Here is a 72,089-nt window from a genome sequence, read left to right as displayed (position 1 = left end):
ACATATTGACTTAGTCATCATTACGAACAACCTGTGATGGGTTGACTTACTAATTACGATTAAATCAAGTGGACACAAACATATCTATAGTGAGGAGAGTGCAACTATCAAGCTATAGTGATGTGATTTGATAGTTAACAAATACTGATTAATTTGGTCTAAAAAGCTTTAGCCGATTATCCTTAAATCGTTGGAGCTCATGATCTGTAGGTCCATAAGGTCACTCTACTAATTCGTAAAAGATGAACACCTTGAATTCATAAATTGAGTGAATTTGGAATGATATCAATTTGAATTGTTCAAATTGAATTTTAGTATGAAAATGTTCAAATTGAAATTAGGGTTTGAATTTGAATAGTTCAAAATTCAAATTAGGGTTTGTATAATTATATTTGATATAATTAATTAATGTTTAATTTATCGAAATTAAACGAAATTGGAGAGTTTATAATATTTAAATATTATTTACATGAATAGAATTCATGTTTAAAATTAGGTGTGTGATTAATTTAACATTTGATATTAAATTATGATATATTTAATTAATATTAAATTGATTTCTCATTTTATTTCAAATTTCAAAATTTGAAATTGTGATTTTGATTTTGATTAATTTTGAATTAATTGAAAATTGAAATCGAGAAAGTGGAAACACAACACTTTACACAAAAGAAGGTGTTTCCTCTTTGAATCACCACCTAACCCATTATCTTCATCATCTTGGTGCTGGTATTCAGATGGTCGAGAAATGCCTGTATGAAAGAGTTGAATAAAAACTCTTCCTTTTGCGAGAAGAAGTAAGGTTTTTGGCTACTGAAATTAGTTTCTGCAGAAAAGTTTATTCATCACCTTCAAATTCTTTTTTCCCTCAAATTCACTCAAATTTGAAGTTCCAGCACTCAAATTCAAGGCTGAGAATATTAGAGAAGATCTTTTGGTATTCATTGTTGAATTAGAGTTGGAGTCACATGAAGAGCGGCTTGGAATTGGGAGAATTTATCAAAGGTATGTTGCTAAGAAACCCTTTTCTTAAATTTCTATTTAATCATGCTTTTAGAACTCAAATTAAATGTAATTAAAGTACTTATTGATTCTGTTTGCTTCCATTTCATGCTAGTAGATCCTAACAATTGGTATCAGAGTGTGATTTAAGCACTCAATTAGCATTAATTTGAGTTTTGGTGGGTGTTTTCCATAAGTTGTATGAAAATGATGAGCTAATATGATTTTTTTGAGTTTTGGCATTGTTTTCTCTTCAATTATATTGTAATTCTTGTAATTGGTTCTTGTTTGATGGGCCTTAATGTGTGTTTAAGTGTCTTTAATTCGATTTGAGTCATTAGAGTTGCAATTAGAATGTAATGGAAGAAAGAAGTGAAAAAGGTCGAGCAGCAGGAACTGGATTTTGCAACCACTACCATATACTTGATGCTCGATGGAATACTCGATGGCTTACTCGATGATATTTCATGAAATAACTCGATGCATGATGCCATACTCGATGGTACTCAATGCTTATACTCGATGGTATTTTATGAAATACTGAATGCACGATGCCATACTCAATGCTACGCGATGCAACTCGATGCACGGTGCCATACTTGATGGTACTCGATGCAACTCGATGGTATTTAGTGAAATACTCGATGCATGATACCATACTCAATGGTACTCGATGAGCAACTCGACTGGTATTTAGTGAAATACTCGAGGCTTGATGGCATAATCGATGCTTAATGGTAGTTGATGGATTTTTCCCGGTTTTGCCCATTTTGAGTATTAGAGGTCCGATTCGAGAGGTTCGGGTCCGGTTCAAGGTGGTTTAAGCAATCCAAAAGCTTTTTGGAGCCGGTTTTGCTGTTTTTTTTGTAATAATTAGGTTTTTGTTTTCTTGATAATGCCAAAACTAAAACTATACTAGTCTATGTTTAATTATTTATGCATGTGATGTATGTTATAATTAAATAAATCTTGTATGTGCATAAAAGTGTACTATGTAGATTTAAAATTCCATCATAGGAAGCATGTTACATGCATTAGAAGTATGTTATAAAGTGTTATAATATATAGTATGCATGTATAGGGTTTTACATGTTTTAAATATAAATGTTATATTAAATATTAAATGCCTTTGATGTATGTTGTGGATGCTTAACATACCTAAAATTTTTGCTATAAAATTGGGTTAGACGTTTAAAATCTATAATGAAGATAAGCTGTATACTCACGTAGGTTGACCACCTATTTTAGTAGTTAAAATAGGTTGACATCTTGTAAAATTTGGTCACAAACTCAACTGGTATATAATTCTGTCTAAGGTTGGAGGTACTTAAGTTGACGGTCTACAGAACACCTTCTACCTAGGGATTAGGGCTTAATAATTGAGCATTGTTAACCAAGTTTTATCAACAAAATGTGAGTGGTGTGAGGTCTAAAAAATGGTTTATCACCTAGACATTATGGGTTAAATCCAAATATAAATGTTATAATTGGATAAACACCTAGACTTAGGTTGTTTAATTAGCCAAAACAAACTTGAGTAAAATTATACCCAAATAAATAATAGGACCCTTCAGTGGGAGTTTAATAACATATGCGATATGTTATAGAACACTTCAGTGGGAGTTTAATAACATATGCGATATGTTATAGAACACTTCAGTGGGAGTTTAATAACATATGCGATATGTTATAGAACACTTCAGTGGGAGTTAATTAGAATGTAATAGGACTCCAATTATGTGGCAATATCAAAACAAAAAGAATAAAAGAGAAAAGAAGAAGTCGGCAGTTGAATCGGCTAAGAGTTATTGTCAAGGTTGTTAGGAGAAGTTGAGGTTTAAAATGATGGAAGAAAATGAAAGGGAGGGGAGTGAATTCTGAATATCAGGAGTGAGGAAGAGGAGCTCCCGAGAGTGGGAGTTCGGAAGACGCTGTCGTGGAGAATCCATCGCAGTGTGGCACTTATCGTCTATTTCTACTAGGCGATCGTGTAGCAGAACTAAGTGATCGTGTAGCAGAGCTCAGTAATCAAATAGCATTTGGTAGGCGATGGTATAACAATTGGTAGGCGATCATATAATAACTGGTAAGCGATCGTGTAATACTTTGTAAGCTATCATATAAGAGTTTATAAGCGATCGCGGAGGATTTAATAAGCGACTGTTTAGTAATACTGAGCGATCATGTAGAACTTGTAAACGATCGTTTAGTAAATTGGAAATCAATCGATTAGTCTTGTTTGTCCTTTATCATTTAATAAAGAGTTGTTCATCGTTTAGTTCCTATTCCGAGAGATTGAACCACTCGTTACGCTAATAAAGAATTTAAAAAATCAGTATCTTAACAAATTGGTATCAGAGCAACCACCTGGGCAAACATGGTTCAGAAAGGTTTTGCAGAGAAACTGGAATTACTAGAACAAAAGATTATTGGATTCAAAGTCGAAATACAGAAATTGCCAACCATAGAGGAGAATTTGGCGTTGTTGGTGAAGAGCGTAGAGAATTTGGGATTGCAGACAGAGAAACATCAACAAATGCTCTTTTCCCATGTTACGGAACTGGCCAAAGGAAAGGCAAGAGTGACAAAAGAATTAAAAAGATCGAATACCCATAATGTGTGCAAAGCAAATAGTTTGGGGAAAGCCGTCGAAGAAGATGTGATTTGCAAACGAAGCAAATTCAAGAAAGTCGTAATGCCAGTATTTAGCGAAAGTGATCCAGACGCGTGGTTATTCAGAGTAGGCCGCTATTTTCCAATCCATAAGTTGATTGAATCTGAGAAGATGACGGTAGCGGTTGTGAGTTTCGACGGCGCAACATTAGATTGGTACCAGTTAAAGAAAGGCAGAGAGCCGTTCAAAGACTTGGAAGACTTGAAGAAAATGATGCTTGTGCGATTTCGATCTTTGAGAGAAGGATCGATCTGTGGAAGATTCCTAGCTATAAAATAAGAAACGATGGTGGAGGCATATCGAAATCTTTTTGATAAGTTAGTAGTGTCGTTGCCGTATCTGCCGAACGAAGTTCTTCAGGAGACATTCATGAATGGTTTGACGCCATGGATAAAGACGAAAGTTGAATGTTGGGAACCCACTGGATTAGCGCAAATGATGTCGTTGGCATAGGGTGTTGAAGATAGAGAAAATACGTGGGTCGAAGCCGGACGAGCACGAACATATAGATGTAAGTTCCACAATTCGAACGCTTCAAAATCCAATACTAACAATGTGAGTAAATCAATAAGCAGAAATGATCTGAAAGAGGGAGAGAAGACCGGAGAGTCATTTTCGATGAAGACCATCACCTTGCGAGGAACGTCCAGTAATGATAACTGGAGAGAAATTTCGGCGAGTAAATTAACAAATGCTAAATTTTAGTCGAAGAGAGAAAAAGGGCTCTGTTTCCAGTGCGATGAAAAATACACTGTTGGACATCAGTGCAAAGGGCGAGAGTCGAGAGAATTAAGATTGCTAGTGGTGCAGACGTCCGAAGAGGAGTGAGAATTGCATGAAGAAGACGAAGCAAGAGAAGAGACGTTAGAATTGTGTATGCTGACACTGAGTAAGGAAATTTCATCTATTATTGAACTGTCCATGAACTTAGCTGTGGGATTGAAGAATTCACGAACATTGAGGAATAGGGGGGATATGAAAGGAGAATCGATAGTGGTATTGATAGATTGTGGATCTACACACAACTCGAGATTTCCTTGAGCAGCAGAACAAGACTATTCCAAATTCAATACAAGCGGTTATGCAAATCATTTAGAAATCATAGCATAAGAATCTCAAATGTACAGAGGGAAAACTGTATAAACATTGGCAGAATCGTCTCCACGCTCCATCGCGCACGAACGCCCGAACAACAGCAGCCTCAAACAACGATCGCGTACACGACTGGGCAAGTAGGAGATGGCGGAAACATATCACATAGGCCGATGTCCAATCGTTTAGATAAAGCTATGCGATGGTTTAGCTCTATCATTTAGCTCGGTCTGTCGTTTACAGACACTACACGATTGTTTACCTTAGGCCAGCGATCGTCTAACAAAGCTATGCAATTGTTTAGTAAACATTGCACGATCGTTTAGCTCTACTCTGCACGATCGTTTAGCTCACCCATCCATCGTTTAGTAAATCTGAATTTATTTGACGACTTCGTGAGTTTCTTTTTCACGAGAGAAAACTCAAAAACCTTTTCAAATGTTTGTAAAAACTTCTTTTTCAAATAGGAAAACCAATTTTCCTTTTAAACTCACGGTTACCATGATCAAATAACCACCCACTACTTTGGTTATTTAAAAGAAAAAGTATTAATTATCTAATAATTAATATTATTATAAATATAAATGATAACCAACTTATCATACTATATTTATAATCTATAGTTTTAATATTTCATCTTCATAGAACATATAAACATAGTTCTTTTTCTATTTCATGGTATTTAATATAATCTCATTTACATCAATCCTCCACTAGTAGTATCTTATAATCATACCGATTATATCATATATAATTAAAATAGCTCTTGTCAATTTGAACATTTCAAATCAACATCAAGAACTGATCCTCAACAGAATCCAAGCTACTAAGGGACCTCAGGACCTGTAGCTCGAAGCTCCAACCGTACGTGGATAAACTGACTAAACTCATTAGTCACAGGATCCACCATCCGTTAACTGTCAGGCACTCCATTATAGACCAGCAATTGACCGCTTTTTACTAAAGACATATTGTGTTCATATCAACCAATCAACAGTGCGATAACCCTTCACAGATCGCTCATAAGTACAGCTGGGCCAATAACCATTATGCCCTCGTAGTTACATCTGTCTCCTTAAGTACCACTGATCCATCTAATGAATATAAGTCATAGTCCTACTATGACTGAGTCTTCTCTTCCAAAGAGAGGTGTGGCCACTATGTTCAAGCCCAAGAATCAGCCCTTAAGGGAGAAATCTCTCTACTTATCCCTGCTTCGGGAAAGGAGTGAATTCCATATTGTGGATTGAGTTGAAATCTCCCAGATCGAACAAGTCCTAAAAAAGGTAGGCATGTTGAGTTGGCAATCTGGCCACTCTCACCCATACTAATCAAAGGACCGCCCTCAAAGGTCGGAGTTCCCAAAACACTCATGATTGAGGTTGTGTCATCTATGGTCGTTTAGGTGAGATGTAAGTCTTTAGTATCAACGACGTTATATACAGAGTCTAGTCATCTCGTAGTCCTGGTGTTATACAAACCCTTTGTATAGGACACCCCTGCTCCACGTCTTCACATGAATGGTAAGGATCTACCATCGTAGTAGTTTACAACACTTGCAAACCTCTACAAAGCGGGTCGTATCTGTAATGTCACCAGGATCAGGTATTCTACTTTAATCCTTATACTATAGACTGATTTAGGTTCACTTAAGGCATGATTCACTTGTATATCACATATACATACTTAAGTTTACATAAGATAACCAAGGAGCTTGTTTATTGGATATGAGTAAATGTCAGAATTAAATAACACTATTTTTTTCATTGAACAAAGTGTATCTTTACAACCACGACCAATTATAGAATAGTTTTGGGATCTGGTCCTACTCTACGAGGCAAGGGAGTATGTAAAAATGTGGAAATGAGGCTGGGAGATTGGAGAGTGTGTGACAGTTTCATTCCATTGGAGTTGGAAGGTGTTGATATGATTTTGGGGACGCAATGGCTACACTTTGGGGAAAACAGAGGTTGATTGGCAGAACCTAACAATATCATTTGTTCGTGAGGGTCGGAAGATTACTCTGCAAGAGAATCCAAGTCTGACTGAGGTAGGGGATAGTCTGAAATGTACGATGAGGATATGGGATGAGGCTATGCGAGTACGTAAGAAACATTGGAAGGTGACTCAAGAGAAAATGAAGAAGATTATAAAAAATGTAGCTGGACTAATAGAACTTTACCTTAAGAAGAAGGTAAAAGTGGATGGCGGAGGTAATAATAGGACTCCAATTATGTGGCAATATCAAAACAAAAGAATAAAAGAGAAAAGAGGAAGTCGGCAGTTGAATCGGTTAAGAGTTATTGTCAAGGTTGTTGGGAGAAGTTGAGGTTTAAAAAGCAGGAAGAAAATACAAGGGAAGGGAGTGAATTCTGAATATCAGAAATGAGGAAGAGGAGCTCTCGAGAGTGGGAGTTCGGAAGATTCTATCGTGGAGAAGCCATCATAGTGTGCCGCTTATCGTTTATTTCTACTAGGCGATCGTGTAGAGAGCTCAGCGATCGGGTAGCATTTGGTAGATGATCGTATAACAATTGATAGGCGATCGTATAGTAACTGGTAAGTGATCGTGTAATAGTTTGTAAGCGATCGTATAGGAGTTTGTGAGCGATCGCGGAGGATTTAATAAGCAACCATTTAGTAATACTGAGCGATCGTGTAGAACTTTTAGCGATCGTTTAGTAAATTAGAAAGTGCTCGAGTAACTACTGTAAGTAACCAATTAGTCTTGTTTGTCCTTTATCGTTTAATAAAGAGTTGTTCATCGTTTAGTTCATATTCCGAGAGATTGAACCACTCGTTACGCTAATAAAGAATTTCAAGAATCAGTATCCTAATAGAATGCTTCAATGAGAAATTAATAATGTATACAATACGTGTTGAATATGGAAAACCTCCTTTTACCTTGTCCATATGATTTTATTCCCTGTAATTTGGTTTATTTTTATTCTTACCATATGTACATTTTTTGACTGTTATAAGGTTTTCCATAATTAGCTATCATAGTTGTATATATAAGGGATGCTAATCATCACAAGAATTAAAAGAAAGAGTTCTGTATTATAACATGGTGTCAAAGCCAACTCTATGAATCTTTTCTATAGGTTTAACGTCCGAAACCCTAGAAAAGAAAACAGAAAATCTCAAACATACCTAGTTGCTAGAAACAATGCCCCAGAAGAAACCTCCATTGATTCCTTGCGAGAAGCTTCATGTCTGAAGAAAAATGCATCAAATCGCATCGAACTAATGGATCACAACTAATCCGAAGCATCCACAGCCAAAACACAGTCTTCGACCGACGACCAAGAACACGTTCATCAACCAGAAGTCATCGACCGTGGGTGCCGATTCCCAAAAATCTCACCTCTGGTCGTGAATAGTCGCAAATCGTGGGTGTAAAATGAAACTACGGAAGTCATCGACAGATCCTCGAGGGTCAAGTTGCGGGTTTGGGAGTAAACGAAGTCGGGTCATGCCAAGTCTGTGCCTTGTGGGTCAGATCGTGTTAAGTTACGCATCTGGGAGTAAATGGAATCGGGTCGAATTGGGTCTGTGACTTGTGGGTCGGATCGAGTGAAATCGCGGGTATGGAGTCGGGTCTGGACGAGTTTTTGATCAGTTTTTTATTGTGTTTTTTTTTCCTTTTCCTATTTCCTTTTTAATTAATTGTTTTGCCAATCAACAATTTTTTATGGCATCCATAAATTCTAACAATACTGAAGGGACCGTACTTCCAATTACTAATCACAAATTAAATGGAAGGAATTACCTACATTGGTCATAATCAGTTATGATGTTCATATGTGGAAAAGGAAAGGAAGATTACCTGTCAAGCAAAAATCCTATCCCAGACCAAGCTGATCAAATATACAAAACATGGAAAACGGAAAATAATATGGTTATGTCATGGCTAATCAACTCCATGATGACAAAGATTGGTGAAGGTGTTTTACTCTTCTCAACTGTATGCAAAATTTGGAAAGCAGCTCGTGAAACTTATTTTGACCAAAAAGATACTGCAGAGCCATTTGAAATTGAAGGCGAAATTCATGAAATACGGCAAGGGAATATGTAAGTCACTCACTATTTTACTCAACTATCTCGACTTTGGCAACAACTGGACATATTTGAAAGCCATAAGTGGGAATGTACTGCAGATGAAGCTACATTAAAAAAGATAGTTGAAAAGAAACGAGTGTTCAAATTTCTGCTTGGCCTTAATAAAGAACTCGATAAGGTACGTGGTAGAATCTTAGCTATTAAGCAATTACCTAACATCAGAGAAGTTTTTGCAGAAGTAAGAAGAGAAGAAAGTAGGAAGAAACTAATGTTAGGAGTGATTGCCAGTTCAGAATCTAAAGGATCAACCTTACTTGCTTAAAACCTTAATAATGAGGTATGTATAAATACTCATGATAACTGTTACAATCGAAACCAGAATTTCACAGGAACTGAGAATCGACAACAAAAACCAAGACCATGGTGTGAACACTGTAAAAAACTAGGACATATTAAAGAAGTGTGTTTGGATATTCATGGAAAACCTTCAGATTGGAAGCCCAACAAAGGTACAGGAAACAGACGTGGAAAGGCCTATCAAGCAAGTACATCATCAGAAGGTAACTTCAACCCCGAATATAATGTGTTTACTAAGGAGCTGTTGGACCTTCTCCAAAAACTATTCGGCCAACAGAAACCTACAAAAAAAACATCAGAAACCAGCGTAGCAAATTGGCACAATTAGGTAACTTTCTTTGGGCCCTTAATGCAACCAAAGAAAATTGTAGTACTTGGATTATTGACTCAGGTGCATCAGATCATATGATAGGTGACATCTCACTTTTAACTAACTACACACACTGTAACAGTCAAATTATTGCAAATATTGCTGATGGTATTTATTCTAAAGTAATGGGAATTGGCAATGTGTTTGTATCTAAAGATCTAGTATTAGAGAATGTGTTGCATATCCCAAATCTTAAATTCAATCTTCTTTCCATAAGCAAACCAACGTTTATGAAAAACTGCAGTGCAACTTTCTACTCACATAATTGCATATTTCAGGATTTGAATTCGGGGAGGATGATTGGCAATGCTAAGGAAACCTCGGGTCTCTACATACTAAATGCTCTTAAGCCACAAGTCAAGGAGTTAGGTCTTAGCAAATCTTTTTTTTATTTCTAAAGTCTATTATGATAGTACAACTAGTACATCTAGTTTTGTTGTCTCTAAAGATAATTATGTTAGTATATCTACTTTTGTTGTTTCTAAAGAAAATTATGATAGTACAATAATGTTATGGTATAATCATCTAAGACATCCCAATTTTCTATATTTGAAACGAATGTTTCCAGATATTTTCAATAAAAGTTCTAAGGTGTTTCAATGTGAGTCTTGTGAAATGGCAAAGTTGGCTCGATCCTCATATCCGATAAGCACATATAAACCCTCTTATCCCTTTTCTATGATACATAGTGATATTTGGGGACCTAGTAGAGTTCAGAATGTAACAGAAGCTAAATGGTTTGTTTCATTTATCGATGATCACACTAGACTTACATGAGTGTTTTTAATGAAAGAAAAATCTGAAGTTACTTCCATATTCTAGAATCTGTTTGCCATGATTCTTAAACTTTTTAACACAAAAATCCAAATCCTTCACACTGACAATGCTAAGGATTATTTTAACACTTCCTTGAAAATTTTCTAAACGAAAAAGGTATTGCCCTGTAACACCCCACACATTTTTTTAGTAATAATATAATTTCAATAACTTTATTATTTGGAATTTCAATAATTGTTATTAGTTGGAGAGCATTTTTGGAATTTTGGACTTCAAGTGTAAGTGCGAAAATTTAATTGTTGGCGTGAAATTATTCAATTTGAAATTCAAATTGAAAATTAATGGCAGGAATTAATTTTCTTTTGAAACGAAAAGGATTTTAATAGTATAAAATGGAAAGGAATTAAATATTTACTTCCTTTTTTTGTCTTATTATTATTATTGTTGTTTTTTTTTAAAAAAAAAAAAAGTTAAACCCCACCCTCCCTTTTCTTCCTTATGTTCGTGAGCCCGTCCGACGCCGCCCAAAGCACTGCGTCAGTTTTTTCTTTATGACCTCCGTCCACCACTGCTTAAGCGTCGTTCGCTTTTGCCGTCACTGGATCTATCGATTTGGTTTGTGAAGTTATTGAGGTGTTGTTCAGTGAAGTTGGAGTTTTTTTTAGCGAGTTTTGGGGGTTGATGTTTTAACGAGTTTTGGGGGTTGATTCAAGAATTTCATTTAAGATGAAGAAGAGTTTGGTTTGCTAATTATTTGGACTTAAAATTGGAGGTTTGGAAGGTGAATTCGAATTGGACCACACCTTAGGTAAGGTTATCTAGAAATATTTTTTAATATTTGGGTGTTTGGAATTTGGCCTTAACTATTAATTTTAAAGCTTGGTTTATGTTTAGGCTTGATTAAGGATTCAAGAATTTCAGAAAGATTCAATTGCTTTTTGGTTCGACCTAATATCAAGGTAAGTAATCTTACTACTGAACTTCCCACGGACCAGGCATTAGATGTATGCTAGGACGTTAAATGAAGGTTATGGCAGAATGACAGCATGAAAGATTGATAGTATAACATGATTAAAGTATGTTCTGTTACGAGATCTGAATTATTTATTTATGCACATGTGCACTTGAATGCTAGCATGAGATGGTATGTGATTCTATATGCTTGTATATAATCTGTTGATGTTGAGGATTGTAAGACTGGTAACAAGGATAATTTTGACTGTTCTGAGATTTAATAGACCGTTTAGATAAGATATATGAACATGTGATAATATGACTGAAACATGTTAATGTATAAGCATGATTTAGAATTTTATGAAATATATTAAAAGGACGATTGGACATGACCCTAAATTATGAATTAAACGGCACTACTACGGAAATTTCTTAAAGTTAGGTGAAATTTGGAGCATATTGTTGATGTGCTTATTGATGTGATTTGTTATGAAAGTGTGTAAGTTATATGGTGTATTATGAAATTTCAAATGTTTGATTGTTACATGAATTAGTGCATGAAAGTGATGTACTAGAGTGGATCCATTAATACTAAATTAATTACGTATGTTGAGGTTAACTAGCCTAACCTACGGGACTTACTAGAGATAGTGGCCATACTTAACTACAGTAGAATAGAACTCAATTTTTCATGTATGTATGTGTCCCATGAGGACTAGAGCAATTTATATGTTTCACTAGAGGTGGGTATCTAGAGGACATAGATGCCCAACTTGACACCAGTAGTGGGGTTACTTACTGAGTATTTTATACTCATTCTTTCTCATGTTGTTGTTTCAGGTAAGGGTAGAGATGCACCGGCAATGGACAAACGGAATTCATGATCGAGCCACTGGGACTAGTTTTTACGCTTCCGCTCATAAGATTTAAAGTTATTTTCATGTTCCTCTTAACTTTTATTTTTTATGCTTAAAACTTACTTTTAAGAATTATTTTTCAGACTTATTTATTGTCCTTTATGATTTATGAGTACTCTACTATTGTTTTAGTATTTGAATTTAATGAAAGACTTTTGAACTTACCTTATTTAATTAGCATTTATTTCGCCATAACCGAGTGTCGTTTGAGTTCCATGCATGCATGTATTTAGTAATGGCCTAACTTAAGTCCTAGGGAGTCGGGTCGTTACATGCCCACCTAAGTACATATCCTAACACTCCCCAACAAAATGGAATTACGGAGAGAAAAAACAGACATCTCCTAGAAGTATCTAGAGCTTTAATGTGTCACACTAACACCGCGACTTTTTTAGGGAGAAGCAGTTCTAACAACCACCTACCTTATTAATAGAATGCCCTCTCGAATATTAGGCTTCAAAACTCCCTTACAAAAACTTAAGGAAGTATTTCCACATGATAGATTATTTTCTCAAGTCCCTTTAAAAATATTTGGTTGCATAGTTTTTGTCCAAGATCATAGATCCAATAGGAGTAAGTTAAATCCTAAGGCTATAAAATGCATCTTTCTCGGTTATGCTCCAAGCCAAAAGGGATACAAATGCTATTCACCAACTACAACAAGGTTCTATACAGCCATGGATGTAACCTTCTTTGAAACCTAACCTTACTTCAAAAAGGAAGATACTACTGAACCTTCAACCCTCATAGAAAACGAAAAACTTCTAGAAAACGAAGGAAACAAAAAACTAGATCTCATTGAAGAGAGTACTCCATGTGTTCCTTATATACATGAAATAGATATTCCCAATCAAGGCCCACCAGAAAGTAGGAAAGATCCTATAGTCTATACTAGAAGGAAGAACACCCTTGAACATGCACCAGTTCTCAGTAAAAACCCAACCGAAATACAGGAAAATCATGTCTCCAACTCCACAGCAGAAACACTTGCTGAAGACATTGATCTTCCTATTGCAAAACGAAAAGGGGTAAGAACCTGTTCGATGCATCCCATCCAAAACTACATGTCCTACAAAAAACACTCTCCTAAGTTTAAAGCATTCACAACTACACTACCCCAAGTTTACATTTCGAACAATGTCTATGAAGCCCTCAAGGACATTAATTGAAAGCAAGCTGTATTAGACGAAATAAAGGCCTTGGAAAAGAACAACACATGGGAAATAACAGACCTACCTCTAGGAAAGAAAACAGTAGGATGCAAATGAATCTTCACCATCAAGTACAAAGCTAATGGAGAAATAGATAGGTTCAAAGCTAGACTCGTCGCCAATGGATTCACCCAATCCTATGGCATTGACTATCAAGAAACATTTGCCCCAGTGAAAAAATTAAATACTATCCTTGTTCTGTTTTCTCTAGCTGTGAATAATGATTGGATTCTTCACCAATTAGACATAAAGAATGTCTTCCTTAATGGAGACTTAGAAGAAGAAGTGTATATGGATATACTGGCTGGTATAGAACCTACTTAAACCATAAATAAGGTATGCAAGCTAAAAAAATCCTTATATGGCCTAAAACAATCCCCTACGGCGTGGTTTGATAAATTCAAGAGTGTTAAAGGAAAACGGGTACTTACAATGTCAATCTGACCATACTTTCTTCATCAAACATTCTTGCACGGGTAAAATAGAAATTATCATTATCTATATAGATGACATTATCCTTACATGAGACCATGAAGAAGAAATAAGAAATCTAAAACTTCTCTTAGCCAAGGAATTCAAAGTAAATGACTTAGGCAACCTTAAATACTTCCTAGGAATGGAAGTGGCCCCCTAAAAAACAGGCTTGAGCATTTCTCAAAGAAAATATATCCTTGACCTGTTAAAGGAAACTGGAATGCTTAGATGCAAGCCCGCTAATACTCCAATTGACACAAACAATCACATAATCAAAGAAAACAATCAAAAAATGGTTAACAAAGATCAGTATCAAAGGCTAGTTGGAAAATTGATTTACCTAACTCACACAAGACTTGATATCTGTTTTTCAATTAGCTTTGTAAGTCAATTTATGAATAGACCAATAGAAGATAATATGCAAGCTGTATACAGAATACTTAGGTACTTGAAAGGAACTCCACGAGCGGGATTATACTTCAAGAAATCTAAGAGAAGAAACATCGAAATCTTCACCGATGTCGATTGGGCAAGCTAAAAAATAGACAGAAGATCAACTTCAAGATATTACACCTTTGCTTGGGGAAATTTAGTCACCTGGCGAGGCAAGAAACAACCTGTAGTATTCAAAAGCAGTGTTGAAGCAGAACTAAGAGCTCTAGCTTAAGGAATATATGAAGGAATGTGGCTCAAAAGCATTCTATCTGAACCTAAAATCAAACCAGAAGAACTAATGGAGGTACACTGTGATAATCAAGCTACTATGAGTATCGCCAAAGGGCCAGTCCATCATGATTGCATAAAACATGTGGACATTGATCGACAATATATTAAAGAAAAACTTGAAAACAAAAGCATCTCACTCAACTACATACCTTCCAAGAGGCAAATTGCTGACATACTAACAAAGGTCGTATTCAAGAATATGTTTGAAGTCTTAAAAACCAAGCTGGACTTAATCAACATATATTACCCAGCTTGAGGGGGAGTGTTGAATATGGAAAACCTCCTCTTACCTTGTTCATATGATTTTATTCCCTGTAATTTGGATTTATTTTTATTCATACCATATGTACATTTTTTTACTGTTATAAGGTTTTCCATAATTAGCTATCATAGTTATATATATAAGGAATGCTCCCTCTTGTAAAATCATCACAAAAAATAAAAGAAAGAGTTCTGTATTACAACAATATATTATTTTTAGCTCTCGCATCCCTAAGAGTTCACATCAAGAATTATGAACCTTGATTGCTCCATTCATAAAGTGTTGGCGTGAACCAAGATCAGGTGAATGGGGGAAGTTATTCACAATAAAATCAAATGTGATGTTTTGATTTTAAATCTCATGTCCTAAGAGTTAACATCGAGATTCATACTTTGCTTCGTGTCGATTATGAACCTTGACTACTCCATTCGGAAAGTGTTGGCATGAATCAAGATTAGGTAAATAAAGGGAAGTTGTCCAATGTAAAATTAAATATACGATATATAAATTTAAACTCTTACGTCCCTAGAAAGTTCACGTCGTGAGATCTGTATAACGCTTCGTGTCGATTATGAACCTCGACTGCTCCATTCGAAAAGTGTTTGCATGGGGTCAACATCAAGGTGAATGGGGGAAGTAGTTCATAGTAAGTGGGTGAAGGATATGTGTCAACACATCCTGCGGTCTCTTCCATTTGTTTAGACCATGAGATTCCTATGTTGCGCCTGTTTATCGTCTTTAAGTCGGCCTTGCTAGTCGTTTAACGACGGCTATCCCCTCGGAGGATTATAACATGAGATTCAGAACAACTCAAACTCCAAAAATGGATAGGACTTCTTAGGTCATTTTCCAACCTTGACTTTCCAATTCGGTAGCATCGTTAGGGCCGACCTCTGAGGTCTGAAAATGGAGGGTTACACTTACGAAATTACTAAAGTGTTAGTAAGTTCTGACAAAAAACGGTAGCTAAATGACATTGAAATATGAGTTATTCTGGAGATAGTATTTAGTCAAGATTGTCCTGCTTTAGTGAGGGAGTATTTGACTGTCCCGTGGTAGTACATATTCTGACTCACTATAGTTTTCATATTGCATTTAACAAAATCTGAATTCACTCATTTTTAGAATCAAATTTGGTACATGTAGCATAAAACATAAGTGTTACATACCACATTAACATTTGAAACTACATAAATCTAAAACAAAAAACTAAACTAAACCTTTATAACCCAAATGGGAACTAAATCCATTAGTATTTCCACTCTCTACACCAGAAAAAATCAAACAATACTATGTAGAAATTGAACTAAATTACCAACAAAATCATTAATTTTCCTCATCAGACACAAAAACTTGGTCAAAATTTAACATCAGAAAGGGCTACATGGACTAAATGAGCTAACAGAACAAACTCATACGAATTAAGAATAAGTCATCTCCCAAAAAGCATGAAGACACCAAGAAATTTAGGTCGTTAATCTCTACCATTAAGCTAAAACACAAACCTGTAAAAGATGTTTTATGCTCAATCGGGAAGATAAAATCAGATCAAGCTCTTGAACCTCGAACAAACCATGAATGATCTGCCAATAACAGAAAGAATGAGAAGCTAGAGAAATTTCAACAACTTTTTTTAACAGAGAAAGAGAGAAATGAAGGTGGGTAGAAATTTTTTCTGGGTAAAATCACAAGAGAAGAAAACCCCATCATAAAAAAAGTTGTAACCTCAACTTTTTCCTGGAAAATCAGAGGGGGGTTTTTAGAATCTGGAAAAATGTTTGAAAAAGTAAAAGATGGGGTTGAGTACTTAGATATGAGATAAAAAAATAGGGATTAAGAGGGTACCTCCACCAATTTGATAATGTTGTTAACACCAAAGACATGGTGAGCAACCTACTGAACAAAATAATGAACTACATGCCCCTGATAACTTGAAATGTAGACAATTCCTAATGAGTTGTAATTTACAATTTTGATCTACAAATTAGGGTTGAATTGACTTTCCTTATTTTGATCTTTCTATTATTATTAAACTCCATTTTAATTATCCTTGTAAAGTAGACAATTAATTTCATAGATAATACAAAAGCAACAACGTATCACAACCTTATTATGTTTAGGGTTTTCTTTACCTTCGACTTTCATTGTAGTCACCGCTACCTCCCAACGTCGCAACACTTATCTGTTCGTGTAATCCTTGAATTTATTACTAGTTCTCCGTTTAAGCTCAGATCTTCTCGAAATCTCTACTCTGTTTTTCACATTTGGAGTTGTATCATATGGGACTCAAATGCCTTTATTCTTCACATTCAGTGTTGTATGAAGAAGAAGAAGAAGGTGGAGGAGGTGGGCGAGGAGAAGAGAAGAAGAGGATGAGGACGAGAAGGAGAAGGAAGGGAAGAAGAAGAGAATGAGGAGAAGAAGAGGCGAAGGAGGAGAAGAAGAAGGAGAAGCAAGAGGGAACGAAACTAGAATTTGTTGGGATGAAGAAATTAGAACTCCAAAATTGATTTGTGAGAGAGAGAGCCGAAATTTTTGGACGAAGATGTGAAATTAATTTTTGAAGGAACTAAAATTTTGGGAAGAAAATGGGTGTGAATCCCTTTTCATAAGATGAGGTTATTATTTTTCAATTTAGCATGATTTTTTTCTTTTAATTTTCAACTGAAGTACGTTTTTTTAGTAGCTTGCATAACCTTAATGCTATAACTCAATGTTATGGAAAATAAGATTTGTTGTAGTGGTATATGGAAATTAAGATTTTTTGTAGTGACATAAGCTTCAACGGTTCTTTGGTTCTATAACCTTTTGTAGTCAAATGTTATTTTGTCATTTTTTTTCTTCTAGACAAAATTCACATACAGGTAAAGAATTTTTCTCTAACTCGTTAGAAGTCCATTCTTAACCAACCTCTCAATCGATTTGAAATTAATGTGACCTAGTCTTAGATGCCAAAGATGAGCATTATCTTTAGGAGAAAATTTTCTTTTCTTAGTTTTAGTGGTTGCAGTATTGAACATTTCAATATTGTGGAGAATTTTAGATACTAATGACCTTAGTACATATAAGTTGCTTTTGTTTGTTGCAAAACATACATTAAAATGGTGCTCTAACAAACATGAAACTGAAATCAAATTCCTTTTAAAATTAGAAACATAGTAAATATTGTCTAACGACATAAAATTTAATTCAAAAAACAACTTCAAACTCCCAACTAAAACAGCCGAGACAACATCTCCTATTCCAACTCGTAGAGTCATCTCTCCAGCTACCAACTATTTCCAGGAAGTAGTTTCCCACAAAGAAGTGCAAACATGGTTAGTGGCTCATGAATCAAGTATCCAGGTACAATTATTATTTTTCACCAAACATGTTTTCAAAATTAGTACATCATATTTACCTTCTTTTTTCATCTTTTTCTCTATCAAATATTTTGAGCAATTCATTTTCCAATGCCAGCGATGATAACAGGTTTCTTTTGCAACTTTGACCTTCTTGCCCTTTCGAGCAACAACAGTAGTAGTGGCTTTGTTCCCCTTTCCACCTTTCTTCTTTTTCCACTTCTTCACACCAGATGAAGAGGAAGTCACAAATTTATTTCTAGAGGTCAAACCTCTGATGAACTTTTTCTTGTTGGAGTGATAGCGGAAATTCTGGTGTCGCTTCCAAACCCTTGCTACACAAATAAAATTTATAAATCATCGAACAAATCCTTTATACTAACTAGTAGCACAAGTAGCAAGTCTGAGGTCGAACCACATAGAGTCTAATATGGATTCCTAAAAAGTTGAAACTTGTAGGAAGTAACCGCGGGGGGGGGGGGGGGGGGTGTGTTGTGAGAATTGTTTAAAATAATTTTTGAAAACAAAAAGTAATGCAATGTAACAATTGTGAAAATTATCGATCAAACGAACACTTAGCTTAGGCAATTGTAATTTAATTCATTTCTCAATAATTCTATCATGGACTACTCAAAATATGTGTGAGATTATTAAAAAAGAAAAAAGAGCGAGGACCCTTAACAAATCAATTAACTAACAACTTTAAGCTTTAGGGTGATACTAAGCCAATTAATTGGTCTTCATTGTCTAACCGATTGATTGAGCAAAATTTATAAATGCTTGCTAAATGGAATCCCTAAAATAACACAACAAACTGACTTAACTTTGGCTTCTAGATGAGACTACCTAATGAATACAAATTAGGGCCAATCAAAGGAGTCAATTAAACTTGCATAGTTAATTTGTTAGATTATCTCATACATGAAAACTGAAAATAAACAAATCCCAAAGTCAAAATAATACTCATGAAATTACAAAAGAAGTCTCAAGAATTACATTGGAATAAAATTAAACTAACTAATGCAAGCTAAGTTGTTACTCTTTAGCCACGAAACATGTCGAAAATCAACACGATTGGAAAAGGGAAGAACTTATTACAAGACTAAAAGAAAAAGCAATAAAAACAGAGCTAGAAAAGAGATTAAAATGCCCAAAATCGATAGTAGAAGGTAGAAGATGAGATGATTTTGGCTGAACCCTAAGGGTTCCTTTTATAGGCCAGCCGCAATGTCACAACGCTAGGGAGAGTGTTGCAATGCTCGGCTTCGCCGCGCATGTTGAGTGGTTCGCATCAAACTTCACAGCGTGCAACGTTGATGCTTCTATGTTACAACGTCAGACTTCAACGTTGGAGTGCGTTGCAACACTAGCATTCTTGAGTCTTCGAAGCATTGCAATGCTTGGGGGTAGCATTGCAACATTGCTCTGCGTCCAGACATTCTTCCCTTTTTTGGTCACTTGATCGATTTAGCTTCTAATTTTGTCATTTTAGCGTCTTTAAGTCTCGAACGCTTGATCCAACCTCTTATACGCTCGAGTCCTACAAAATAAGCAATTAAACCAAATTAAGTAGCTAAACAACCCTGAGTTAAGTAGAGAAAATAGCACATTTCAAGTGCTATCATGGAGAAAGAAACATTTGCCTCTCCATTATTTCTTTGTGCTTTCATTAAAGACTAAAAAATTTGTAGCTCGTTAAGAAGGGTGGTGAGGTTATAGTCAATTTTTTTCATAACAAAATTGCCATGGAATTGCATAAAGCTATCTGACAACGATTGCATGATAAAGCTCACTCAACTGGGCTCATTTATGAGACTTTCATTCATCTCAGTGGTATTGAAATGGTTCATCATGTTAAAGACATATTCCCTAACAGATGATCCTTCAGCCATCTGCGCACTGAAAAAGAACATAAGAACATCATGCATGGCTTGTGAGGAAGGTTTTCGAAACATGTCACACAATGATTTCATGATCTGGAATGCAGTGATCATGGTCTCATGCTTTTTTACCAGGATCTCAGATAAGCCTGCCAACATATAGACCTTTTCCTTATCATTGGCTTTGGTCCACTTCTCATTAGCATCACGAACACTTCGTGACGTGTTGTGCCTAGGGGTTGGAGGAAATTTCTCCATGAGAACGAATTTGAGGTCACCCACTACCAAAACTGTATTCATTGTAGTTTTCAAAGTTATATAGTTTTCTCTAGTTAATTTTTCGGCGTCAAGCAAAGTAATGATTAAGCTAGACATGCTGATACAAAAACAAATTACTTATATTCGACACTTGTGCAAAAAATTCATTTTTCATTTTAATCCAATCAGTTTAGCAAAAATTAATGAACCCCAATATCATTGAAGTGAGACACTCTCAATCAAATATTATCCCAGAATAACTTCTTATTCATATAATATTTAATTATCATTCATTTTGTCAATAAATCATTATATGCCTTAATGCTTTATCGTAAGTATAACCCTTCATTTTCAACCTCATAACCCCGCTCCAACCAATCTGCCCCAGGGAAGAAGAACATAATTGGTGCTTATCTATTTCTGGAGTTTGTAATGCCCTTCCCCTATACAAATACCTTCTTAAGGGAGGGTGCGCCAAAGGCACCACGAGGCCGAGCATGAATGAAACATTACAAACTAACGAAGGAGACCGCAAGATATGTTGTCACACATCCTTCTCCCACTTACTGTAAACACTTTCTCCATTCACCTTGATATTGACTCATGTAATTACCTTCCTAAGGAAGTATCCACCTAGAGTACCACGAGGCCGAGCGTGAATCTCATTTTGTGAACTCTTTAGGATTATGTGGGTGGAAAAATGACATATCATATATTTTTTTTCTCCCACTAAATGTTTTACCTTTTGGGTTTATTAACTTAGACTAAAAAAAGCTAAATTATTTTAACCAAGTCCTTGTTAAATTTCCTCAATATAACACTTATATTGAATCATTTAATAATATGTGTTTTTGTTCATTAAACTCTTTTAGTGAAAATAATCACTTATTTCATGCTTATAAAATATTTTCCCAATTCACTGTCCAGGTCCGTTCCCAGGTAGAGGTGTTTCGTTTCCGTCAGTTTAAAAAGCTTAACCTAGACAGAACATTCCTTAGACAAAGGTCCCTTATGGGAAATTATTTATAAATTTAATATTTTAACCAAGTTCATTTGATCATATTAAAACAAATTAAAAGATTAACCTATTTCGAATCTCACTAGAAATACATTTAACATAAGTCTAGGTGTATCAATTTCAAAACATTTAAAAAAAAAAATTGAACTTATATTTACATGCAACTCTTGATTATCGATTTAATCTAATTCATTTAACTTATGACCTTATTAAATAATGAATTTTTCAAAATTCTTTTTCATTTGCGTTATGACGACCTTGATTAAATATAACGTATATATTAATCTAAGTAACGTCATGCTCAATGAAAAGTTCATTTTTCATCAAATTATAACGCTTATAATTATCATACATGAAAAAATAAACATACATATTAATTTCTCTACATCATACATTATTAAATTTATGATGCATGAATATGCTTACTCAAAACATGCATTCAAATAATAAAACAATTATATTATACTGCATGAGTGTGCTTATATTAATTATGTAACCATATAACATTTATATGATGCATGATCATGTTTATCTTAAGGTGGGATTTTAAAACTATATGACATACATTACACAACATATAAAACACACAGTTAATTGATACATCGCATTCATTTAAAACTGTATAAAAGCTATGATAGACCAAATATTGGTACCCTAATCTTAAAAAAATTAAAATTACAAAGGAAAGCTGTCATCCTTGCGTTGGAAGAGACTCTTGCGATCAGCTATCTACCAGGTACCTTCCATGATGTACAAACTGAGACGGACAAGGAATTTTCGCTGAACTCCATGCATCACAGACGATGTGCTTGACGTATGTTGCCTCACTCGATGCATGGGTTTCGGGTATTGCATGCGTTGGCCAATGAAGCTCAACGCATGGTCATCGTTCCTTCGCATGCGACTGTGAGCATTGCATCCATTGCGCCTAAGTCCCTTCACTACATAGGCATCGACTCGCCGAATGGGTATGTTACCTGTCGCATGGGTTTGCGTTCAGCCTTCAAGCTCATTTGCTTTGAAAGAAAATCACCCCATCACATGGAATGCATCCCGTCACAAGTAATCATCTCATGGTAAGATACCAGATGCCACGAGACAAAAATAAAATCCTCTATTTTTCCCTGAAAAACTAGGCTTCGAACTACTTTGTTTGTGACCCCGATTGACCCAAAAATACAGACTCGATTGCAAAAAATGCAAACAATAGGTCCTTACTGTTGGGGTTGATGCCCTAAAGTCTCGTGTCCTATAGTTTGTAAACAATATGTACGAATGCTTGTGTTGTTAATATATGATATTTACATCACATCTTGTATTTTGCTTAGTTACATGTTTTATTTGCTTTACCACAAACCAATAAACATAAAATCCTTGGTTATCTGTATGTGACTCAAGCATGTATGTGGTGACATACAAGTGGATCATGTCTTGAGTGATAAGCAAAATGGTCTGTAGTATATGGATATAAGAGGGAAACCTTATCCTGGTAACGCTATGGATGCGGCCCGCTTTGTGGAATGGTCACAAGTGTTGTGACTTGTCACAGATGATCTGATCCTAATCATTCCAGTTGGGGACATGTGAGTGGGGGCGTCCTATACAAAGAGTTTGTATAAAACCTGACCACAAAGTGTTAACGTCTCGTTATATAACACCGTTCATGACATAGACTTCATTTCACTAGGATGACCATAGGTAACATGACCTCAATCCTGAGTGAGTTGGGAACTCCTGTCATTGAGGGCGGTCCTTTGATTTGTATGGGTGCGAGTGGCCAGATCACCGATTCAAACCTACCATTTTGGAAATTCATCTTATTTGGGAGCTGGGTACTCAGCTACACAAGATGAAATTCACTCCTTCCCCGAGGCAGAGGTAAGTAGATAGATAGCTCCCTTAAAAATTGATTCCAGGGCCTGAACGATATGGCACCACATACCTTTTCTAGGCTCGAGAGGTGTTCACATATAGTTGGACTATGTTGTATTGTTCATTAGAGGAATCAGTGGTACTTAAGGAGTGAGATGTAACTATAGAGGCATAACAGTATTTTGGCCCAGCTGTACTTACGACCATCTGTGAAGGGTCATCGTACTCATGATTGGTTATATCCGATGGACACAGAAATATATCTGTGGCAAGAAGATTTAAGTTGTTAGTCTTTAGTGGAATGTCTGACAGTTAACGGATGGTGGATCTCGTGACTAAAGAGTTTAGTCAGCTATTCACGGATTGTTGGAGCTTCGAGCCACAGGTCCATTAGGTCCCCTGGGTAGCTTGGATAAAGTCGAGAACCAGTATTTAGGTTAATTTGAAAAGTTCAAATTGACAAGAGGAAGTTCGATTATATATGATATAATTGTACTGGTTAATTATATATGATATAATTGACTAAATGTATGAGATACATTATTTTAGAGGAAATTAGATATAAATATAATTTATATCAAGTAGAGGAGAAAATACTATAGTAGATACGTGATATCAAACTATAGGGTAAAAATATAATATGATTATATGTATTAATTAATTAATTGATTAATTATATGATAGTTAATCCAAATTTCACGTTCGGACGTGGGTTGGTGGGGAGCGTCAGTTAATATAACCGATGAATTAAAATGAAAAAGGTTTTCATTTTGATCGTCAGTCGTTAGATCGCTTGAAGAGAATTCGGAAACGTGCGTTGGTGAAAGTAAACGATCGCATGAGAGCCTATACGATAGCGCTTTGCGTCTAGACGATTGTCTACCTCATGCCTAAACGATCGCACACTGTTTCCTACATGATCGCATAGCTTCTCTAAACGATCGTATATAGTGCCATTTTTACTAAACGATCGTGTACCTTTTCCTAAACGATCGTTCAATAAATCCTACACAATCGTGTAACTCCTTCTAAACGATAAGCATTTCTGCTATGTGATAGCGGCTTTTTCCCTCCCACTTGTTTATCGCCTACACGATTCGTGTTTCCTCCTTTCTCTACCAAATTCACCAAAGACCATCCTTTGGGTTTTCACTCTGAGAATACCCGGGGCTCTTTAATGGTAGTCTCGTCCCCGCCACATTTGTGTTCGCGGTCGTTCGTGCTGCTGTTGTTGACGCTGCTGCTGGGCGCGTTGGTAGATCGCGTGGAGGTTTCCGCTGCGTTGGAGTTTCGAAGTGTGAAGAACGTTTTCAACTGGTATGAAACTCTCTCCCTTATGATTTTATCTTGTTCTTAGCATGCCGATAATTAGTACTTGTTTTCATAACTGTATATTGAATGTATATATTCGTATTTCGGCTACTGTGAGATCGGAGCGATCTGAACACGCTCATGGAACTCTTTAGATATAAGATCCTTCAACATGGATCAAATCAACATAAAATTTTACAATCTATGGTGCCAACAAATGAAATTATCTATGAAGCAAACCTCATACATTTTCAAGAAAAATGCAGAAAACTAACCCACCTAATGAATTGATTTTTTGTTTAAAAAGAAAAAATAAAATTGTAAGAAAAACTGTCTCTGATACTAATTGAAGGAATCGAATTCCACAGAAGCGTGTGAACGCCTTGCATTTAGACATTCGATTTTTATGGAAACAAAAATAGTAAAATAAAACATGCATTTATAGGATAAACATTCAAACAAAACTATAAGCATGCTAGAAAAGAAGAAAAATAGAAGAAATCAAAACTCGGATTTATTGATTCTTCTTGCTTTCCTCTTCCACCGTTATTAATGATATGGAACTTCTCTAATGAAGAAGGATACCACCAACAAAGTTACCTTGCTATTTTCTAGGATTCCAAAGAACTTGGAAGAATGGTCTCCAAGAACTTTTGAGGAGGAAAATAGTAGAGAATTTTTGGAGAGATGTTAGAGAGAAGTTAGAGAGAAGGTGGAGGCTTGGAGGCTTTTTTTTTTTTTTTTGTTATCCAAAAACCCTTTGCCGTAAATGGGCTATAAGGATATATTTATATTGAGAAGGGTTAACCTCTTTTCCAAGTATTTTTCTATTTAATATACATTTAATTAATTATCATAAATATCATATATTTATATTAACCTCCAATCTCCATTATATCTTAATCATTTAATTAATCATTAATTAATCAATTAAATCATATTTAATATCGAGTTAATTAACATATAAATATCACATATTTATATGTATAGATCTCTTTATGAATTCGATTCATATAAATCTAATATTTGAATCTTATTCAAATATATCTCCTTTACATAATTTGAATTATAGATCATATCTATAATTAACCATTATATATTAATCTCATTAATATAAAATCCCCCTCATTTGATTTGAACAATTTAAATCATTCCTCATTACTATCCTTTAGTGAGCTAGCAAGGGGATCTTATGGACCTACAGATTAGAAGCTCAAATGATATGAGATTAATTGACTAAACTTTTTTAATCCAATTCATCAATATTCATTAACTACCGATCACATCACTAAAGACCGATAGCCGCACTCTTCGCACTATAGATATGTTTATGTGTCCATGGATATAACCAATCAACAGAGCGATGATCCTTTACAAATGCTCATAACTACAGCTAGGTCAAATATTGTTTTACCTTTACCGTTACATCTAACTCCTTAAGTACCATCGATTCCTCTAATGAACAAACAATTTATAGTCCAACTATAAACTAACACCTCTCGAGCCAGTGAGAGGTTGGGGCCTCATTGTTTAAGACATGGATCTAACTATTAAGGGAGCAATTTATCTACTTTTCCAATGAATGAGAATGAGTGAATTCCATCTTCTGTAGTTGTGTTCCCAGCTTCCTAATCAGAAAAATCCTTAAAATGGTAGGCTTATTGAGTCCGTTATCATGGCCACTCTCACCCATACAGATCAAAGGACTATCGTCATAAACAGGAGTTCACAACTCATTCATGATTAAGGTCAAATCTCCTATGGTCATCCTAGTGAAATATTAGTTTCTTCAAGTAACAGTGTTATAAAGAAAAACTAATTATTTTGTGGTCCGGTCTATGTATAAACTCCTATATACAAGATACCTCCACTCACATGTCTTTAAATGAAAAATATGGTTCATATTATTTGTAACAATTATATCTCATGTAATAATTAGAAAGTGGGTCGTATGTGCAGTGTTACCAAGATAAGGCACCCAACTTTCTGTTGGGATCGATGCCCTAAATCTCGTAGGGTCCTGTAATTTGTAAACACCTACATGAACAAACCATTTTTAATGTAATAATATTAGATACTTTATTCACCAAATTTTTTGAAATATGAGATATTTTAGTTGCATTGACCACAAACCAATAAACTAAGATCCCTGGTTGTCGTTGAATCTTAAGCATGTATGTGAAGACATACAAGTGGATCGTGCTTTAAGTGATAACCTAAAAATGGTATGTCGTTGATTTTTAATGGTCTGTAGTATATTGATAAAGGAGAAAAACCTTATCCTGCTGAGCTACAAGTGTGGCCTTCTTTGTAGATATTACAAGTGTTGTAAAGTGCTACAAATGGTATGATCCTGACTATTCATGTATTAGACATGCGAGCGGGAATGCTCTATACAAAGGAGTTTGTATAAGACCAGTTCACAAAATGTTTAGTTTTGTTATATAACACCGTTCATAATAGAGACTTTCATTTCACTAGGATGACCATAGGTAACATGACCTTAATTCTTAGTGACTTGGAAACTCTTGCCTATGAGGAGGGTCCTTTGATTTGCAATGGTGCGAGTGGCTAAATCACTTACTCAAATCTGCCACTTTGGGGATTCGTCTGATTGGGGAGCTGGAAACTCAGCTACATAAGACAGAATTCACTTCTTCCCCAAAGTAGGGGTAAGTAGATAAATTGGTCTCTTAAGGACTGATTCTAGGGCTTGAACAATATGGGGCCACAACTTCTCTTGGCCCGAGAAGTGTTTACTCATAATAGGACTATGATATATTGTTCATTAGAGGAATCAGTGATAGTTAAGGAGTTAGATGTAATTAAAGGGGCGAAACGATAAATTGTTTGGATTGTACTTCTGAGCGATTTTGGAAGCTCATCGTACTGTTGATTGGTTATATCCAATGAACACTGAAATATATCCGTAGCATGAAGAATGCAGCTGTTGGTCTTTAGTGGAGTACCCGATAGTTAACAGATGGTGGATATTGTGATTAAAGAGTTTAGTCAGTTATTCACGTATCTTTGGAGCTTCAAGCTACAAGTTTATAAGGTCCCCTTGGTAGCTCAATGGATTCATGTGTAGAATCAATTTTTGGGTTGGTTTGAAGTGTTGAAATTAACAAGAGAGAATTTGATTATATATGATATAATTAAATTGCTTCAATTATATGTGATATAATTGCATTGATGTATTAGATGTATTAATTGGAGGAATTAATGTTAAATGCCATAAAGGATAAAAAGAAATATGGTTTATATATTGTATGAGATGTGATATTAAAACCCATAATTGGTTTCGATTTTTTCTCCTAATAACCAAGTTAGTGAGAAGTTGTGATAAGTTATAGTAACTAATTGATAAAATGAAAATCGGTTTCATTTTTTCATAAGCAATCGATAATCGAAGGGCCATTAAATAAAAGCTCTACGATAGCTTGAGAGTGTAAACGATCGTGCATCCAGTTTGCTATACGATAGTTGCTCACTTCTAAACGATCGAGTACCTAAGATTACATGATAGTCTCTATCTTCTCCCACTTACTCGATCGTCTACACGATCATTCAATTCCTCATTACCTCTACCAAATCCATACAAAGCTCACAACTTTTGGATTCTCACACTGAGAATACCAAGGTAGCCTCGTGATGGTGTCTGCTTGCTGTTCGAGAGTTGAAGGTCGGGTGTTACTCGTCGGTGTTCGAGGTTATTGTTGAAGCGTGACTTTCGTGCTATTGAGCGTTCGTGTTGTTGAATGTTCGTACAATTAGATCGAGGGACACGAGAAAAAAAGTTCTTCAAGGGTATGTTCACTCGATCTTTAGTATTTTCCTTTGAAAGCATGTTGTAATTTCAAGATTATGCATAACTATAGTTGTTTGATTGTAAATGTGTATGTTCTGTCACAATGAGGTTTGGAACAATCTTGCTTCTGCTCGTTGGTTCTCTTTGGTAAGAGTTCCTTTACATTCATCCATTTACTACAGACCTTTTAATTGATTACCTAAACATGAACCACCTATATGTCATCCACATACTGTTCAAGAGACATGATATAACCTTGGATCTTAGTTTATTAGATTTAATTAATGTTGTCTAAATGTCAAATAAAATACCTCTGATTTTATTAGATAAATAATTTGTGTTAACAAAACTACAAACCACGAGATACACTAGATTTAGGACATAAATCCCTACAGACCATGCTTGCGAGGATTTAAGAATTGTCTTCAATAGATGGCACACATTTGGAGGGTAAGTATAAAGGTACGATGTTGGTTGGTGTTTCTGTGGACAACAATAATCAATTGTACCCTCTGACTTATATAATTGTGGAAGTGGTTTATGACGAACTTGAAAAATGCACTTGGAGATTGTCCCGATTTGGTATTCGTTTCAGATTGTCACCCTACTATAACCCTTACTATTAATGTTGTATTCCCAAATACATTTCACGGGTTGTGTACTTTCCATCTGAAGAGGAATGTCGAGACGAATTTCAAAGACGCAGTAGTGTGTAACTTGTTTGATCAAGCGGCCAGAGCATTCCAAGTGTCTGAATTCAAAAGGTATTAAGACCAAATAATGGACTACAAAGATGGTAGGCTTTGGACGATATTTGGAAGAAGTTGGCATTGAATGATGGAGTCGGTGTTATCAATATAGAAGCCAATACAATAACATGACTACCAATGCCGCTAATTGGTTGAATTCACTTATTATCGAAGGAAGGAAGTTATCAATTGTTTCTGTGCTTGAATTCATTAGAGGATTTATCCAAGATTCATTCTACAATCGACAAAACCACTAGTCGCCTAGTACATCTACACACTCAAATTATGCGGAGAAGATAATGTCACTTGAGTGTGCAAAAGCGAGACGGTACAAGGTTAATCCAATTGATTGTTATTGGTTCCATGTGAAGGATGGTGGGTTCGATGGTATTGTTAGTCTTAACACGTTTGAATGTAGCTGAAGATAGCTTGATTCTCTAAAAATTCTATGTTCGCATGCTATTTCTACATTTAGAATGAAAAACAACAACCCATTCACTCTTTGTAGCCAACTTTATAATGTTGAGTCTCTTGTACTTGCATATGAAGAATCAGTAACTCTGCTTGGCCATGTGTCTGAATGGAAGAAATTAGCAGATTATTCAGAGATTAAGATTCTTCCACTAAAAAGGTTTGTTAGGGTGGGCCACCGTCGGGAGCAACGTATTCCATCTACTTGAGACACCGTCCAATCAAGAAATGCCAACGTTGTGGTGGCACGGGGCATAACCAAAAAACTTGTAATTGATCCTCGTAGTTGATCCTGGTGCTCAATATCGATATTAGTCTCTGTAGTTGATCATGATGCCCAATCTTAGTGCTTAATTCTCTTGATTCTCTTACTCCGTCTCGATCCCCGTTCACAAATGCCACTCTCCCTCAAAATCCTACATCTACCATATAACATCCCCACAGACGAATTCCTAACCTAAACTCTGACCATAACAATGAACCAAATGAAAGAACCACATGCACAAAAACCCTAACCCAAAGTAATGCATGCAAAACGACGAAATTAGAAAATGAAAGTGATAAACAGAGATTTTGTCTTTGAAGTTGAACAAAATGATGAACTTTAGTGAAATTTTATAAGTTGTTAGAGGCACGAGGATTGTGGGAATGTTGGTCCAAAAAAACGTAGTAGGAGAATCTGTGTGAGGATGATAGTGGGCTAAGAGTGAGAAGCGTTAGAGATACGACTTTTGATATATACCGTTCACTTTTCAAATTTATTTAAAATGATTTTGTTTGGTGGCAAGGATGGGGATCGAGAAAGTCAGGAGCGGGAATTGGGAACGGGGAATTGGAACAGAATTAGAAAATGTGGAGACTGACTTGAATTAGAATTAGGGAATGGGAACTGGGAACGGAAAATGGGATCAGGAAGCATAGAGTTAGACTAGTGATTGGAATTAGGGATCGATTGAAGAGATGGATAATGGGATCAAGAATCAAGGTTGGGATAACGGGAGGCCTATCGAGCGCATCTTCAGGGGCAGTTGGGTAATTTCACATGCGACTGACATAAGCAAAAGGCTAAATTTCAGTGATTTTTTCAATGCGAGTCATTTTTCAGTTGGGCCCCCCAAAATAAGCCATCCGTACAAATTTTCCTTTTTAAAGGTTCAAATGAGATTTGGCCTAGATTTTAAAAATCAATTATTTTTGAAGTTTTGCTTATGTCAACATTGGGTAAAATTACTAAAATGGTCAAACTCTTAAAAACTTAGGTTTCTTTTTTTAATTTGATTCGTACGCAGCCACTGCCATCGATGCTTTTTCTACTTTATGCGATTTTTCAACCTTCTCTCTTTCCGATTTTCATTCTTATTTCTTATGTGATTTTCATCTTTCTTTATTTGCCTTTTTCCTTCCTTCCATCTTTTTCTTCGCAATTTTTTCCTTCTTTTTGTTCTACAACCTCTTTCTCTATGAATTGTGAACCTATAGAAGATGAAACATGAAATAGAGCATGACCGAGGAGCGATGGGAAGAAGTGAGAGCGAGAACCGAGGAGCGAGAGGGAGACCAAAGAGTGAGAAGAAGAAGCGAGAACACAAATCTGGATAAAAGAAAAAATGGAGCAAAAAGTGTATGACGATATGTTGATGAGGAACTAGAGGGAGAAACGAGAAAAAGGAATGAGAGCAAGAGGAATGAACGAGTCCAAGGTTGAGGAGTACCACAAGAGACCAAGGATCAGTCATAACTTTAAAAGATGAAAGGATAATGGTAGATAGACATGCGAAACTTGATCAAAGAGAAACCACCACCTGAGGCTGACCAGCCTAGGCCAAGGAAAGCTGACCTGTCAATTCCAAGTCGAGCCCATCTTAGGGGGACTACACAGGGGATATACTTCCCCATCAAACAAAAAGGCAAATTTACAGGGGATATGCTTTTCCCTATCAAATAAAAGCAGAAGTTATAAAGGATATGCTTCCCTATTAAACAAAAAGCGTAAGATCTTAAAAGCAAGTATCAAATCAATTTCATCATATGAATTTAAATTTGACAAAAGAATAATCAAAGGAAGCAACAAAAAAACCACTGAAGAAATATATGGTTGACTGAAGCTAAGCTCAATCAAGGCCAAGCACTTGATGGGCGAGGTAAAAAAATTGAATCGTTCTCTTTTTAAAGAGTTACACATCATGCACAATTAAGTTGTTTGGTTAGAATTTGAGAGCTCATCCTTGACAAAGAATAGGAAATCATTAGACAGACGTTGAACTGTGTGCGCATAAGTCAAAGCCAACCTTGGCCAAGCTTCGTCTATAGCTAGCATGTGTCTTACACATATTTCTAGGGGTGAGCATAAGTCAGACGGGGTTGGTTTTTCATGAAAACTGGCACTGAAATTGACCTGATCGAGATAGAAAATTCAATCAGCGTTAAACAAGGAAATCAAATTTTTAAGGTGATTGGATTTGATTTAAGATAGTCTGGTTCGGTTCTATTTTTTCTTTTTCTATTCTTTAATATTTTTTTTGGTTTAAGGCATTTCGATTCTTTTCTATTTCTTTTATATATTTAAATATTTTATAATAAGAATATATATAATATAATAATATTTATATTTATTTATATAACATAACATAACATAATATAATATAATCTATATAAGAAAAAATATAATATTAATATATTCGTCGGGTTCGGTTTAATTTTCGGTCGGAGTTGGTCGATTTTTAATATATTGCTAGCTACCCCACCTCTCAGAAATTGGTATTAATCTTTCTGAAGAAGTTGTTTATAATCATAAAAAATTTGAATTTCATCGTTATCGAAAAGGTGCTTATAATCTTATAGAGATCGATTTTCATCTTTCTGACAAGATTGTCATTTCTTCACCTCTCAAAAATCGATATAAATCTCTCTCGAGAAGGTGCTTATAATTTTAAAGAAATCAATTTTCATCTTTTTGTCAAGATTACTATTCCCTCACATTTCATAAATCGATCTTTATCTTTCTCGAGAAGGTGCTTACAATCTTAAAGAAATTGATTTTCATATTTTTGACAAGATTGTCACTCCCTTACCTCTCAGAAATTGTTATTCATCTTTTTCAAGAAGGTGCTTAAAATCTTAAAGAAATTGATTTTCAGCTTCCTGACAAGATTGCTACTTGTTGTCCACACCACCTCTCAGAAATCGATAGTCATCTTTCGAGAATATGCTTATGATCTTAAAGAAACCAATTTCTATCTTTCTCACAAGATTCAAAGAAGTATCCAACATCAACCTTACAGATTTGTTGTGTCAGTCTCTTAGCGCCTCATATGGAGACAATGAGAAGCTTAGCCTTACCGAGAGCCGATCGACAGGGCCATTGAAGCAGCACAAGTTAGAAAAAAATTATACTCCCAAGTTGGACCAAGAATGTTTAACTCATAACTGTGAGATGCCAAATCTCGAAACTCAACATTAGAGTAGGGGCTAATGTTACGGGTGATTTGGACCAAAGGGTATAATTGACCGAAATAAGAATATAAGCAACAAGGTCGAAAATATAACAAAATATGGGTACAAAATAGCACCCTAATTCCAAAATGAGCCTAGGAGAGAAGGTTAGTTCGTATCAGAGCCCAAATTTATATTATATCCATTTATATCATGGATATTGATAATTTTTTGTGAGTTTATTTATAGGCAATGGAGATTATAATAGTAAGGGATGTAACATATCACGATATTCATGGAATGCCAACCATTGAAAATGCAATTATTTGAATTGTTCTTGAATTCGTTGCAGTAATAATGTTATGCAGTAATAAAGTTTTTTTCTTTTTTCTTTTTTTTTTTTTTTGAAATGTTGATGGAAAATCTAAATCTACATTCCGAAATTTGCCTTGTTGATCAAAATCCTAATAAATCTTTAATTTAATTATATGCATTTTAGTTGATATATTATGAAACTAGTAGTGGAGAAAAGTCCAATCTCTCCCAATTTTATTTTCTACGGCTTTGCCTAATCCAACTTGTTTGTTGGACAAAAATGATCTTTATTTTTATTAATTTGATGAAATGTTGACTCAAACTTTCACAAGTTAATCTGCCACGAATTTGTCCTCTAATTAATCACGTGTAAATTTAAAATTGTTGAATAATATCTCAATTTACAAAAATGTAAAGTAAAAATAGGTAGGTAACCTGATATGGAGTCATGAATGTTAAGTACAATGTTGTAGTACTTTAAAGAACAACACGGATAAATATAGAGAGCATAAACACAAATGCAATACAAAAATTGGTAATTCAGTTCGGTGAAATACTATCTACGTCTAGAGGACAATGTGTCTAAGAAAGATAAATCTGCTAATGCAAAGTAAAACAATTATAACGTTGCACTTATAAAAAAACAACGTTAGAACAGTGATAAACAAAAAGTTTGACTTCTTGACTTGACATTTAGGATCCTCGTAAATATGAGACTCCCTCTCAAGACACCTTAGGATTTCCTTAAGTATAGGTACATTAGTAGATGAACACTCAAGCTCTCCCTAAGTGTAAGACTTCTTCTCACCAAGAGGATTATCTTTTTTTTTTTTTTTTTTCCTTCCAATTAAGCTCTCTCCACTCTATGAACTCAAGCTTTCTCTATGTTAGAGAATTCCCCTCTTCCTTTTTATGCATATTTTAATAGTAGTCTCTATATGAGAACTATCGAGATATATAACTCAAAGCATTCATCACGAAGGTCAGACACTTGCAACTCAAGACAAAATCGCAAGACAGTGGCAATGGAGTTCTCTTCTCAAAATAACCGTCAACCCTACAAAACAAATATTGTGAGCCCAACAAACAAGGACACAATTTTGAAGAGAATAAATTGCCATAATCTTCCGATAAAGAAAAATGTCGATATGTAAAAACTATTGCTAAAAAAATTTTAAAATAAAAATATCAAATAAATTATTTGAATTAATATATAGATCTTTTTTGTGTTTTAAACAGGTTAAAGGTGCTTATTATTTATATTATATACATATCAGTAATATTTTGTTATTTAATTTTTATGGATTGTTTTTACGATTTAATAAAGAGGTATTGACTCACTCTTTATGTGGATGTCTAATCCATAAAAAATATAAAAAATATATAAGACATACCAAACGAAAATTTAATAATTGGAGAGAAACACAATCTTAATTTTTGTTTTTTTTAGCAAACAAATTCTTAATTCAAAATAATGATAAAATTTAATAATTGGAGAGTAAACACAATCTTAATTTTTGTTTTGTTTTGTAGTAAACAAATTCTTAACTCAAAATAATGATAAAATCAAATAGTCGAGAACATCACTAAGAGAATAGTTCAAAACTTTTGTACATAATTACCCACTTTTCTCTTTTAGTAGATATGTTTAGATTAGTTCAATTGACATGCGATGTGTTGGTAACCACGAAATTTGTGGTTAAAGTCTCCTTTACAGTAGTTGGACTAAAAAGATGTCAAGATTCGGTTTTACACCTCTATAATATTTTTTCCCCTCTAATGTTTGTATGTAATGAATTAAAAATATTATATGACTTGCATACCATAAATAAAATTACAAGGATGGTTAATAATTATGAGGATAAGAGACCAAAGTTTTAGTTTTTAAAAAAATAATATTAAATGTTAATTACTGCTAATTGAATCTCACTTTGGCAAGCCACAACTTACCTTCGTAATTGAAAAATTAGTGCTATTAGTTTGGTACAAATTTAAGTTTGAAAACTTTGACAAAACTCACAAATCTGAACAAAAACTAGCTCTAATGTTGTTTTTTTCTTAGAAATTTATCATCTTTATACCATACATATGTTTTATATTAAATCAATGATACTATATGAAAATATTTTTCCTTTACAAAAACATATTGACCAAAGTGAACTTAATTAACATGAACTTTCTCTCTAAAAGTCAAAGGGACGATCTTCCTTTTCTGCAATGGTTGTACTAAAAGAAAATCAAAGTAATAATTGCGATACGTTTAGAAAATGCAAGTTAAGATTGCAAAATTTATGTTTAGATGCATGCAATTCAATAAAATTGAAAGTTTATTGTTAAATGTTGATACAACATACGCCCAATTTAGGGATAAACATTTATATTTTTGTAAGATTTTTTCATCTTCATTCCCATAACCTTTTTAAGAAGGACCACACAAATTCAAAATACTAGTTTCTAGAAGAATAAAGGTTGCATATTACATGGTTAGTCCTTAAACTCTGAGGTTTGTATTTATTTGGTTTTGGAATTTTTAGAGTGTCAAACAAGTTCTTCAACATTAAAAAATATATAATTTATTAGGATTATATTAGACAAAAAAACATCCAATACATCAATTAATTTATTAAAATTTTAAATTATGCTTATAGTACTTATTAGAAACAAAATTAAGAACTTAAAAATCTATTAAACATTTTTCATTCCGGAATCAAATAGATACAAATATTAAAATTTACGAGAGGAAAAAAAACAATGTATCCACTAAATACATTTTCTTTTAATTACTCTTCATTAGCTTTCCAATTATACAGAAAAAAAAAACAATTAGATTACCAAAAAGGTAATAATTTTCATGCATGAAACAAATCCAACAAAAAAATAAGTTTAGATTTCAATAAATTTGGACCAAATTGACTTACCGTCATTATAACGTCCCTTACCATACCTATACACACAAACTAAGTCAATGTCTCCCTTGTTAATTTAGGGATTAAATTGAATATTTCATAAATAGTGGGGACTTGATTGTAAAATTTTGAAACTGGAATGAACTTCATAGATTTTCAAATTTGGGTGACCAAAAAGATATAATTTACCCTATTTAATTTTTAAATTCTTATACATATTTAAAAAAAATACTTAATTTGCATATTATTCATACCCAAGTTAGAAAAAATGTTAGATATTCAATTTACAATTACTCAATAGTATAATTAAAATGCATATTCCATTTTTGACATAGTCGTTTTTAAAAACTTAAATCATTTATTTTGTATATACGTTAGTCATTATTCGTTTTTACATAATTAAGTTAGTCGATTTAAAATAATAATAAATAAAGTATTTTATTTTTAACTTATAACTATATTAAAAAATGATTAAAGTATCAAATGTAAACTAACGCATCTAAATAATTAACTATTGATTGGATAAAATTAATTATTACAATGAAATATTATATTTTTGAATTTCCATCTAGGGCTTCCTAAACATGCACTCGTAACACATTTTTGTTCATATACTAAATTTTCTAAAATCACTCTATTGAACTCTTAATTAGCTTAACAATTGTACAAAAGAATATAATTAGTTTATTGAAAGAGGCTACTAAATCTCATACAGAAATGAAAGCACTAAAGTTGTAAATATAAATATTAGACCAAAAGTATTAACAAATACAACATAATGTAAAAAAGAATTACAAATATAACCAAATTTAAATAGTCTATTAGTGATAGACTATATTATTGTAGGAGTCTATCAGTGATAGACTCTGTAAGAGTCTACCAACGATACAAGTCTATCGCTGACTATATTTACAATTTTTTAAAATGATATTATACACTTGGTTATTATTCTTAAAAATATTAATCCATTGCAATTAAAAAAAAAAAATCTCATGAAGTAAATCCAACGAATATATTCTCTAAAATAAATATCCCATAAGAAAAATTAATAAAAATAAATAATTGGTCCACAAATTGAATTAATCACTAAAATAAATACCATTTATATATGCAAAAGAAATCATCTAAAATAAATGCCTCCACATTTTGCTTTATTTTTAGTATTCTGATACATTTCAACAAAACACAAAATGCTAAAAAGTTGAAGTATTGATCAATATATGGATATTTGCTTTTATCAAGCCCATAATTAATTCCCAATTATATTCTATTGATATTTTCCTTTCTTAATTTTCCATTATGTTTTATAATTAATAATTAAAAATGAATTTTCCATTTCATTCCTAGTGTTCTCTATATTTAAAGAATGATATATCCATTCATTTTTCACCAACCTTCAAATTTTGATTGGATCTTCTACTCTCTCGTTTCTCATCATTTTACTCTTCAAATTCTACATTTTGGCATAGAAATGAAGCTTCTCTTCGCTTTAATTTTCATATTTACTATTGATATTCTAACCTTATCGATTGTATCGGCTTCATCCAATTTCAATGTTCTTGATTATGGAGCAATTGGAAATGGCAAAGCAGACGATTCAGAAGTGAGTAATATAAGCTACATTGTGAATTTTGTTTTGTTTTGTTTTTTTTTTTAAAAAAAAACACTTCTGATTGTTTCTTTGATCTACAATCTTATAATAACTTGTTTTCTTTGTATTTTTCTATGTGACAAGGCTTTTTTGAAAGCTTGGAATGATGTATGTGGAGCAACAGAAGATAGTCCAACATTACATGTACCTGATGGAAAAACTTACCTCTTGAACCCTCTCAAATTTCAGGGTCCTTGCAAGTCTAATCAAGTCAATTTTGATGTAATTTATCTTACTCTATTTCTCATAGAAAACACCCTACATTTATAATACATTATTTAATAAAATTTGCATTTTTAATAGTCTTAACTTCAACCCACAATCTGTTATTATATGATTGGATTGAATATTTTGGAAATTTTACTTCTAATTGCATGTTTTTTTCCTTAAATATATAAATATATAGCTTAGAGGAACTCTAATGGCTCCAAGCAAGGATGAATGGCCAAGTGATGGTGCAGATAAATGGGTCCAATTTTATGACATAGAAGGTTTGAATCTCAAAGGAGCTGGAAAATTTGATGGTCAAGGCTCTTTATGGTGGAAAGATTGTGATCGTAAACATTGTAAACGACCAACGGTATGTTTTAAGTTCCTTATAAAACTTAGGGTTTGATGGATTGATTCATAATGCCAATAATAACTAAAATATGTATGATTTTATAGGCATTGTTTTTCCACAATTGCAACGGACTTCAAGTGAAAGAAATGAAGCATATCAATAGTGGCAGGAATCACATCTCCATAAATGATTGCAATGATGTTATTTTTTCTAATATTCAGATTCTTGCTCCCGAAGAGAGTCCTAACACTGATGGAATTGATATTTCCAAATCAAAAAATGTTCTTATCCAAGATTCTTTTATAGCAACAGGTAAAATATTAGTAGTATTATTATTTTTTTGTAGTTGATATAGTTTAATTCATGATTATACATTTTTTTTTTCAATTTTTTCTTATTAAATTCATGTAAAAATGTAGGTGATGATTGTATTGCCATTAATGAAGGATCTTCCGATATCAATATAATTGGTATCACTTGTGGCCCTGGCCATGGCATAAGGTAAAAATCATAATTGTTTTTCTTTTAACTCTTTACAAAATCCATATTACATTTGATATAATATTCTTTTTCCATTTTTTCATTTCAACAAAGTTTTGTTAATTTTCAAATTTTCTTCTCAAACAAATTGATTAATCATTATAATTTCTACTTTCCCTAAGAATGTTGTGTTTATTTGAATGATGTAGCATTGGGAGCCTAGGAAAAGATGGTGCATATAATGTAGTTGAAAATATTCATGTAAGCAACTGCCTCTTACAAGGCACTCAAAATGGAGTTAGAATCAAGACTTGGCAGGTGATTGTATTTTTTAAATTTATTTATATGCAATGTTAATGTAAATTATATAGATAGTTATAAATAATTTTCTTGATTGTAATTACAGGGTGGATATGGATATGCAAAGAATATCACATTCGAGAAAATAACACTCAAGAATGCAAAAAATCCAATCATTATTGATCAATATTACACATCTTATGCATATTCGAGAAAAATAAAGGTAAATATACAAAAAAAAATGAAAATTTTTCTTTGTTCTTATTACATTTTGTCTATATATATATATATTTATAATATTGACTTTTTTTTTTTCTTCTAGGGAATGGACATAAAAGTGAGTGATGTGACATATCGTGAAGTTAATGGAACATCAGCAAATGAAGATGCAATTACTTTGAACTGCTCTCGAGCTCGTTGTACAAATATTATACTGGACAATGTCAACATAAAAATGATAACTCTTGGAAAAGAAGCCAAAGCTATTTGTCAAAATGTGGATGGAAAATTTTTATCTACTGTCCCAATTGTGTCTTGCTTATCAAAATCTCATTAATTTTTTTAGATGCATTTTGATATATGATTGAGTTGTAATATTCGAGAAAGGATTGTTTAGTGTTCCTTCTCCTAATTATAATTCTATTGAGCAACATTTTTAACTTAAAAGTTCAAGTCTCAAATCTATTCTCGCATTTTTATCATCTATACCCTCCACACTGATCACTTGTTGAACTCGAAAAGAAAGGTTAGAATTCGATGAGCTTTCTCATCTATTGATAACATGTGATTTAATTTGACAATATTTAGAAATATAACAACCCTATATAAAATAATATCATAATTTTCATTAATATTTAGATATTTACAACAATTTAGACTCAATTTGGTAACCATTTGATTTTTTAATTTTAAATTTTTGAAAATTAAGCCTATAAACATTCATTCTAATTCTATTTTTCTTACTTTGTAATCTATTTTTTACATATGTTTTCATAAGAAAAATCAAATATTAAAAACTAAAAAAAGCAATTTTTAAAAAGATGTTTTTTATTTAGAATTTAGCTTAAGATTTCAACTCTTGTATTTAAGAAATATGCAAGTCATCCTAAGAAAATAAGAGAAAATAGATTTAATTTTAAAAAATAAAAAACAAAAAACAGAATGATTAGTGAACAGTCTTTAATAATTTCACATGAATGTCAATATATATCATATTTTATGTTTAAACCTCAAATAAGAAATTAATTTTTGGATCTAAAATTGGGTAATATGTGTGATACAACCGTTGTTATTTGGTAGTTATCTTCAACACAAAAAAAAAAAAAAAAAAAAAAAAAAAAAAAAAAAGATAAAAAATATAATACAGAAACGATTTATGTAGTCGAGGATACACCCAATTTCTTTTTTCTTTAAAATGTTGTCATTTTGTATATATAATATTAATAATCAAGGCATTTTTTCCCTTCAAACTCCCGAATTTTCTTTTAAATTATAACAGATTTTTAACTATGGTATTTACATTATTATCTTTTTCTCTATTATTATGTTCTTTTATTTATCTATTTATATATTTTCAATAATTTTGTTGGCTTCATTTTATTTTCAGTGGGACAATTTGAAATGTTGCTTTCTTTCTTTCTTTTGTATTTTGCAATAAGATTGGTTAAGTTTCTTAAGTTGGTTTTTTTATTTTGGCTATTTTCTCTGATTTTACTTTTATTTTTACACCACATTATATTGGTGCATTTATTTTCTTAAAACTATGTTTTTTCCTCTGTTTAAATCATAGGATTACTTCACATCATTCATTTTTGCTGCTCTCAACTTTTAATAAAATATTATATACATCCACCCTAGGAATTCAATTTTATAAATGTTTGACCAATATTTTAAAAAAAAAATTCCCATTTCAACCAAAAATCTTTCCATTAAAATCTGGCTACTTTGGGCTAGGATTTCCATGTAGAAGAAGACATATTACTGAATGAAACATATCTTTTCTTATGTTGACATGATCCAAAAGTCTACCACTACTACTTTTATTATTTTAAAACCCTTCATTTTAGTTGATTTTGTACTATAATATTCCATTTTTTATTTTAAATTTTGCATAAATAAAAACAATATTAAAAAGTTTAAAACTATTTTTTAAAAAAAAAAAAATTTAGATAACTGGAGTTCGGATAATAGATACCTTTTTATTCTAGTTACCTTAATTTGCACTCTACTCTTTAAATGCCTACTAATTATAATAATAAATAAATAACTTAAAACATCGTGGCAAAAACAACTCCAAAATGTCAAAAAAAAAAACAACAACAACTCCATAAATCTTTTTAAATACAAAATGGGAGCTAAAGTTATTATTTAGATTATTATTTTGACAAACAATGGCAAGAGAACACATAAAATAAGAAAATAGATATATATTTGTAGCTGAAGTAATGATTTCATGGTATTAACATGACCTTCGTCTTTAAGAGGTCAGAGTTTCAATCCCACACCCTACAATTATTGTACTAAAAAAAAGTATATTTAGTATAAGATTCGAAAAAAATTAAATTAAATTTGGAAAAGTTATAGTTTAACTCAATCTCGACCGCGATGGACCGAGAAAAACTAGTTTAACAAGACTAGTTGTGAAAAAGTGAAACTTAAAAAAGGTTATTAGTGTATATAATGATACAAGATTAATTAACTAAACTATTTAATTTGAATATCATTAAACCTTTAATCAGTGAGAGGGTGGGGATCCATTGTTCAAGTTCTGAAATCTGCATTTTAGATGTAGTCAATTCTTCGCGAGTTGTTCACTAATCCTTTAATGCATAATTTGTTTATTGTCCAGCCATAAACTAAATCCTTCTCAGACCAGCGAGAGGATGGGGATCGAGCTCTCATAGACAGGAGTTAACTCAGATTTCAGATCGAGTTGCATATGATAATCCTGTGAAATATTAGTCTCTTAAATTAACGGATTTATAAAGAGAGATTAAATATTTTTTGATCCAATCTTATAACTTATTAGTGATAAGTTTGTCGATAATAAACTTCTGTCAGTGATAGAAGTATTTCAATTATAACTTATTGATGAAAAGGTTTTATCACTGATAGACTTCAATATGTGATGTAAGCATCTCTAATGATATGGTTCTATTAGTATTTTTCTTTTAGAAACAAACTTGTTCGATAATCATTCCTGTTTCTTCTTTCTAAATTTTAAGAAACGTTTCTAAAAAAATGCTAAATATGATAAGTTAATAAAATAGTTTCTTTCGGTTTGGTTTGTAGTTATACTTAACATTCTATTTTAATAATTAAATTTAACAATTGATTTATTGGTGTCGAGGGACTTGTGAAAATAATGATAATGATGATTGGACACTCTTAAAATCTTGCGTTCAAACTCCAGCCTTGTCAAAAAAAAGAAAATTTTTAATTAAATAGTAATGGTAAGGGATGAAAAATATAAATAAACAATGAAATATAATTGACAAATTGAACAAGAAAAATTAAAATAATAAAACTATTTCACTTAATATTTAAAAATTAATTTAGTTTGACTACGACAGATACCACTTTTTATAGCATTTCACTAAATCATTTTTAAAAAACAGCTATGGAAAAAGAGGAAAAAAAAAAAAACAAAAGAAAAAACTAGAGGAAAAACTTTCAAAATTTACTCCTTTTGCATGCTTAAATTTTAGAAACAATGGTAAGTGGTAATAGACTCGACTTTTCTCTTCTTTCTCTCTATTTAAAACGTTACAGAACTCTCCATGACCAATTTCTCTCAAAGCTTCATTCCCCCAAGCAAAATCAGAATACGAGACGGAAAACAACCAACCATTCTCCAAGTCTTTTCGCCGGATTCATATGCCATGTCGAGAGGATTCTTGGCAGTGAACGGCGACTTGACGAACCTTGCAAAGACGAAGAAAGAGGGCCCAAAATCTTTACTAGAGCAGTAAAGCATCACAATGGTGGAAGTCCATTTCTTTTCTCCATTTTTATTCTCTTCTTGCCCTTTTTGTCTGACTCTCATATGAAACCTTCATCGTCTCCTTTCTCTTGTGAAATAATCAAAATAGTGGTGATCTACTCTTCTTTCTCTCGGGCTTGAAATCTCGCCATCTCCCTGTTTGAGCTTCTCTTTCGATCCATTGATTCTCAGTCTCTCATCTTTTTTCATTCTTATGAAGTAATTTTCTTCCGCTCTTGTTATGGTTCACAAGTTTATATGTTATTTAAACATGATTTGGAAATGAGTTTTTATTCTTTTGACTTTTTTTAGTTAAATCGTTTTTTTGTTAACAAGAAATTGATTGAAATTTGAGTATTTTCGTGTTTGGTACATTTTTCCACTTTTTGTGAATTATTTGTTGTTCTTTCATTCTTTTCTTTTGTTTTTTTACTGTTAACTAAATAGGGGATGCTTTGTTATATCGTTCTGCTTGTTGGGTGTCATAATTTTGTTCACTTTCCATTTCTACTTGAGTTTGTTTGCTCTTCTAGTTTGGGAATGGTTTGATGGCTAAAGATTTGGACAATTTTTTCATCAATGTAGTTCGCCCTTCTAATTTGAGTACTGTTTACTCTTCTAGTTTGCGGATTTATGGGGAAGTTCCTCTCTGTTCATCTTAGAATTCTTGAAATTTGATAAGGCCATTAGTTTCCAAATTGTATTATTTTTTGAATGCTCTGTAATATTGTAACCATTTGTCTATTTGGTTTTTAGATTTGATTTGAAAATAGGTACATTAAAAATTTAAAATGTCTTAAAAGGTAGTTAGATGAAAAGCTTTCGATCCTACCTCTTGGTCGTCCTTTTTGGTTAATGTAAGCTTGATTGTGATTAATTTGCTATATTAGCTAATGTGTCAGAGTTAAATCACACATTTAATTTGCTATTTGGTTTCTTCTTTTATTTTGTTCTTGTATGTTGTTTTGTTTGATGTGGTATTTTAGGTCCAGTTTTCTGTTTTTGCATTTATGTTTCACATATGTGTGGATTGTGCTTCCATGTTCTTCCTAAAAACTACATGTGGGTGGTTTAGAGATCTTTTAACCATAACCCTATATGAGCCCAGATACGCTACTAAAACAAATACAAAATGGGACATTGATGCTTTATCTCCCTCCCTTCATTGTATTCACTATTTGTAATACAAAGCTTGATCTTCTTCTTCCTTTTGATTCTGATATAAACTTTGGAATGATTATCAGCAAATTTCTCAATGTAAATTATCTTCTCACTAGAATGCGAAGATTTGATTTTCTATTTGTGATTAACAAGACATGTTGGTGATGATTTTCAATCACACAATAACACCAAGAAAAAGGTTGTGGTCTATACTTACATTTCTCTTAGTGGGAGCCATGGAAAACAATAAGGGTCAAAGTGGTTGGCAACAGTTTTGTTGCCTTTAAGAAGAACATGCAGGAAATAGAACCTCACTTTAAGCTTGGTAACTTTAATTCTTTGCTTTCTTTGCAATACATATATATAGTTAGTCCTCTAAATCCCGTATGTATTGACATCTACTCCATTATGATGCGTGATACCGGTTTTTCATTTGCCATGGCTAGCATTCATCATTACCATCTTACTTGTAGGTATCGTGTATTTATTATAACTCAACACTGTATAAATATATCTGGCCATATAAACTAGATGAAGCTTTTTATGTTAGAAGTTTTATGGTCTTGCTTGTAGAAAAAAATATAACATACTAGTACTTTGTAAATTGAGCTCTAAAATATGAATGTGCTAACATCTTGAAATGATTTGATACATATATATTCTAATAGGTTCTTCAAAAGGGTTAGCTTCATTTCTACAAATGTCAAAGGAGAGAACAAGAGTCGGTAAATTCATTAATTAAACCCTTTTTCTCTCTAGCCACCATTGTGGGTGGTTAAGTAGTTTTTTATGACTAATGAAATAAATAAAATATGGTTTTTAGTTTTTCCATAACCACTACACACGGAAAAAGTGAATCTACATGATAAATTGAGAGCTTATACGATAGAGCTTGTACTCTACACGATTGAAGAATTTTCTATACGATAATGTGTTCTTCCTCAATCGTCTTCCTCCTCTAATCTCACAAACTCTCTCCTAACCAAAATAGTCAGAGTCCACCATTCTTAGGTTTACACCCTCAGAATACCAAAGTCACCAAGTGGTAGTATCCTTCACTTTTGGTTCGAGTATTCTTGTTGTTGTTCGAGGAGTTCGTGTTTGTTCGTGACAGTTTGAGGGATTTACGTGAAGAAGAGTTCTTTAAAGGTATAATCCTTGAACTCTTTTGTTGATCAAAAGCATGTTGTAATTTTAGTTAAGATGCATAATCTGAATGTTTGACTGTAAATGTTTGTTTTCAATCTCAATGGAATTTGGAAGATCCGCTTCTACTCATGGATATTGTAAATCAAGTTCCTTCAATTGGTATCAGAGTCAGGTTGTAGTTCTGATTCCAAATTCCATTTCTATATGGAAATCGTTTACAGTTTGGTGGGTTTTATTTTCTACATTGCATTTAATCGTTAAATGTATGTGGATGGTTGTTGATGGATATTTATGGGATAGTTGTCTCTGTTTTGGCCTTCTGTTTAAGTTACAAAAGTTAATTTGTAAGGGCCTCTACGTTTTTGGGCATTAATTCTTGTAATCGAGTATGTATTCGTTATTGTTTTTGAGTCGTTCATGAAGCTTCAGACGTGAAGGTTGCAGTGTGTTTCGTTGAGGAAAACGAAACGGTGGTCACATCGTTTAGCTGTAGCAAAACGATCGTTTAGATTTGGCTATGCAAGATTTGTGTAGATTTTTCTATACGATCGTGTAGCATCTGCTAAATGATCGCATAGTTAAATGCTATGTGATTGTGTAAAGTTATTACACGATCGTGTTGCATTAGCTACATGATCGCGTAGGCGCTCGAAGAGTAAACAATTATGCGTATTTGATACTCGACACAAGGCATGTGTGTTAAACGATTATGTAAACTATCATGCTCATCACATAGTCAGTAACTACACGATCGCATAGTATACGATACTCGGTGCACACTACTTGATCATGTAGACTATCATGCTCATCGAATAGTCTTTAGCTACACGATCGTATGGTATGCGCTACTTGAAGCACGCTGCACGATCGCATGGACTTTCATGCTCACGCATAGTCCAAAGCTACGTGATCGTTGTTACATGATCGTTTCTACTCGACGTTCATTGCTCGACGGTCAGGAGATTTACTACACGATCAAACTTCAAGACTTTAAGACGAGCGGTTCAAGACCCGGTTCACTTGTTCCGAACCGGTGGACTCCAACTTTTGTAATAGATTAATCTTTTCTTTTCCGATTTTGAGATTAACTATCTCGGTCTATCAACTTTATTAAATATGCATGTGATGTATGTTTATTTTATATGCTATAATGTATGTTGTATAGTTTTAAAACTCACTATAGGTTATGCATTTTATTTCATGAATCATTTTATATTATAAGTGTTATAATATATTAGTATGCATGATAAAATTACTTAAACCATGGTCAAGCATTATATAATATAAGAGTATAATATATGTATGTATTATAGCATATTCATGCATCATTTATATTATAAATGTTATAATATAATGTTGAATGTTTGTATGGAATATATGCTATAGCTTAATTCATTCGTGTAGATTTTTCTATACGATCGTGTAGCATCTGCTAAATGATCGCATAGTTAATTGCTACGCGATTGTGTGAAGTTGTTACAGATCGTGTTGCATTAGCTACATGATTGCGTAGGCGCTCGAGGAGTAAACGATTGTGCGGTATTTGATACTCGACACAAGGCATACGTGCTAAACGATTATGTAAACTATCATGCTCATTACATAGTCCGTAGCTACACGATCGCATAGTACGATACTCGTTGCACACTACTCGATCATGTAGACTATCATGGTCATAGTCCAAAGCTACGTGATCGTTGTTACACGATCGTTTCTACTTGACGCTCATTGCTCGACGGTCAGGAGATTTGCTACACAATCAAACTGTAAGGCTTCAAGTCAAGCGGTTCAAGACTCGGTTCACTTGTTCCAAACTGGTGGACTCCAACTTTTGTAATAGAGTAATCTTTTCCCAATTTTGAGATTAACTATCTCGGTCCATAAACTTTATTAAATATACATGTGATGTATGTTATTTTATATGCCATAACGTATGTCATATAGTTTTAAAACCTACTATAGGTTATGCAATTTATTTCATGCATCATTTTATATTATAAGTGTAATAATATATTAGTATGCATGATTAAATTACTTAAACCATGCTCATGTAAAATATAATATAAGAGTTATAATATATGCATGCATTATAGTATATCCATGCATCATTTATATTATAAATGTTATAATATAATGTTGAATGTTTGTGTGGAATATATGCTATAGCCTAATTCATTACATGTTTATATAAAAGTTATATATTAGTAATGAATGAACATTGCATGAAACATGACACTACCTTAGGTTAATTTATAATAGTTATAAATAACTTATTTATGTTATTCTTGCAATGGTTGGTTTTAATTGTTTCATTTCTTATAAAAGTTATAATAAATGAAATTAGAATTAAAATCAATAATTAAGAGTTGCATGCAAGCCTTAGGATTTAATCATTTTTTAAAAGTGTTTTAAAATTTGATAGAGATAGACCTAAGATCACATTAAGATTAAAAATCTAAGTTTAATCCTTTAAATCGGTTTAATAGGATTAAATTTATTCCTAATAAAAGATTAAATATGTAACAAATGTATCTATAAGAGATCTTTTGGCTAAGGCTGGTTCTGGCTAGGTTGGGGTATTTAAGTCGATGGAAACGTCGCACCCCTACCTGGGAACCTACCTGGAAAGGTGAATTAGATAGATCTGTTACATGCATGCAAATTTAATGAAAGTCTGTTAAAGAGTTTAATAAAACTTGAATCAAAGTTGTTTATTCATCAAAAGTAAATGTAATTTTTTGAGCAAATTAAACAAATCATTTAAATAAAATTAGTAACCGGATTTTCTAAGTTAATTACCCTAGGTAGAACATTCAGTGGGAGGTAAATGGAGTATATGATACTTCACTTTAACGTCTACACATTTCTTCCTATAAGTTCACATCGTGAGATCTATCCTCGGCCTCGTGGCACCATGGATGTCTCCCTACGGGCGGCATTTGGGTAGGTCAATACCGAGGTGAATGGAGAGAATGTTCATAGTAAAGGGGAGCGGGATGTATGACAACATATCCCCGGTCTCTCTCATTAGGTTGGATAAAGTTTTTGTGGCATCGTAGGTGTCTCCCTAAAGGATGATAGTTTTGCACAACTCTTTATTCGATATTAAAAAATAGATAAGGTTGCTTTAGTCTCTTGTCCTAATCGACTTTTCCCTAAGGTTGGCTCATTAAGGCGGGACTCTAGAACCTAAAATGAGGGGGTTACACTTACACAGACTTTTCCCTCAGGTTGGCTCATTTATTTTGTATATACGTTAGTCATTATTCGTTTTTACATAACTAAGTTAGTCGATTTAAAATAATAATAAATAAAGTATTTTATATTTAACTTGTAACTATATTAAAAAATAATTAAATATTAAATGTAAACTAACGAATCTAAATATTTAACTATTGATTGGATAAAATTAATTATTACTAGGAAAGATTATATTTTTAAATTTTCGTCCACAGCTTCCTAAACATGCACTTTTAAACATATAGACTGTAACATCCCACACCTTTTTATTTATTTATTAATAATGTAAAACTTTTCCCTTTTCAGTAATTGTCCTTAGTTGAAGGGCATGTTTGGAATTCTGAATTTAAAGTATAAATGCGAGGATTTAAGTGTTGTCGTAGAATTTATTAAAAATTATTCAATTTGAAAATTTATGGCAGGAATTAATTATTTTTGGAAAAAGGGAAGGAATTAAATAGTATAAAGTGGGTTAAGGAAATGATCTAATTAGAGTTATATTATTTTCCTTTTATTATTATTATTATTATCTTTAGTATTTTTTTAAAAATAAAAAGGACCCCCTTACCTTCTGCCTCACTCACGTGAGCCCCCCCCGTTTTCTGCTTCCTCGCCGCCGTTCGTGGGTTCCGCTGGCCAGATCCCGCCGGTCAGACATGCTTTCAGTCTGCCCAGATACGAGCCGCCGCACGTCCGCCGCTCTCAGTCCACCTAGATTCAAGCCGCCGCACGTCCGCCGCTTTCAGTTCATCTAGATTCGAGCCGCCACACGTCCGCCGTACTCTGCCGCCCAGATCCGAGCCGAGTCTCTCCTCCGCTACCCACCGCATCACTTCCGGCTGCTTCCAGTGCCGCCAGCCCTGTTCGTCGCCAGGACCTGCCTACACCACTAGACTTTTGCTTTGAGTAAGCGATTGATTATTTTCGGCAAGATTGTGGTTGATCTAGTTTGATTACCCATTTGGATTTTGGGTTAAGATTTTGTTATCTCTATATTTGGAATCCAGATCCAAGATTGGAGTACTTCGGAGTGCACAGCGTGCTGTTTAGCGGATTCGAGTTCATTCGACAAGTATTTTTGGTAAGCGTTGTGACCCTTGTTGTTGATTGTTAGGCACTTTTGGTTGTTGGACTGATGGAGAGTTTGGTTTTAGTTTCTTGAAGGTTCCAAGTCGTCGTCCTTTGGGTTCTAAAATCTGCTAAGAGGAAATTTTGAGTCGAAATCTCGCGAGTGTTGGTTGATCAAGTTTCGTTGGGTAAGTTTATTGGTGATCCCAAAATTTAATTTGTATGTATGGATCTTGGTTCCAAGAATTTAAAATTTGTGTTATGTTCTGTATTAGGGGACTTAGTTCAGGGGTTTTTGGTTGGAGATCATTAGCTTGGATTAAAAATTGGAATTGGATTTTGAGGTAAGTAATATTACTACTGGAACTGCCCACGGGCCAAGCTTTAGTTGTATGCTAGCATGATAAGTGTATGTTATGGTAAATGTTAGCATATTAATTGACAGTATGACCTGAATCAAAGTATGTTCTGGCACGAATTCTGAATTTTTTACATACACACCTAAGTACTTAATCGTTAGTATGTGATAGTATGTGTTTTCATATGTCGATGTCTGATCTGCTGGTGTTGAGGCATACTTGCATGTTGTAGATTTATGATGTAAGTTAGACATGAATGATGTATAATATGTCGTTAAGAAATATGGGTATGTGATGCAGCCATGGTATTAAGGATTGTTATGTATGCCTTAGAACCATACAATGTTGAATCTTAGAACGTTAAGACTTTGTGAATATCCTCATTGATTAGTTAGATGCTCACCAGTTTGTGTTTCCTTCGAGATTCACCAATTTGTGTTTCCTTTGGGATTCACCAGTTTGTGTTTCCTTCGGGATTCACCAGTTTATGTTTCTTTCGAGATTCACCAGTTTTGTGTTTCCTTTGGGAATTCATCAGTTTTGTGTTTCCTTCGGGATTCACCAGTTTTGTGGGCATACTTAACTACAATAGGATAGGACTCAATCTCTTATATGTTACATGTATTTATATGTCATATGTATCTAGAGGACATAGATGCCTAGCCTGACCCTAGTGGTGAGGTTACTTACTGAGTATTTTATACTCATTTTCTTATGTTGATGTTTTAGGTAAGGGTAGAGATGCACCGGCAATGGCGCAGCAGAATTCATGATTGAGCCACTGGGACTAGTTTTTTTTACGCTTTCGCATCATGAGATTTAGAGTTCTTTTCATGTTTCCCTTAATGTTTAGTTTTGATGTTTGAAACTTATTATTAAGAATTGTTTTTTATATGTACTTATTAACCTTTATGATTTATGGGTACCCTATTATTGTTTTTAACAATTGCATTTAATAAATGTCTTTTGAACTTCTCTTGTTTTTAATTAGCATTTATTTCAAATGACTGAGCGTCATTTTAAATTCTTTGCATGCATTTATTTTAGTAACGGTCTTACCTAGGTCTTGGGGATCGGGTCGTTACATAGACTAACTATATCTGGTTCTTTTTTAAAACCAATTCGTCCTAAACATGCACTCGTAACACATTTTTGTCTACATACTAAATTTTCTAAAATCACTCTATTGAACTCTTAATTAGCTTAACAACTGTACAATAGAATATAATTAATTTATTGAAAGAGACTATTAAACCTCGTACATAAATAAAAGCACTAAAAAAAAGGGACTGTTGCAAATATAGACATTAGACCCAAAGTATTAACAGATATGACATAATGTAAAAGGAATTACAAATATGGTCAAATTTAAATAGTATATCGGTGATAGACCATATTATTAGGAGTCTATCAATGATAGACTCTGTAAGAGTCTATTGACCATAGAAGTCTATTGTTGATAGACTCAAATCTATCGCTGGCTATATTTGCAATTTTCTTAAATGATGTTATATACTTGATTATTATTCCATAAATATTACCAATTGTTATTACTCAAAAAAAAAAAAAAAAATCTCATGAAGTAAATCCAACGAATATATTCTCTAAAATAAATATCCCATAAGAAAAATTAATAAAAATAAATAATTGGTCCACAAATTGAATTAATCACTAAAATAAATACCATTTATATATGCAAAAGAAATCATCTAAAATAAATGCCTCCACATTTTGCTTTATTTTTAGTATTCTGATACATTTCAACAAAACACAAAATGCTAAAAAGTTGAAGTATTGATCAATATATGGATATTTGCTTTTATCAAGCCCATAATTAATTCCCAATTATATTCTATTGATATTTTCCTTTCTTAATTTTCCATTATGTATTTTAATTAATAATTAAAAATCAATATTCCATTTCACTCCCAGTGTTCTCTATATTTAAAAAATGATATGTCCATTCATTTTTCACCAACCTTCAAATTTTGATTGGATCTTCTACTCTCTTGTTTGTCATCATTTTACTCTTCAAATTCTTCATTTTGCCATAGAAATGAAGCTTCTCTTTGCTTTAGTTTTCATATTTTCTATTGATATTCTAACCTTATGGATTGTATCGGCTTCATCCAACTTCAATGTTCTTGATTATGGAGCAATTGGAAATGGCAAAGTAGACGATTCAGATGTGAGTAATATAAGTTACCTTGTGAATTTTATTTTATTTTTTTTTAAAAAAAACTTCTGATTGTTTCTTTGATATACAATCTTATAATAACTTATTTTCTTTATATTTTTCTTTGTGACAAGGCTTTTTTGAAAGCTTGGAATGATGTATGTGGAGCAACAGAAGATAGTCCAACATTACATGCACCTGATGGAAAAACTTACCTCTTGAACCCTCTCAAATTCCAGGGTCCTTGCAAGTCTAACCAAGTCAATTTTGATGTAGTTTATCTTACTCCATTTCTCATAGAAAACACCCTATATTTATAATACATTATTTAATAAAATTTGTATTTTTAATGTCTTAACTTCAACCCACAATTTGTTATTATATGATTGGATTGAACATTTTGAAAATTTTACTGATAATTGCATGTTTTATTTATATAATATAGCTTAGAGGAACTCTAATGGCTCCAAGCAAGGATGAATGGCCAAGTGATGGTGCAGATAAATGGGTTCAATTTTTTGACATAGAAGGTTTGAATCTCAAAGGAGCTGGAAATTTGATGGCCAAGGCTCTTTATGGTGGAAAGATTGTGATCATAAACATTGTAAACGACCAACGGTGTGTTTTAAGTTCCTTTTGAAAATTAGGGTTTGATGGATTGATTCATAATGCCAATAATAATTATAATATGTATGATCTTATAGGCATTGTTTTTCCACAATTGCAATGAACTTCAAGTGAAAGAAATGAAGCATATCAATAGTGGCAAGAATCACATCTCCATAAATGACTGCAATGATGTTATTTTCTCAAACATTCAGATTCTTGCTCCCGAAGAAAGTCCTAACACCGATGGAATTGATATTTCCAGATCAAAAAATGTTCTTATCCAGGATTCTTTTATAGCAACAGGTAAAATATTAGTAGTATTATTATTTTTTGTAGTTGATATAGTTTAATTCATGATTATACATTTTTTTTTTCAATTTTTTCTTATTAAATTCATGTAAAAATGTAGGTGATGATTGTATTGCCATTAATGAAGGATCTTCCGATATCAATATAATTGGTATCACTTGTGGCCCTGGCCATGGCATAAGGTAAAAATCATAATTATTTTTCTTTTAACTCTTTACAAAATCCATATTACATTTGATATAATATTCTTTTTCCATTTTTCCATTTCATTAAAGTTTTGTTAATTTTCAATTTTTCTTCTCAAACAAATTGATTAATCATTATAATTTCTACTTTCCCTAAGAATGTTGTGTTTATTTGAATGATGTAGCATTGGGAGCCTAGGAAAAGATGGTGCATATAATGTAGTTGAAAATGTTCATGTAAGCAACTGCCTCTTACAAGGCACTCAAAATGGAGTTAGAATCAAGACTTGGCAGGTGATTGTATTTTTTAATTTATTTTTATGCAATGAAATATAAATTATATAAATAATTATAAATAATTTTCTAGAGTTTAATTACAGGGTGGATATGGATATGCAAGAAATATCACATTCGAGAAAATAACACTCAAGAATGCAAAAAATCCCATCATTATTGATCAATATTACACATCTTATGCATATTCGAGGAAAATAAAGGTACATATACAAAAAAAAAAAAAAAAAAAAAAGGAAAACTTTTCTTTGTTCTTATTACATTTTGTCCATATATGTTTATAATATTGAATTTTTTTCTAGGGAATGGACATAAAAGTGAGTGATGTGACATATCGTGAAGTTAATGGAACATCAGCAAATGAAGATGCAATTACTTTGAACTGCTCTCGAGCTCGTTGCACAAATATTATATTGGACAATGTCAACATAAGAATGACAACTCTTAGAAAAGAACCCAAAGCTTTTTGTCAAAATGTTGATGGAAAATTTTTATCTACTGTCCCAATTGTGTCTTGCTTATCAAAATCTTATTAAATTTTTTTAGATGCATTTTGATATATGATTGAGTTGTAATATTCAAGAAAGGATTATTTAGTGTTCCTTTGATTATTTAGTGTTCCTTCTCCTAATTATAAGTCTATTGAGCAACATTTTAACTTAAAAGTTCAAGTCTCAAAATCTCCACTCTCATTTGTTGAACTCGAAAAACAACGTTAGAATTTGACGAACTTTCTCATCTATCGGTAACATGTGATTTAATTTGAAAATATTTAGAAATATAAAAACTCTATATAAAATAATTACATAATTTTCATTAATATTTAGATATTTACAACAATTTAGGCTCACTTTTGGTAACCATTTGTTTTTTTTTAATTTTTAATTTTTGAAAATTAAGTCTATAAACACCCATTTCACTTTTAATTTTCTTGTATTGTAATCTATTTTTTACATATGTTTTCATAAGTAAAATCAAAATTTGAAAACTAAAGAAAGTAATTTTTAAAAGTTGTTTTTTATTTAGAATTTGGCTAAAATTTCAAACTCTTATACTTAAGAACTATGCAAGTAATTGTAAGAAAATGAAAAAAAATAGGTTTAATTTTCAAAAATCAAAAGCAAAAAACAGAATACTTACTAAACGGGCTTTAATAATTTCACATTAATGTCAATGCATATCCTATTTTATGTTTAACCCTCAAATAAGAAATGAATTTTTGGATTTCCATTAAAATCTTGCTATTTTGGGCTAGGATTTCCATGTAGAGGAAGACATATTACTGAATGAAACATATCTTTTCTTATGTTGACATGATCCAAAAGTCTACCACTACTACTTTTATTATTTTAAAACCCTTCATTTTAGTTGATTTTGTACTATAATATTCCATTTTTTATTTTAAATTTTGCATAAATAAAAACAATATTAAAAAGTTTAAAACTATTTTTTTAAAAAAAAAAATTTAGATAACTGGAGTTCGGATAATAGATACCTTTTTATTCTAGTTACCTTAATTTGCACTCTACTCTTTAAATGCCTACTAATTATAATAATAAATAAATAACTTAAAACATCGTGGCAAAAACAACTCCAAAAATGTCAAAAAAAAAACTCCATAATTCTTTTTAAATAAAAAATGGGAGCTAAAATTATTATTTAGATTAATATTTTTACAAACAATGACAAGAGAACACATCAAATAAGAAAATAGATATATATTTATATCTGAAGTAATGGCTTCATGGTATTAGCATGACCTCCGTCTTAATATGTCGGAGATTCAATCCCATACCCTACAATTGTTGTACTAAAAAAAGGTATATTTGGTATAAGATTCTAAAAAAAATAAATCAAAATTTGAAAAGTTATAATTTAACTCAATCTCGACCGCGATGGTCCGAGAAAAACTAGTTGTGAAAAAGTGGAACTTAAAAAAGGTTATTAGTGTATATAATGATACGAGATTAACTAAATTATTTAATTTGAATATCACTAATCCTTTAGTCAGTGAGAGGGTGGGGATCCATTGTTCAAGTCCCGAAATCAACATTTTAGATGTAGTCGATTCTTCGCGAGTTGTTCTCTAATCCTTTAATGCACAATTTGTTTATTGTCCAATCATAAACTAAATCCTTCTCAGGTAGCGAGAGGATGGGGATCTATTGTTTAAGATCCAAAATGACGAAGCACTCTCACCCATGAAAATCAAAGGACGAGCTCTCATAGACAGGAGTTAACTCAGATTAAAGATCGAGTCGCATATGATCATCCTGTGAAATATTAATCTCTTAAATTAACGGATTTATAAAGAGAGATTAAATATTTTTTGATCCAATCTTATAACTTATTAGTGATAAGTTTGTCGCTAATAAACTTTTGTCAGTGATAGAAGTATTTCAGTTATAACTTATTAATGAAAAGCTTTTATCACTGATAGACTTCAATATGTGATGTAAGCATCTCTAATGATATGCTTCTATTAGTAATACTTGTATTATTATTTTTCTTTTAGAAACAAACTTGTTCGATAATCATTCATGTTTATTCTTTCTAAATTTTAATAAACGTTTCTAAAAAAATGCTAAATATGATAAGTTAATAAAATAGTTTCGTTCGGTTTGGTTTGTAGTTATACTTAACGTTCTATTTTAATAATTAAATTTAAAATTGATTTATTGGTGTCGGGGGACTTGTGAAAATAATGTTAATGATGATTAGACACTCCTAAAATCTTGGGTTCAAACTCCAGCTTGTCAAAAAAAAAAAACTAATTAATTTTTAATTAAATAGTAATGGTAAGGAATGAAAAAAATAAATAAACAATGAAATATAATTGACAAATTGAACAAGAAAAATTAAAATAATAAAACTATTTCACTTAATATTTAAAAATTGTGACAACAACAAATACCGCTTTTTATAGCATTTAACTAAAGCATTTTTAAAAAACGGCTATGGAAAAAGAGAAGAAAAAACTGGAGAAAAAATTAGAGGAAAAACTTTAAAATTTACTCCCTTTGCGTGCTTAAATTTTAGGAAATTTATAAGGGATAGGTATAATTGTTTTTAATATTATATTTGTAGTACTTTTTAAAACTATTTGTGTATATAGTAGATTTTGACCGTTCTATTCTTTTTCCATCTTTACCATTATTTCAATTTCATGTTTGCGCTGGTGCAGGATTTTCGTTTTCTTCTTTCTTTTTTATATTTCCTCTTTGACATTCATTCTTTTTTTTTTTTTTTTTTTTTTAAAGAAAACATTCATTATTTTCTTCATTTATTTTTTTTCTCTTCATTTCTGAAATCTCGATTTTGTGTGATTTCATCCAAGTCATTTTAATCTAGACTTACAAAGAAGTTCATTGACATAATGTATTTGATACATTATAGTTTAATTGGAGGAATAAATATTTAAATATAATTCAAATATATTTTCTATGAATGAGGTTCATAGTTGTTAAATTTCATATAAATATGATTTATATCAAATGCCATAAAATAGAGAAAAAAAATTATATTTTATATTGTATATGATGCAATATTAAAACTATAGGTATAAATATAATATGATAAGTTGGTTACCATATTTATTTATATTATTAATTATTTGGATAATTAAACCCTTTTTCTCTCTAGCCACCATAGTGGATGGTTAAACAGCTTTTTATAGCTAATGAAATAAATAAAATATGGTTTTTATTTTTTTCATATCCACGACACACGGAAAAAGTGAATCTACACGATAAATTGGGAGCCTATACGATAGAGCTTGTACTCTACACGATTGAAGAATTTTCTATTCGATAATGTGTTCTTCCTCAATCGTCTTCCTCTTCTAATCTCACAAACTCTCTCCTAACCAAAATAGTCAGAGCCCACCACTCTTGGGTTTACACCCTGAGAATACCGAAGTCACCAAGTGGTAGTATCCTTCACTTTTGGTTCGAGTATTCTTGTTGTTGTTCGAGGAGTTCGTGTTTTTGACAGTTCGAGGGATTTACGTGAAGAAGAGTTCTTTAAAGGTATAATCCTTGAACCCTTTTGTTGATCAAAAGTATGTTGTAATTTTAGTTAAGATGCATAATCTGAATGTTTGACTGTAAATGTTTGTTTTCAATCTCAATAGAATTTGTAGATCCGCTTCCGCTCATGGATGTTGTAAATCAAGTTCGTTCAATTGGTATCAGAGTCAGGTTGTAGTTCTGATTCCAAATTCCATTTATGTATGGAAATCGTTTATAGTTTGGTGGGTTTTATTTTCTACATTGCGTTTAATCGTTAAATGTATGTGGATGGTTGTTGATGGATGTTTATGGGATAGTTGTCTCTGTTTTGGCTTTCTGTTTAAGTTACAAAAGTTAATTTGTAAGGGCCCCTACGTTTTTGGGCATTAATTCTTATAATTGAGTCTGTATTCGTTATTGTTTTTGAGTCGTTCATGAAGCTTCAGACGTGAAGGTTGCAGTGTGTTTCGTTGAGGAAGAAGAAACCGTTTTCGCATCGTTTAGCTGTAGCTAAATGATCGTTTAGATTTGGCTATGCATTCGTGTAGATTTTTCTATACGATCGTGTAGCATCTGCTAAATGATTGCATAGTTAAATGCTACGCGATTGTGTAAAGTTGTTACACGATCATGTTGCATTAGCTACATGATCGCGTAGGTGCTCGAGGAGTAAACGCTTGTGCGGTATTTGATACTCGATANGTGTAAAGTTGTTACACGATCATGTTGCATTAGCTACATGATCGCGTAGGTGCTCGAGGAGTAAACGCTTGTGCGGTATTTGATACTCGATACAATGCATGCGTGCTAAACGATTATGTAGACTATCATGCTCATCACATAGTCAGTAGCTACACATAATATACAATATTTGGTGCACACTACTCAATCGTGTAAACTATCATGCTCATCGCATAGTCTTTAGCTACACGATCGTATGGTATACGCTACTCCAACCACGCATCACGATCGTGTAGACTTTCATGCTCATCGCATAGTCCAAAGCTACGTGATCGTTGTTACACGATCGTTTCTACTCGACGCTCATTGCTCGACGGTCAGGAGATTTGCTACACGATCAAGCTGCAAGGCTTTAAGGCGAGCGGTTCAAGACTCAGTTCACTTGTTCCAAACCGGTGGACTCCAACTTTTGTAATAGAGTAGTCTTTTCTTTTCCGATTTTGAGATTAACTATCTTGGTCCATAAACTTTTTTAAATATGCATGTGATGTATGTTTATTTTATATGCCATAATGTATGTCATGTAGTTTTAAAACCCACGAGAGGTTATGCAATTTATTTCATGCATCGTTTTATATTATAAGCGTTATAATGTATTAGTATGCATGATTAAATTACTTAAACCATGCTCATGCACCATATAATATAAGAGTTATAATATATGCATGCATTATAGCATATCCATGCATCATTTATATTATAAATGTTATAATATAATGTTGAATGTTTATATGGAATGGATGTTATAGCTTAATTCATTCGTGTAGATTTTTCTATACGATCGTGTAGCATCTGCTAAATGATCGTATAGTTAATTGCTACGCGATTGTGTAAAGTTCTTACAGATCATGTTGCATTAACTACATGATCGCATAGGTGCTCGAGGAGTAAACGATTGTGCGGTATTTGATACTCGACACAAGGCATGCGTTCTAAACGATTATGTAAACTATCATGCTCATCACATAGTCAGTAGCTACATGATCGCATAGTATACGATACTCGATGCACACTACTCGATCGTGTAGACTATCATGCTCATTGCATAGTCTTTAGCTACACGATCGTATGGTATGCACTACTCCAAGCACGTTGCACAATCGTGTAGACTTTCATGCTCATCGCATAGTCCAAAGCTACGTGATTGTTGTTACACGATCGTTTCTACTCGATGCTCATTGCTCGACGGTCAGAAGATTTGCTACATGATCAAGCTGCAAGGCTTTAAGGCGAACGGTTCAAGACTCAGTTCACTTGTTCCAAACCGGTGGACTCCGACTTTTGTAATAGAATAGTCTTTTCTTTTCCGATTTTGAGATTAACTGTCTCTGTCCATAATCTTTTTTAAATATGTATGTGTGACTGCAAAGACTCTAAATGTGAATAGAATAAGAGATCACTTATTTTTTAATGGTATAGATCAAAGTTATCAGACATGGAATTTTCACGGTGAATCATTACCAATTAAGAGAAACAATGAAAATGTGTCTACTAGTGAAAGAGACAAAATTGATGAGGATGATGTTGATGTTGATAACACAATTGGAATGTTTGAGGCTACATACAATAACTATTTTAGTGAAAAATTCAATAATTTTGAAGAATTATTAGATGATGCGAAGAAATCATTGTAACTAAATTGTAAAACTTTTTTCAAAATATCTACATTGGTAAAGTTATATAATTTGAAAGCTAAATTTGGATGGAGTGATAAGAGTTTTACTGAGTAGTTGAAATTAATTCATGACATATTACCTAGTCCTAATGAGATTCCAACTTCTACTTATAAAACAAAATAGATGTTGGGTACTCTTGGAATGAAGTACAAGAAGATTCATGCATGTAGCAATGATTGTTGCTTGTTTAGAAAAGAACTCTCTAATGCAAATGTATGCCCCATTTATGGTACGTCAAGATGGAAGCTTCAAAAAAATTTAAAGGAAAGGGCTAAGTATATCCCAACAAAAGTTATGTGGTATTTCTCCCCAATTCCAAGATTTGAAAGAATGTTTGGAAGTAAAGAAACAACAAGTTTATTGACGTGGCATGCTAAAAAAAAAAAAAAGAAACAAACGGTTTATTAAAACATCCCAAAGATGCCCTAACGTGGAAAAAAATAGACAATTTGTGGCCATAGTTTGGGTCAGAACCTATAAGTCTTCGTCTTGCTCTTTCGACAGATGGGGTAAATCCACATGGAGATCTTAGTAGTAGATATAGTTGTTGGCCAGTGATGTTGTTGACGTACAATCTACCTCCATGATTGCAAATTTCATTAAAGGTCTTTAATGTCGGTTGTCAACCGACATTAAAACCCTTTAATATCAGTTTAAAACCGACATAAAACCCGAAATTCTTCTAGTGAAAAGACCTATTTATCTAAATTATTTTGTAAAATCAAATCTAAATTTTCTTTATAAATAGTTGAGTTAAATTTTTAGTTTCTATTAGGTATTTTCTCACTCTTTTTTTTTTTTGTTTCGGGTTTTTTTTTTATGTCTAGAAATAGCTAGATATCACAACTCCATTTTCTTTATTTGTTTAAGGTATGTTATCTTTTCAAATTTTTTATTTTTTTTTCCTTATCATTTAATGTGAATTGTGTTTTTTCAAACCTTTATGTTGGGATTGAAATTTAGATTGAATAGTCTTTTTTAAAAAATAAAATAAAATAATTTTTTGAAAAAAATAGTTCTAAAATATATTAGAAATAGGTTTTTACTTCTGATAAAAGTGATTAGATTTTATTTTAAAGCTTTCTTATTATAAATGCAAATATTATTAGTTTGTTTGTTCTTGTACTATCAAAGATTTAAATTAAGAGAGCTATAAAAAAAATTAATTGAGAGATCAAAAATTCAATTCATAAACTTTAAAAAAATAATTTTAGAATAACATATTAATTCAATATTGTTTTGAATAATATGATTTTTAAAATATATATATATATACTTGAAAATTGGTTATCAAGTATAAGACTCTTATTTCAACTTATATATTTGCATTTCATTTTCAATATTATGAAACACGTGCAACGTATATAGTTTCAATTAATATTTTTTTATTTTTCCTTTAGCCTCTTTTAGTTGGTTCACATGAATATTTTAGGTAATTTCACATTAAATCTCAAGATAAATTGGTAGGGTTTTTTTCTTTATGAAAAAAAACTCATTTTAATGTGAATAGTATTAAATATTTTGTAAAAATAAAATAAAATTTACATAAATGGTATCCTAGATTTATTTTTTTTTTAAAACAAAATTAGTTTCAATTTTAATTTTCTCCACGAAATTAGTTTCAATAGAAAAATATTTTGGTTTATATTTAAGGTTTAGAATTTAGAGGCTAACCAAATCCACCAATAAAATTTTTTTAAAATAATATGGAAAACTTATAAGTAAAGTTAAAAATAAACAAATATATAATTATCAAACTATACCATAAATGTTGTAATTTATTTTATTATATTCTTTAAATTATTACCTCTCAAAATTAACTAATTTGAAAAAAAATTTCTTTGTAGGTGTTCTCCAAACTAAAGAATAAATGTTGTTATTTATTTTATTATATTCTTTAAATTCATTACCTCTCAAAATTCACTAATTTGAATAAAAATCTCATATTTATAGGAGGTGTCCAAAAATTCAAAGAAAACAAATTAATTTCTATTGCAAAACTAGGTAAAAAAAAGTGATTAATATTCTTAAAATAATAATAATAAAATAAAATATATTTATTATTAAAAATATCTGAATGGTTTTCTTACATGATTTTTTTTCTTTTATTGGAAGAGGTATTGTAATTAAAGTATGGGGTGGGGGAATCGAATCTCAAACTACGAGATTGATAGTATGAACATTATGTCAATTGAGCTACGCTCTTGTTACATGGAATTGATATTTAGGTTCAAATCTCTACTATCTCTTCTAAATTTTGATTATAATAAAATAATAACATAATTTAGATATTTATTTATTATATTATTAAATATCTATTTGAATGATTTTTTCATAGTGAAATGAAAGAAAGTTTTCTCTTTTTAAATATTACGTCATAGCTAACTAAAATTTGGAATCCTAGTTAAGCGGATTTAGAATGCATTTTTAAATGTTTAATTTAAAAAATAAGTCATTTTAAAAAACATTAGAGGGTTTCACAATCACTCAAAATAATTTTCGAAGAGTGTTTTCAACAATTTTTTTCAAAAATGTTTTAATAAAAATGAGTTTTTTTAAAAAACCACCTTCTTATCAAGTCAATCCAAACCGATCCTAAAATTTATAATTGAAATCACTTCGAAAAACTTAATGAAATAAATATTTTAAAAACCAATTATATTTTTCAAATTGATAATACACGTGCATCGCTCATAGTAATAAACCTGTACTATCTAAAAGAGGTTATGGTGGATGAACTTTTGATTTCCCCTTTTGCCCTTTTTAAACGATGGTCATATGGCTATCTTAGTTAATTTGACATTTAAATCATTAAATAAACTTTTTTTCTTGTTTTTGAGGTAAAAGAAAAAAAAAATTAAAAATCATATTTTTATCACTAACTAATATCTACTTGACAAGGAAAAAAATTTAAGGAAAAAAATCACAGATTAATTAATGAGAATGTAAAATGATACACTTACAAAAGTTTAAGGTTTAAATGAATACAATTATAGCTCAATTATAGCTCAGGGTTTTAATTGATATAACTTATAAAGTTTATGAATATAAATTTATATATTTTTTTTTTGTTATTATTATTATTATTATTTCTTTACCCATGTTGGATGCTGGGGAGAAATAATTTTATTTAAAAAATTTAAGTTGATTTTTAATGGAATGTGAAAATAGTTATGAATTATTAACGCATATAGTTGATTCTCACTAATAAAAGTTTAAGGTTTTATTCGACTTTTAATTAATTGATTCTCTTCCTTATGAATAGTTAAAGTTTTATTTAGTACAATTATTAGTTTAATTAAGATTTGTAATGAACTACACCTGCAAATTAAAGTTCGGGATATAAATGGATTTTTTTCCTAAAAAGTTGAGTTGTATTAAATGCATTGTCAATTTTATTTAGAACAAAATAACTTATTTATATAATAATAAATTGTTTTTCGATACATTTTCTGACAATATGTAGGTGGAAAATCAAGCCTCTGACGTCGAGGTTATTAATACATACTTGATGCCAGTTGAATTATATTTTTTTTTTTACCTTTTCGATACATTTTGATCATTATCAGTTCTTAAATTCTTTTGATAGCATTTAACATAATGTTAAGTTACAAGTTTAGTTTTTGAACTTTTAAATTTGGATTGATTTAGTTCTTAAACTTTATAAATTACTGAATTAATATCTAAACTTTTAATATGATTTTAAAATGTCTAATAAATCTTTTGAACATTTTAACTTTTTAGTATCTCTATTGTTCTCCCCCTCAAAAAAGATGATATTTCAAGAAGAAAAATTACCATGTTAATCATAGGAAAGTAAAAGACAAAATATTAAAAATTAAAAATTCAAGGGAAACTTTGTCTTGAAAATGAACTCCCATAGCACCATTTTTCTAGAAAATTATGCACTAAAAAGTAGAGAATTAAAATAATAAGAAGAAAAAAATTATTAGTTAAAAATCACTTTTACTCCTTAAATTTAGGTAAAAGTAACCGTTTAGTACCTAAATTTTAGATTGTAATGATTTAATCTCTCAACTTTCAATTTTATCACAATTTAGTTTAAAACATTACTATGTAACAATTTAGTCATTGTACCTTGAAATTTGTAAAAATTTAATCATTGTATTTTGAAATTTGTAAAAAATTAGTCCATATTTTAAAAATTAGTGTTAAGATTTAATGAGATTTTTTGCATAAATAAACCAATACACTAATTAAAGACTCAATGTTTTTATTAAAAAAAAGTATGCAACGTAAAATAATAAAAAAAATTGACATCTAATTTTGATAAATTTGTTTACGTTGGGGATTAAATTATTGTAAATTTAAAAATACAAAGACTAAATTGTTGCATACTAAAGTTTAGTGACTAAATTGTTATAAAATTAAAAGTATAGGGATTAAATCATTACGAACCAAAGTGTAGGGACTATTTGTTATTTTTATAAAAGCTTAGGGATGAAAAGCGATTCGAACCTCAGACTTCGAGGTCGATAGTACAAATACTATGCTAGTTGAGCTGTGCTGTTGTCGAATCTCAGATTTTTAACTCTTTTTAAAAACACTTTTTCGGACCAATAAATATAAATGTAGAGGTTGAAAACTGAAAATTTAATTTAACCTAAGTTAAAACTAAAAATTCCACGTGTCTTGCATGTGTTATAATTGTATTAAGTAAATGACAAATATTTTTTATTCGTTTGAGGCCAATTCAAACAAACGCAGGACAAAAGAAATCAACTTTATAATTCCAAGTTAGAAAAGACATAAAATTGTGATTAAACAAGACACAATTTAAATTAGAATAAAACTAATATAATTGAAGGAACGAAAGAGAGAAAAAGGGGAGTATATAATTCCAAAAGTATACAATTAACTAATATATGCTTTCCCATCCCCTCAAACCTAAGAATCTTGAACTATGAACCATTGATTTAATATGATTTGAAATGGAACAAAGGTTTAATTGGTCATGGTCAAATGAATAAATTAAACTCAAGAGCCTAACTAATATAAAAATCAGAGAATAATCTTTCTAAGAATCAAGATTTATAATTTCTTTTTCCAAAAAAAAAAATATATATAATTACTAGGTTAAAGTTACAAGTTAGATGGCCAAGTTTTTATAAGTTTGTGCCAAGAAGAAGGTTAAAAGGAGTTTTTTTTAAGAGGTCCCTAACATATTCAAAATTATTGTCAAAATTAATTGATCTATTATAAATAAGGGAAGAATATCTTTTTGGTCTTTAGATTTTAGGTTAATTTCCCTTTAGTCCATAGGTTACAAAAAGTTTTCTTGAGTTTTTAGTTTGGTTTCAATCTAGTCCACAGGTTTTTAAATGCCATAGCTTTGCTATTGAAATTTGAATTTTGTTTCAATTTTGTCCTTAGATTTGAGGACTCACACTTTTTAACCTCAACTTTTCACTAAACATCCATTTTTCGTCTTTAGTATTAATGTATATTAATTAATTTAAAAGAATTAAAAGAAGTATAATTAATTAAGTTTTATTATTTTTCATCATTATTAAAAATATTTTAAAATTTTCATTTCATAATTATTTTAAATTAATTAATAGACATTAGTGCCAAAAATTGAAAGTGGGTATTTAATGAAAATCAAGATTAGGAATGTAAATCCTTAAACATGAGGACCGAATTGTTACAAAACTCAAATCTCAAGAGTAAAATTGTAACATTTTGATATAAAAAGCCAAACCGATATCAAATTCAAAACTTAAGGACTAAAAGTGTAATATTTTGAAAATTAGAGATCAAATGAAAACTAAACTGAAAACCTATGAGCAAAAAAGCTATTTTTCCCTAGAATTGGCACTACATTTTATATATAATTGAATCCTAAACTACGTTCAATCACTTGTCTACATGAATTTTAAAAAAAAAATGTTAGAATAAGTCACTGAGGTATTAGATAAGAATAAAAAAGTTAGAGATTTATTAGATACAAAATTAAATTTATTAAACACTTTTTAAAGTTCATTGACGGCCTATTGAAACAAAATCAAAAGTTTAGGAACTCTATTAAACACGTTTTAAAATTCAAAAACAAAATAGATACAAACATAAAAATATTAGAGACCAAACTTGTAATTTAACTCATATGTGTTAAATGCACTTGAGAACATTCTATATTTTAATCCAATGAAAAAAGAAATAGGCATAAACTTTATATTGAGGGATTGAATTATAATCACTCAATTGGTGAATGAAGTTGCCCAAAGAATTAGGACATGTCTTATTAGTCTTGTCTAATTAATGTCTTGCAATAGCTTTGCTTTATTACAACGTTTGTGGTTTATGTCGGGTAGGATTCAACTACAAAATTGCCCATCACATTCATTATTATTTTATTTATTTATTGGCTTACTTTAATGATTAGTGGACTATTAATGTGTATAAAACCAAGTACTTCTGCATTGTACATGTGTGTATTTTTTTTTTTTTTTTTATAATTATTTTCATTGTATTATAAAGGGAAAAGGAATTTGAAACATACATAGTATCAGTTTGTCAAATAAATTGTATTTGTCGCATTTTTAAAGAATCATGAACCTAGCTATAATTATATGATATTATTTGTTTTGAGTTTAAGTTGAAATTGTTGTAAGAATATTATATATTTACTTTAACGTAGTGGGAGTTTTGGTTAGCTTTCTAACTTAGTTTTATTTTTAATATATAGTTCATTTGTATTGCATTTAATAGATAAGAAGATTCCATTTATTCCATTTATAATCTTTAATTACTAAACATAAACTCCAATTATAGAAAGTGAAGAGAAAAGCTACTACTAACTTATAAGTCGCCTATTTTTATCCTCTCAAATATAGGTCCACAACTCGTAAGGGTTAAATTCAAAAAACAAAAAAAAAAACAAAGACAAAAAAAAGTAATATATATATATATATAAGTAATATATATATTGAAATAATAAGTAATATTATTTTAAGACTGAGTTTTAGATGGCTTTTAGAAGGCCAATAAAAAAAAAATTAAAATGCCATACTTTGATGAAGTTTTGAATGTACTTAAAATGCCATACTTTAAAATTTATGAAGATAGAAAATTTAATTAATAATAAAAATAAAAATAATAACCTATACAATATATAAAAGGATCTATGAAGGGAAAATCTTTCATTTTTTGCCCCTATTTTTAATATTAAATGTATTTTTTGCCCTTTTATAGATGGGATGCTACTATTTGAATGTAAATGTCTTTTAAACTATTGTCTTCGTTGATAAAAGTGTCTTTTAAGTTCAATAGGTACAATTGATGATGGGACGTGCTTATTTGAATAGAGGGAATTCACATTGAATTGGTGCATCAAATTCATATATGGGTACGATCTGTATATATATATAAAAATAAAGTATGTCAATACATACATGATTCTATAAAATGAAAAAAAAATTGTAAAAGTTATGAAAATTTGAAGTATCATAAAATTTGAAAAAAATTACCCAGATTATCTGTGTAAAAAGTTAAAAAAGCAACTAAATCAATTGGAGTGACCGATTCATTGATGCATTTTTACATGTTGTTTTTCTTAATTATTTGGGTTCATTTTAGTCTATTTATTTGTTACTTAAGAATTATGTAACCATTTATTTTACTACTTTTAAAAGTTATGATAATAAAATTTAAGTATTATTTATTTATTATATATATAGAATTTTACATGAACTTTAAATTAAAACTTACATTTTCCATCCTATCAAGAATGCTTATAGACGAAGTTTTTTCCTTAAAAAGAATTTATTTTAATTTTAAAGCCGTCTCAAACTCATATCAATTAGAGTGTTCCTTATTTATATATCTACGCTTTTCTTTTTCAATTTGAATAATATGCCAAAATTAACATAATTCGATTAGTATAGTGTTTGTGTCATCGTGAGATTTCTCCACCCACTCATTCTAATATAATACCTTTAAAAAAAAAAAAAAAAGAATAATATAATAAACATATTTGCATTTCCGGAACAAATGTACGAGAGAATGATAATGTATCACCATCAGTTAGGCAACTCAATTTAGAAATTCTCAAACAAGAAAATGAGAATTATTTCAAAATATGTCAGTCTTAGATATCTAAACTCATTTGTATCGAACTTAATCTTTACCATAGCTATATAAATCTAGGAGCTATGAAGAGTAATCTTTTAATAATTTCAAATTTGTCCATTATTACAACTACTTGAGTTGAAGTGATTAAAAGTGAAGTAGTCGTGTATTGATCTTTTGTGTATTTTATGTCGTTTAGACCATAAAGATGAATTATTATAATCTAATGGTAGAGATATATTTGAACGGATTATTCAAACTCATACATTAGTTACCTATCCCCAAACACAGGTGTTATAGGTCATTTTTGGACCAAAAATCACAAGCTCAAGAAGACGGGATGAGTATAAGAAATAGGCCGATGGGTCGAGGAAGGAAGAAAGGAGAGACGCTGGGCCAAAAGAGTCCAACTTGTCCGCTTCGACTTTGGAGGTCGAGGCCAAGGAAAGTTAGGCTAAATGGCCCAACCTGTCCACCTTGGCCTCCTCGATCGAGACCGAGGCGAGGTGGATCATTCAGCCCAACTTGTCAACCTCGACCTCAGAGGTCGAGGCCAAGGCGGGTTGGGCAAATAATCGAATCTGCCCACTTGGCCAAGGATGAGACAAGTTGGCCTATTTGGCTCAATTTACCGCCTCTCAAAGGCCATGGTTCAACTTTTCTTAGCCGGCCCAAATCGACTTTTCCTTAATCTCTTTCACTTTTTCTACTCCTCTTTGAGATTAGAAATCCAAAGCCACCATACTATAAATAGGGGTTGATAGTCACACACAAAGGTAAGTTCTTCTCCCCTGTCTCTAGCTTACTCTCACCCTTTGTTAAATACTGACTTAAGCATCGGAGGTTCTGTGCCAGGCACCACACCAATATTTTTTTTGTGAATCTTCCTGTCCAGATTTTGTCTAGATTTTGTCTTCAACAACAAGTTTTAGAAACCTTTGCTTTCAAACATAGGACTTAGTGATGTACAGGTTTCAGTATTCTATTAAATAAGCCCATAGACATTTGATTCTCAACCTATGTGTCATGCGCCCCCCGTATGTTTGAATTTTAATTCTTATAAAAAGATACTTAAAAGTAAATTTGTCTTTATTTTAAAATCTATTTTTAAGACTTGTGATTAGATTCTATCATATGAGTACGTAGTATTTTCATAGTAATTGTTTTTTAGTTCAATAACAAATATGTGGGGTAGAGATTAAATTTGAACTACTAATCTAATAGTAGAAGAAACGCATTTTATGCCAATTTAACTATGGTAGCTCTTATTCATTGTAATTATAGGTTAAAAAACTTCATTTATTTGCTGAAAAACAAAATCATATGCAGAAAAGATAGATTAAGGCATGCACTTGTGCATCAACCTCTCACCATTTACACACATTTGCTCTAATTTTCAGGTTCATTTAATTTTCTCAATCTTTCATACATTATATTCAAAAAGTTAAGAGAGAATAGAAGAATAGATAAGAACTTCTGTCAAAAAATATATTAATACCAAAATAATAAGTTAACAAAACTACATACCAACAAATATATATCGACTTAATTAGTTTACATGTACACATCAAGGTATTATATAAAAATAAAATAAAACCTCTTATAAATGTAAATTGTTACATTATTATTTAAAATCTCTTACACTACGGTGCATAAATTGCAAGACCTCACTTTTTTTTTCTTTTTCTTTTGAACTGTACATTACATGGTTATATGAGGAGAGAAAGATCATAATACACACTCAAAAGCGTAAACGATATATCTACTTATCTATATATCTATAACGATAAAAAAGAAAGAAGTAATATTAAAAGGTTGGAGTGAGTTTGTCATTCGGGTTCGGAGGAGCGGATTTGATAATGGATCTTATCGATGTAAGCTTTGGCTTTTCTATCAATGCCAGGCTCAGCCACCCAGTGTCGACCTTTGTCACCATCGCTCGGCCACACCTTTCGTGTATCTTCCATCATCATCATATCATCCCGCCTCTTTCCGCCATCTCGAGACTTGAACAAGCCAAAGATCGAGAACCAGCACGAGGGCGACTTCGGACGCTTTTGTCTCTTGTTGTTGGCTGATGAGGCCATGGCTAGCTAGGGCAACAACAAAGAGAGAAGTCAGTTTATGAGTGTTGGAAGATATGAAGGGGGGTTATTATTTGGTTGTTTGAGGGGGAATGGGAAGTGAATGAGGGATATTTATATAGCTAGAAGAAACAAAAAAATAAAAAGAGGGGTGTAAATTAGGGGTTTTGTATAAAGGAAGCTGAAAGAATATAAAGGGGTTGTTCTATGAAGACCTAGCTAAAGTTAAAATTAAAATTATGAAGACCTAAGCTAGGAATTGACATTAATGTTCCTTTTGAAGAAGAAAAAAGCATATTTGTTGGTTCTCCTTCACTTTAGCAGCAAGTTTCACTGCTCACTTCTAATTTTTTTGCCTTTTTGCTTTTTCTACATCTTGCTTTTCTTATACGACAATAATGCATCCAGCTCGATTCGATTCATACTTCAAAATTGTTTTTTTTAAGGACATACTCTCCCGATCACTTATGAGCTCCAAAATTTGCATCAAACAAAGTGAGTTATCAATGTTAATTAGTTCGAAAGAAAATGATTTTATCGGGTTTTACCCTATAGTTTTGGCTAGGTTAATTAAAATTTTGGTTTTCTATATAGGTTTTAAGGTTTGAATTTAGTCCTTGCTTTTATAAACTTTAACTTTAATCTTTATGCAAGTTGTTATTGTGTTTTTTTTTAAAAAAAAAATTATATAATTCATTTGACTGTGTTAGAGGGTTGTGATTGAATTAATTAAAAAGAAAGTATGATTTCAACTAAAAGAACAGTTTAATCAATTTATGAGATTCGACCAAACAATAAGATTAAATGTACAAAAATCGAACAAAACACACTACGAGAATCAAATTGAAACACAAACCTTAAATTATATTACAGGGACTGGACAGTTTTTGGGGGGTATTTCTCTGCAGTTACAATTGTTTCAAAATTTTGGTCTTCTAATTTGGATCTTCCAATTTGAATGTAGACACCTGTGGAATCTTTTCAGACAATTCAGCTTTTGTAAAATAGTGTTTTAAGAATATAGTTTTCAATATACTTTAAAAAGTGTGTAAACTCTCTGAGTGATTCATATGAAACTATGGGGGGATCTATGTTGGTCTTCACTATTTTTTTCTTAATTGGTATGCTAAATAGCAATCTTTGAGATTTTTAGAAATAGAAAAATAAGGGAAACTATTTATATAAAATAACATAATTTAATCTTCTTTGATAGAAGTTGATTGAAGTTAATGATAGAAACTGATACAAGTCGATCATTGATACTATGTGATAGACACTCTATTAACTTTTTTTTTTTTTTTTTTTTGTTAATTCTATAGATAGTTTGACATTTTTCTATCTGTGAAAATTTTCCTTAGTTTTTAAAAAATCACTACAACAAAATTGGGATTTCATGACACTTAAAACTATCACAATTAAAATTCATGATACTAAATTTGTGTCATTGTATCCCTCGTAAATGTATAAACATCAATAACAGTTTTTGAAAAATGTCATAATTGAACTTTTAATGACAATAAATAATTGTCGATAATGAACAATTTCTGACAATGATAGCGGGACCGCCACCCCATAGCATGTTGCCACCAGAAGCAGAACCCCATATTTCTTCTAGAGAATCTCCTAATTGTTCCAGAGCAACTAGAAAGAGATTCTTTAACCAGAAAGAATTCAGTTCAGATGTGGGATACCTATCCAGAAGTTTTCGCAACTCAATCATGTA

The 72,089-nt window shown here is 31.9% G+C and overlaps 1 protein-coding gene, 2 long non-coding RNA genes and 1 pseudogene across 3 annotated transcripts; 3 read left to right on the top strand and 1 right to left on the bottom strand.

Moving 5' to 3' along the window:
- Positions 1 to 16,189: 16,189 nt before the first annotated feature.
- On the bottom strand, positions 16,190 to 17,472 carry LOC120092076. Its single transcript, XR_005485911.1, has 2 exons — positions 17,011 to 17,472; positions 16,190 to 16,461 (listed from the first exon to the last, which is right to left on the bottom strand). It is a non-coding gene; the product is annotated as an uncharacterized LOC120092076 (long non-coding RNA).
- Positions 17,473 to 37,713: 20,241 nt separating this feature from the next.
- On the top strand, positions 37,714 to 39,791 carry LOC120078477 (probable polygalacturonase At3g15720). The gene is made up of 8 exons (XM_039032748.1): positions 37,714 to 37,845; positions 37,978 to 38,115; positions 38,300 to 38,473; positions 38,560 to 38,767; positions 38,875 to 38,956; positions 39,145 to 39,253; positions 39,342 to 39,458; positions 39,558 to 39,791. The coding sequence occupies exons 1-8, from the start codon at positions 37,714 to 37,716 to the stop codon at positions 39,789 to 39,791; spliced, it is 1,194 nt and encodes a 397-aa protein (XP_038888676.1).
- Positions 39,792 to 49,332: 9,541 nt separating this feature from the next.
- On the top strand, positions 49,333 to 51,040 carry LOC120069976. The gene is made up of 5 exons (XR_005479740.1): positions 49,333 to 49,673; positions 49,775 to 49,848; positions 49,922 to 50,023; positions 50,111 to 50,179; positions 50,924 to 51,040. It is a non-coding gene; the product is annotated as an uncharacterized LOC120069976 (long non-coding RNA).
- A 1,210-nt stretch (positions 51,041 to 52,250) lies between these two features.
- LOC120078468 lies at positions 52,251 to 54,303 on the top strand (annotated as a pseudogene).
- The last annotated feature ends 17,786 nt before the right edge of the window (positions 54,304 to 72,089 follow it).

This window comes from Benincasa hispida, chromosome 1, assembly GCF_009727055.1.
Source record: "Benincasa hispida cultivar B227 chromosome 1, ASM972705v1, whole genome shotgun sequence".
In the NCBI taxonomy this organism is placed as follows: domain Eukaryota; kingdom Viridiplantae; phylum Streptophyta; class Magnoliopsida; order Cucurbitales; family Cucurbitaceae; genus Benincasa; species Benincasa hispida.
This window is presented reverse-complemented; position numbering and strand designations above follow the sequence as displayed.

Bases quoted from the DNA above. Each gene is read 5' to 3' on its own strand.
- LOC120078477 (XM_039032748.1), top strand. From the start codon at position 37,714: ATGAAGCTTCTCTTCGCTTTAATTTTCATATTTACTATTGATATTCTA. The intron at 38,116-38,299 runs GTAATTTATCTT...ATAAATATATAG, and splicing joins CTAATCAAGTCAATTTTGAT to CTTAGAGGAACTCTAATGGC. The intron at 38,768-38,874 runs GTAAAATATTAG...GTAAAAATGTAG, and splicing joins AGATTCTTTTATAGCAACAG to GTGATGATTGTATTGCCATT.